The 51,420-nt window shown below is 37.5% G+C and overlaps 1 protein-coding gene across 3 annotated transcripts; it reads right to left on the bottom strand.

Moving 5' to 3' along the window:
- Window positions 1-4,218: 4,218 nt before the first annotated feature.
- On the bottom strand, window positions 4,219-50,770 carry LOC136268137 (two pore channel protein 1-like). 3 transcript variants are annotated; one of them, XM_066063393.1, is made up of 25 exons: window positions 50,111-50,770; window positions 44,838-44,929; window positions 44,560-44,751; window positions 43,458-43,571; window positions 39,895-40,025; window positions 37,087-37,175; window positions 36,998-37,035; window positions 35,533-35,591; window positions 34,341-34,514; window positions 33,653-33,707; window positions 24,085-24,139; window positions 14,564-14,639; window positions 14,463-14,514; window positions 12,688-12,802; window positions 11,942-11,998; window positions 11,094-11,159; window positions 10,964-11,036; window positions 10,804-10,899; window positions 10,575-10,745; window positions 9,248-9,336; window positions 8,195-8,313; window positions 7,831-7,918; window positions 7,641-7,702; window positions 7,466-7,549; window positions 4,219-4,369 (listed from the first exon to the last, which is right to left on the bottom strand). In XM_066063393.1, exons 1-25 carry the CDS (start codon window positions 50,277-50,279, stop codon window positions 4,232-4,234), a joined length of 2,454 nt encoding a protein of 817 aa, XP_065919465.1. In that variant the 5' UTR covers window positions 50,280-50,770; the 3' UTR covers window positions 4,219-4,231. The 3 variants fall into 3 exon arrangements, with proteins under 3 accessions (XP_065919465.1, XP_065919458.1, XP_065919471.1); XM_066063386.1 differs by having other exon boundaries at window positions 7,641-7,780; window positions 50,111-50,769; XM_066063399.1 differs by lacking the exons at window positions 44,838-44,929; window positions 50,111-50,770 and having other exon boundaries at window positions 7,641-7,780; window positions 37,087-37,162; window positions 44,560-44,586.
- Window positions 50,771-51,420: the final 650 nt, after the last annotated feature.

Here is a 51,420-nt window from a genome sequence, read left to right as displayed (position 1 = left end):
CTTACTGGCAACAGAAGCATTTACTAATAGCTATATAGCTAATCAAGGACAAGTCAAAAACGTTATAGTAGTATCTGTCTATTCTAGTATTAATGTTAAGGGTAGTGTGACTGCTCTATTAGAGTATCTCGATCTTTTGCAGTGTTTAAAAATCACTGTCCTTGGTCACGTACACTTAAGCGCCTGTAATATTAATAATAGTCCTCATAAACTGGGGTTCCAGTTTTCCATGCGGGCGGGTGACCAGAAACTAAGGTTTGACTTGGTGTGGCCTAAATTCTCTGTTTCCCGTCCTGGACTCAAGCACATTTGCATGCGGGAGGGAGGTCCATTTCCATTATTCATTATAAGATTAGCAGCTTTTTAAGCCATCATTTGTCTAGCACAACCATAAAAAGCTGCATAAAAGCATGCTTAAGCTTGTTGCTTCCTATTTAAGGAGCAAAAATAGCACAAACGTGAAGTTTGTGTCGACTTGATAGCACTGCTGACACGTGAGCCGACATGGTTTCAAGTGAGCCTGTCAGTATGCAAAAATAACCGGAAAATAATGAAAGAATACGGAATAATGGAATATTTAGAGCTGACAGTAACTAGATGCGGGTAGGCATGCGTCTATTATGCCGGCATAATTTCGGGAATAAAAGGTACTGAAAAGCATTGGGGAATATTCCGGAATAATCGGATGAATTTTAAGAATAATTGGTACAAAATTATAAGTTTTGTTGTGGTGTAGTGTAAAAATCTTTTAGATTTACTACCAAAAAAGTGCAAGCATGATAACGGTGAAAACGATCGAGATACTCTAATAGAGCAGTCACTTACTCTAATAGAGCAGTCAACTTCGAGTCCATAATTCTAATAGAGCAGTCACTTGTTTAAAAACCCTAACAAAAATACTAATTTGGCACACATATTTGGGAATAATTTGAGAACAATAGGTAGACTCAGGAATAAATTTGAGCATAATAGGTGAATAAAAAAAGAAGTGCCAGAAAGAATAATAGGAAGATTTTGGAGCAGAATAGACTTAAGCCTAGATGCGTGCGGTGGACGGGAAACAGAGAATTTATTTGGAGTGGCCTTAGTCCTACTTACGTAGCCTATACAGTCTATATCCTAACGAGAATTACAGTAGCTATGTAGCTAGCTAGTATATAGCTATCACGAAACGTGGCTACCAAAAGATAGCTAGACGAAATAGCGAATGACTACCAGGCTAAACTGACCAGCTATTCAATGCATCAAGTTTCCCCTGTGGTTTCCAAATTCGTTTACTGGCCTATGAGCTAATAAAAAAAGTCCCAGTCTTCCCAATGCAGGTGACCGCAGCTCTTCTAAGAATTAACAAGAGGGGTGCAAATTTAAAAATGAAAATATAATTATACTAACAGAACAGTCAACTAGTCTAATAGAACATTCATCATTAAAACAGTTCTATAAGACCCAGGGCCGGAGGAGGGAAAATTGAGTTGGTCAGGCCATTGACTATAATGTTGAAATTGCTACTATATACATGGCAATGAGAGAGGAGCTGTTGCACAGTGTGTGAAGCACACTCTGCGAAGTGCGAAGCACAGGGGGGTCTGGGGGCATGCCCCCACAGGAAATTTTTGAAAATTAGACACTCAGATATGCAAATTTAGTGATATTTCACTGCTAGCTAGCTATATAAATATGCTCAAGCCTATCTGTTGTTCTTCAGACTTTCTATACTATGTATAATTGTAGATCTGACATACAAGGGACACAGCATGAAACTTGCTGTATGGTTCATTTAGTTATAGTTAGCAATTAGAAGTTCAAGGGGGGTCTTGGGGTGCAACCCCCAGGAACTGCAGAATTTTTGCAATTTAAAGGCTTGAAAATGCTTTAAATTTTAAAATTGATGCTAAATTTTAAAGTAAAACTAGCTAACAACTTGCAACTTTCCCCCCAAATTTCACAGGGAACCCATGCAGCATGGCCCCCTTTAGCTAGGATATAATTACTATACAGTGAATTCACACAGCTACAATAAAAAGCTACACAGCTACAATAAAAAGCTACACAGCTACAAAAATACAGTATACTACTATACTGGTTTGTATGAAGTGAACGGATCATCACGTAAATATACTGGTGGACAGTCACGAGACCAATCAGTATTCGAAAATGGCGCGATGTGGGTGAGACTGAGAGTTTGCTCAGTATCTGGACAGGACGAGTGGGTAGTTGAAGAGGAGGGATTTCTACTCAACATCTCATCCAGATGGCCACCATGTAATGTATGGGTGTACAGCTTCTTGCCGCGGAATGAGTCATCTGGTTTGTCACTGCCAGCCCTTCGCCCAGTAAAAGAAGCCAAGAGAGGCAAGCCAAGGAATGCTATAATGATTATTTTATGAAGATTGAATTGTGATATAAGTGTGCTGGTTTAGAATCAAAGAAGGCACCTGCCTTACACGTCATAAATGCCAACATGCAGCACACGTGATACTGTACGTAGAGCCCACAATCATTTCTGTACGAAACGATACGAGTGCTATGCTGTACTGTAAGGTAATTGGAGGTACTATACGTGTAGTTCTGTGCTTTAGTTAGGCTGAGAAACCAGGTAACTACTCGTGTCATGCATTTTCAATAACATCTGTAAAATGTACGTAGCTACATGTAGATGTGATCGTCCAAAGATTGCATGAGAGTAATATAGTTCGAGCTGGTCAGCTAGTTGGTTCAACTCCAGATTATTGGTCCGGCTCAGGCCTGACCAACCGGACCGTCTCCTCCGGCCTTGAGACCGGTGTGTAAGCTGAAATTAAAACTTCTTCCTGACCTATGCACTGTTATCTCACTATTATGCCAACCATCCTACTATGCTAATTGTTTAAAGTTTAACATTTGTATTCTTGAAAAAAAACAAACTTTTGTTTAGTATACAGTGGGTATTTTGTTACAAACTTGATACTTGAGTTGAAATGCTTCCTCTTGCAAATAACATAGTGGGTAATATCCTTGGCATCTATAAAATCAACAATACTACAGCATCTGAGATCTGCACACTTACTTGATTAAGTTCCATGCTATGTTTATCTAAATTTCTCTATTTAAAATTAATATTGAAACACCATGTGACTACTTATTCCCAATTATAGTTCTTTATCAACATACACTATGAATTGAAAGTAAATCCTCCAAAGGAAATGCTTCTCCCTTGAAATTCAACCTTAAGCTCAAACCATAATGCAGCATTTACCCAGTAGCTAAATAGAGGGTTAAACCTGTAGTTGTACATTAGATCTCAACCTTTTTTTCACAATCTTGATTAATTTTGGTTTAAAAAATAGCTTCCAGATTCAATCTTGTATTAACTATTTTCCTGTCCCAGATTCCCTAGCTGGAGCATGCTATGCATTCTGAGTGTGCATGTACTACACACACTGGTGAGACAACCTGCCCCTTCCACGACCTTATCACACAAGCCCTCTATTCATTATAACTGTTTGCATGAAAATTTAAAACATAGCTTGAGCCATGAGACTGTAAAGCATTATAATTATATTGTTAATGGTATTCTCCTTGCAGTCACTTACATATACTTCATAATTTTGTATACTAAGCAACTGTGGGGAGCCTATATACCATTAATTTACAATGTAGCTGATATTCTCTAGATCTCTCCTTCCTGTTCCACAAGATGTAGAAAAGGCACTTTATATGACAGCTGTATAGTACTGCAACTGCATGGTAGGGAATAATGATGTCATTTTGTTGTGAGTTACTTAAACTAAAGTGACATGTCATTTTTCAGTCCAAATTCAATCTTAGAAGGCTAATTAAATTTACAAATTTTCCTGTGGGGCATTCCACAAAGTCCTCCATGCTGAGTGTGCTTTGCACACTTTACAGCTAGCTGTATCAACCAGTTTTAACTCTTTTCATTATAAATGCCTGTTAGCACCCACTTCTGAAAACCTAGATCCGAGCCTGCATCTGGCATGCAGTGTAATGTAAAGTGCATGCCTGTGCTACTAAGCCTAAGCAAGACTAGCTAGCTACTGTACAAGTGCAGCCATGTGACTGGCTTTTATTGGTCAATGAGAGGCTATGAATCCAGAAACAGAATAGCCAAGTTAAGGAAATCATTTTATTTTAGCTAACAGGCTGCAAACTACACTTGCTATCACACTGTTTGTGAACTTCCACCCAATCTAGCTAAATACACTATAGTATGAACAAATAACAATAATTATTAGTCAAAAATATACATAATCAATAATAAGACATTGTCTTTTAGTTGCTGCATTAGACTAAAGGATGACTTCTGTGGTAACTGGTTGAATAAGAATTCTGCAGACTGCCCAATCACTTCATCTTCTTCAATCCATTTCTAAGACAAATGCCACATGGCATAATAATATGCATACACTATGTATGTGTAGCATAGTTAATTAACCTGAAACTCAACTGTATATCAAGATATGGATGTTCTTCAGAAGGTGTGAACTAATATACTGATAAACTATAATCTTCACTCAGTACGTTGAGACGTAGGTCCGTATGAAAGAATTTCATTAGCAGCTTTTAATTAAGTCAGCATATGCAAGTGTTAGAAACATTAGAAACTTTATATTTGAGTAGGGATCATAGAAAAGAAAACAATGAAACAAGGAGATTGTTAAAACACTTGCAGCTGTATTACTAGCTATAGGCTGCATATGAACGAGCAATTAATGTCCACTAGGATGGCGGTAGGTGTTGCTAATCTCCCTTGTTCCATGGTTTTTATCCCCACATTGATACTCAAAATGTAAAATTTCTAATCACACTTGTTCATACTAGCTTTTGGAGCATGCCTCAGTTTTAGAGTGACATCCAGGCTTGACTTGGATTGCTATCTGGGTCAGCAGGTCATCTGGGTCTGGACTTAATTTCTTTTCTGTTCTGCGTTACTTAAGCCTGAGAAATGTGACTGGATCTGGGAAAATTGGTCTTATCACCCATGTCAGCAGATTCGATTTTTCACCAAGAACACAAAGCTACATGAATAAACTATGTAATTTCACGATAAAATCAGCTAGACTTGAGTGGTTTGCTTTTTCTGGCTGCTTTTTCCAAGCCCATTGGCAATCTTTATGTGTGGTGTGGGGCATTAATGGAGCTCTGGTCAGCCTGGGGGTGGCTGTATTTGGCTGTATTTGGCTGTACAGCTCCTTGGTATTGAATAAAGACTGTGCTGTGAATATCCTTTCATTTAAGCCAGTTTTGAGACCTGAATGGCCCATAAAGTGGCCTAAATTTATCCCTACGCCTTCCTTCTCAATTTTTCCATCAACCTCTTGCCCTCCTTCCGGGACCCACCTCTCACCCCTTTTGGAGCTCACCTGATACAGTAAACCTCAGTTTAAAAACTATCTAAAATTGCGGGAAACGTAGTTGTTGGCTACTAGCACAGTGGATGCTCTGGAAGGTAAGGAATTGGTGTAAAACTTGTGAAAATTTGGTACACACAGCTTCAACCATTGGCGAGCTACAACACACTAAATACTTAAAACTGGCATTTTTTGATACTTTTAAATAGGTGATTAGACCAGTTTTTCCAGACTGGGTCACAAATGCCTTTTGGTCTACTGCTGCAGTTACAGTGAATGCATCATGGACTTATATTAAATTAACCTCCAGTTACTTTCTCCATCAGTGCCATGTAGTTGTTAATTTGTAAGTAGCTAATGCAGTAATGGCTTCGGTTGCTGGCTATTACAAGAATTATCTGTAATTCCATAGTGAATGGATTGATTACAGAGGTGCTTCTCGTACTGTTCCTCATTTGTAACACTGTGCAATGAGTGCATGGAACATAGCTTATCATGAAATGAGTTGCTTCTGTAATATTATGCCGTGTTCTATTTAGAGTTGATTCAATATTTTACAGGCAAACCTACGAGACATAGCCAAATATAAACTAGAATGGCCACATCATTTTTCGGTAACTGATAGCCGCGGCATGTGTTTAGTCACACATTTAATTTTTAATATGTCTGGCATCATTCTTTCCTTTGATGCGATATGCACTATATAGTCACCAGTTTCCTTCACAATGAGTTGGTAGTATTGGCTATAAGTTACTACAGGAATTTTAAAAATTATATCAAATTTTCTGCTGACTGATGCATTCGACCAAGCATAATTTGACTATGGAGCAGCAGGGCAGACTATGATGCATTAATCATAAAGGATCTATGAATTAATACAATTTCACATTGTCAACTAATTAATTAACCCTTAAACCCGCATAATCCAGAAAACTGGATTTGATAAAAAAGGAATTGAAAACGCATAATGCTTTTGACAATCATACATAGGCGGTTACAAACAAGCATATCTCATGAAGCATTTATCTGACTGCTTCAAAAAACAGAGTTTATTAATTTGCACAGAGTAAGCTATCTGCCAGTATATAAACTTTCAACATACAAAAAAGGAACTCAACCACTACGATGCGCTAAATCATTTTGAGTTCTTCCACATTCATAATTATTGTCATTTTGCTCATCTGACAGTGAGGTAGAGTAATCACATGATATCTATATATCAACTGAATTGCCATCATGTGAGGAGTAACATGACATCAAGAAAAAGTCCATATGACGAAGTACAGCCGAGTTATGGCCCTTTGTTCATCGTTATGTGAAGAAGGAAGACGAAAGGATTGTTCTTTTACTCTTTCAAAGTGAAGCGAGTATCTGTGGGTTGAATGGATGCAAAGACGTATGGGGCCATTCAAACCAAAATTTAATGGTGAGTAAGATGGTGTTTGTTGTTTTTATATAGCTTTAACAGTTTTTGTGTTATAGAGTTTAGTTTTACAAGGCATGCATGTGATCCGGTTTACTGGATATTCATTTCAGTGCTTGCGTTTTATAAAACAGCTGCGGGTTTAAGGGTTAATGTCACATGTGATTCATTCTAGATCAGACCAGGATAATCTGTAAAGCAGATCACCTGGATGACCTACACAAAAAGTGATCCGATTGACCACCGGGATGACCTGACCCAGTTTCAATGCTTCAATATGTCTGCCTCTAGCTCCCACAAATATGAAGAGATTTACGAACATTTACTAGTAACTTTGCTCCTAGTGAAATTGATACACTTCCTATTGATAATAAAATTATTCATTTTGTACCACTTATCAGGTCAGGCAATAATACTATAACCCATGACTCATGATAGATATACCACAGAGTGCATTAAAAAAACAATTCAATTTAGAAAGAAAAGTTAAGCACATACGGTTGAAAATTGCTCTCATTAGATTCATAGTCATTGCTAGTTGAATGGTGGTTGTTTATACCTACTTTACATACTTGTAAACTCTCCACTCTGTATGTGTGGTTTAAAGGTTTTAAATCGGCTCAACAAGCTAGTTTGTAAAATTTGCATATTGAATAAAGTAACATATTATATTATTTCACTTTAAAATTACCTCTAAGTGATCTTTGTACAATTGTTGGTGAATGTCTCCTTTTGTATGTCTCTTTAGTCCTTCAAATAACAGTGATACAACAACCTGGAGAACAAATACAGAGTCACATAGAACTGTTAAAATTGAAGCACAGGCTTTTGTTCAAGAGAGTAAGGTCCAATACATACATACTTACAGTTACTTCTTTCCTTGCAACATATGGTAGTTCCCATGACCAGTATGGTCTCTTCAATGCCTCTATAGTAAGAAGTTCCTGTAGATTAACTGAAACTTCATATCTTTCTACATATCTATCACCAGTGTACTGGTCCGCAACTACATGTAATAATTTTAAAGTACAAATAATTATGTAAATCGAGACCTACCTTTTCTAGTAATATACTTCTGACGAGCAAGTTCAATCTTGAGTGCAAATGCTTCAACAATGAATGCAATTGCAACATTTATTACAACCTGTAAAATTATACTAGACTAAATATACAAGCATGCATTTGCAGTCAGCATGTAAAACAGCAGCAATGGAGATTAGGATAACTACGTAGCAACATAATTATGTAGATGGCTTCAGTTCCATTACAAAGACACTAAACTTAATAGATATTCTAAACTTTACTGATACACCATAAACTCTAGATTGAGAATTTGTGATAAAAATGCTAACATACTGTGTAGTCAATGTTAACAGTGTTCTACTAAAGCAGAATGGACATCAAACATCACATCACTCACGGAGGTAGTAAGATGGAAGAAAATGAAGAAAGCACGAGTAGATCTCCTCCCTGATCCAGCATGAAACCCTTCCATGATGATCCACCAGTTGTTAACCACCATCAGCTCGAACAATGTCACTACATAACATAACACAACTAGATGTATAATAATAAAATTACAAAACAATGTATGTATGTTGTGGTAGAGCAAACCATGTAGCTACTGTAAGTGTTCAAAAAGTCACAGTTACTTCTTTAAATACTACTCCGCTATAATGAACTCTGAGAATGAAAGTTCAAAAGCAATTTTGCTACTGCCAAAAATTAGCATGTAAATGACCAACCAATCAATGCAACTAGATTTTACAAAACTGATCCAAACCCGCACATTAGGCAAAATCAAACTAACACAACCAGTGTAGTGGATAGCTACACTATCGTACTACTAGTTTTGACCCTCGGTACTACTCAAACTACTCGAGGCTGGTTTTAACAGACAACTTTTCTGGGTGATGTGGAGAGCTTGAAAGGCGGTTTCTGGGTCTGGCTTGGCAAGAATCAGTGGTTTACTGGTGGATGACCTGATAATGTTGGCCAGACGTTTTTTCTGTTGGTTTTACTACATATCAGCCACTAAGAAGCCATCGCAGCCCTGTAATCTCATGTCTGGACTCCATTCGTGGTCTGTCTCTAATTTGAAGTCTATCTCTTGCCCACCCCACCCCACCACCCCCACTCTCCATCCCTTTGTGAGCACTCGCGATACTACTTTGCTCATCCAACCGCTCAGATTTTCTATCTTATTTGGTGGGAACCTCTACAAGCAGCTACAAGTACTGGAAGTGGTCTGAAAGGTAATAGATTGATGCATCTTTTGTGTAAATTTCATACACGTGCTTGCTATTCTTGGCAAGTTATACTAACTTGAATTCTTTAAAACCATTTATCTTGAAACTTCTTATGTGCGATTTGGAACATTTTTCCAAAATCCAGTCATAAATATTTTCTTGTTACAACATTCAACTCACCACTATTTTTCTTTATATGATAATAAAATGACATACATACGTACCATAACTTTGAGATATACTGTCAAAGTTGTTCAAATAGAAGACATTACTTCCATTACCAGTGTAATAATCCTGCACACCAGTTGTACCACTGTGGGTACAAATTTACATTAACATTATTGAGGCAAGCAGAGTATACAATGTACACACATTTTTACACATGTATAGTGCACACACACACACTACAGTGTCACTCCCATAGGAATATGTACTATACACATGCATGCAACCTTTAGGTGGTCATCATTTGTAACTATGATGGCCCTCTTGATGTTTTATCTAGAAAATATTATAGTACTGAGGTTTCGATGTTCACATGCTCAATACTCAGACAAACTTTGAAATTTCTTGATTAATTAAATAAGGTGATTCTAATCAGTTTTTACTGAAGGAAATAACCTTAAGTTACAAAAGCACTAATTATACTTCCTTGGTTGTATTTGAAATTGCAACCCAGCACTAATGTACATAGCAAGCACTTCTAAATACAGTTATCATGTTAGTTAATTGTTAACTTTTCAAGAACTTCTGCCTTTAGACCTTCTATGAAGGTTTAAGTACATAATTAGTACAATTAGGTAGCTAGTCATAGCTACAATTACCATACCTCAGAGTAGAACCCCTTTTTAAATTTCTGGACCACTACTATCAATCACCCCTTTCTAAAATTCTGGACCACTACTCAATATTTGTAAAAGTGTTCAATAATATGATAAAGCCAGTAGATCATAATGCTACAACACATGGACATGTATGATCATGTAACAAAGATACCACCCACTACCAATACTGATCCCTTTGCTGCATAAACACTAAGAGTACAAATTATGTAAAACTCATATTTGCATTTGTGAAAACAAACATAAATCATATCTATCACATGGTGCATCCTTTTCATGTACAGTAGGGCTTCGTTTATCCAGACCTCAAGCATCCGGGCACTCGGTTAACTGAACGGGTCTGAAGTGCTGCACGTGACTAATAATTGACGGGAAATGGTATCAGATTATTAGCTTGCCGGCTGGAGGGTAGCCTTCAAAGAAATTGGCATGTAATTAGATGGTTTGATAATGGTTTTGTGGTAATCATTGGTTAATTTGTTGGTGACCACAGACCAAACCCTAGCAGACAGTGGGGTAACCTACTTGCATTGAAGTGCAAAGTGCTCTTATTATAGTCTGTTGACCATTAGCATTGAATACCATCAGTTAACGGGTATATAGTGAATAAGTGACTGCATTTATGTATGCACTAATGGATGATTGAGTTATGAACAGGGCTTGGGCCCAACAGGTTAGGATAAATGAGGTCCCACTGTTAAACACTAACTTTAGCAGGTTACAGCAGCCTGGTTCTACCTCCCCACTCAAAATTTCCATTCCAATGATAGCATAAAAATAGTATATCAGCATCAACAGTACAACGATATTGATTATCTGTGGAAACAGTATTGCCAGTGTGTTGTAGATGGCTCGGAGTCTTTTGTTGAACCGAATAAGTCTAAGACAATAGTTGACATTTTAAAAGTAACGTATCCCAATTACGTACACATTCATACCTCAGAAATCTTAGGGGTATTATAAAAACTAGATAATGGTCACCAATTTCAAAGAGTTGAATTATAAAACTAGTGATGATAACAATGCAGTCAAATCTAAAACAAAAAAATGTATATTCATTTTAGTTCACGTTAAATGTAGTACATTATATATACTCACATATTCCAGTAAGATCTAATGTAATAGACTGGTCCCAAGCCCATCACTTTTATGAAAATTTCTAACAAGTAAACTACAGCATACACAGTTCATAAAGACACCAAACTGTTTCACTGTATGATTAACTGACTTATTATATAAGCAAAATTGATGTTGAGAGTACCACCATTAGCTATATCAAATCTGTTGATGGGATCTGAAGAGTGAAGATACCATGATAACTTTGATCCATACAAATATAAAGTCACATGTGTGACCAGATTTGGATAGTAAACTAAAATATCACATGATAAGAAATTAGGGGTGGAGGAGACACCTTTATTTAGGCATGATATATCTAAGGGTCTGCAAAGCACACTAGCATGTGAAGCATGCCAATGCCCCCAGAAAAGTTTTAAAATTAGGCTCTCAGAGATTGAATTTGACAGTGATTTTAGCAGTTTATCAGTTAGAATACTAGTCTTATAGCCTTTCCAAATTCCCAAGTTTGACTACTCACAACTACTCATGTGTTCAGCCTATTACTTTCATATTACACAAAATAATAGTGCTATTATGTGACCAAATTTCAAACTGGAACCATTTTCACAAATCAAGTTGTGTGTTACCAAGTACATGCATTTGGAAAAGCTATAAGATCCCTTTTCACAGATCTGGTCACAATTGTTCAATGACAAAATAATAGAGATAATTTTAGATGGGGCAATCTCTTTGACAGGGACTACAAGCCCTTGCCCACTGTCCCTGATTAGAAAGTTATAATTCATTGAGTTACCAAGAATTATTTTTACAGAACTTGTTCTATAAATTCAAGTATTCACTGTGAGACTGATTGGTAGATCTATTGCCTGTAGAATACATGTATTGTGAAATGTGACAATATAGATGATTTTCCATATAATCCAGTTCACATATACACACACATGTACATGTGTGTATTCAAGTATAGAACCACTATATACACATAATGTTATATACCTTCAATTCGTGAAGTAATGACGTAGAAGTACAATAAGTTACTGAGTATAATCAAATCTGGAATAAAATATATAACATAACAACGGATAATGTAATATCTAGGGACCCGCCAATTATGCTGGCATGATTATGAGCATAATAGGTGCCTGAAAGAATTGAGCATAATGCTAGCATAATAGGTAGAATATTTGTGTAATAGTATGAATTCTTGCTTATTAAAACAGCTATCACAGAAAGATCGATATACTCTAATAGAACGGTCAGTAACTCTAATAGAACAATCACATAGCTGACTGTTCTATTAGAGTATGTCGATCTTTTCTGTGATATGCATTTTGACAAGTAAGTTTGTGCTGCAGCCACGTAGTATTTATCCATAAATTGGAAATTATTAGCAGAGCATGAAAACTAAGGCATAAATAATTGGGCATAATTTGAGCATAATGGGTAAGTATTGAGCATAAATTTAAGCATAATAGGTAAATTTTTGAGCAGTGCAGCATAGCATAATAGGTGAAATTATGAGCATAATTGGGGGGTCCCTAGTAATATCTCTGCAGCCTGCAGTATGGCCATACTCCTTATAACACTACATGCAAAAACAATAGATATGAAGTCTGAAATTCAGCCACCATATACTGCATACAGTACGCTGCGTACAGATTACTGGTAATAAACATTCTACTATTCCAAACTATAATACTTGACTATATGCAAGTCAAAATGCATATGTAGGATAAACTCACTTATAAGAACATTGAAGTAAACACTACTAACAACAACTGTCAGAAAATTAAAGCATGTGTAGATTTTTCCTTGGAAAATTGAGTACCATCGAACTTTTTTGCCATAACCTGTCACCTACATAATAGAATACATACACATACTTTTGTGTACTGTATGGAGGGAACTTTGGCAGTGGCAAAATTTGGTGAATTTGGTGAATAATCATGAAATCGGCAAACTTTCTACATCCAAATGTTTTGCTCATGAGGATAACAGTCATTCTTTGTAGCTAATTGCTTACTTATGTAGTTTTAAGTGTGTGTATTTGCTGCTGATGGAACCAAGCAGTCCCTAGGCTTGAGCCAATTATGCTTTTAAAATACCTATGTATTACGTATGCTTTTGAGCAGTGCTCAGAAATCCAGCTTATTATGTTCAAAAGTATGTTTTCAAAATCCTCCAGAGTTGGCTGTTTTATTAGAGTATATCAGTCTTTGACTGCTCTATTAGAGTATACTGATCTCAAAGTGTGAATAATCAGTCAAGAAACAATATAAAAATAATAACATTGCACGTTATATTGATATGAAATGCAGTGATAATGTGTAGTGTGTTCATACCTTGCTGTATATTTGGCGTGCACATTGCACATTTTAATTTAAAATCTTGAAAATTGTTCTACTATGCTGGCATAATGCTTGATACTTTTTTTATGCTCAAAATTATGCCAGCATAATTGGTGCAAGCATAGCAGTCTCTGGAGTAACTCTGCATCTGCATGGCAAAGGGCTACCGAATCACCTATCTCGAGTCTTGCCAGTACAATTGACTAATTGTGCTAGTACATTTGGTATCCTCAAACCTTACTACTATACATATCCACTATGCTAGAGGGTAGTGACCTTCTAGTTCATTGCTGTATAGTCTTGAATATTAGATGCTCGTTTAGACATCAAATGTGGTACCACACCAGGTAGAATGATAATTACTTAAACAAGGGCATGTGCTTTGCCTAATTTTGCCAACTGTGATATTTTACTTGATTCAACCAATTTTTCCTCTACCAAAGTTTCTCTCCGTATGATACAAAGGAAGTTTACATCTCCATGGTAAGTAAATACATACACAATAACTTAAAACAACCTTATTTATAAAGTTCTACAAGTAAATACTTTATTAATACATTGCATATACGCCTAATTGTAAAACAAGATAATTACTTTCAATGAATAAAATGACTATAATGTGTAAAACAGGTGTGCACACAGCCACATAACAGAAGTTACAGTGTTATAACCTATGGCTCACTGTCTTCTATCTCAACTTGCTAGTTACACAATGTAGGACAGGGCAATAATGCAAAAAGAAAAAGCTAAGTGTTATAATTTGAGATACTCTTTTAATACTGTATTTAATACAACTGATCATAGTTATAAGCTGTTATGTACTCTGCTGCTTCACTGCCAAGTTAACATCACATGCTGTATAAATACATGCAGCAGTGCTACAGCTAAACTTCTAATAGCTGGGAAATATTTGCATAAGAATTATGTGTTTTCCTTGACTGCGCAAAATTGCAAAGGTTTGTAGTTTCATTCTTCATATTAGCAGTCAGAGTCAAATTTTTATTTAGCTATTTTGCAAACTACACAAGTCATAAAAAATTCAGTAATGCATAAACATCTCCAGATCAACTGTAAATGCAAATATGATATCACACTGCATTAAGACCAGTTTACAAATTATTAACATATTCATCTACGTACATGCATGTGTAGCTATAGGTAAAACTTACTCTGTTCCAACTTAATCTTTGAAAGTCATAAAATTTATAAAATTCATCAAGACTACAGAATACATGTAACAAATGTGATATTATTTAAAAGATTCACATACCTCAGAGATTCATCATCGTTGATCATTCTATCTTGATTCAACATTGCTTTGTAAGTGCAGATACCATGTAGCTTTGCTAAAAATTCAGTATGCATCGAGAAAGTATATGTGTGGTTTGTGGTCACTACGTAACAAATACACGCATGCCCATGCGCACATACACAAGCACGCATGCACACACAGAGAACACACACAGAACACAGACATGTGTGTGCGTGCGTGAGCGTGTGTGTGCGAGAGTACATATTACTACCAAGAAACTGTCAGAGGCATTTTGTATGGAGTGGTCAATTGCTGATTTCATTATGGAAAGGCACCTTCGTTGGCTTGGTCACCTTGGCCGTATGAGTGATGATAGACCGCCTAAGCAGCTACTGTTTAGTGAACTTTAGAGGAAACGGCCTTTTCATGGGACCAAGAAACGGTGGTGTAATGGGGTATTGTCTGACCTTAAAACCATTCGCATTGATGATTCCTGGCATTCTCTTTGCCAAGACAGAATGCAGTGGACCAAACTATGTCATTCTCAAGTATGTGAAGTGGCATATTCCAGGGGACGGAACAGCTGTGCTGCAAATTCTCTCCCACAGGGGTCTACTTTTAACTGTTCTTGTGGTCAACAGTTCCATCGTCAAAGTGATTTTACATGACATCGTCACTTTTGTGAAGGAAACAGCTTGTCACTGGTCCTTACTTGGGACCCCGCTATCGCTGGATTCCAGTGGGCGGCATCAAGAGATCAAGAGGTGTGTGTGTGTGTGTGTGTGTGTGTGTGTGTGTGTGTGTGTGTGTGTGTGTGTGTGTGTGTGTGTGTGTGTGTGTGTGTGTGTGTGTGTGTGAGTGTGTGTGTGTGTGTGTGTGTGTGTGTGTGTGTGTGTGTGTGTGTGTGTGTGAGTGTGTGTGTGTGTGTGTGTGTGTGTGTGTGTGTGTGTGTGTGTGTGTGTGTGTGTGTGTGTGTAGTGGAAGCAGCTTAGCTGAATGCTTAGGGCATCGGCCCAGTAATTGAAGGTCCCAGGTTCATTCCCAGTTACACCACGTTGGTGTGGTTGATGTTTCCTTGAGCAAGAAACTTTACTCACACTGCTCCAGTCTACCCAGCTGCTAAATGGAGACCAGGTGGCCTGGTATCAACTAGGAAGCAGCCCACCCAGCTGTAACATCAATGGGTACCTGGGGAAGCAAATACCAACTTTCCCTGTCTCGCATAGTGGGTGAAGGACCAGGTGGGACTTTGGGTTCCCACAACTTTACCTGTGAGACTTGGTAAGCTCCTGCGGGTTACCAGGAGGATTTGCTGGCAGCTGACTGAAAGCACCTAAGTAGTCCAGTGCTAGTTCACTGATCGTTGGCGGTAGCCGAAGGCTTTGCTTTTTTGCTTGTGTGTGTGGTGTGTTGTTTGTATGCGGTGTGTGTAGGTATGTATGTATGTATGTATGTACGTATGTATGTATGTATGTATGTATGTATGTATGTATGTATGTATGTATGATTGTATGTATGTATGTATGTATGTATGTATGTATGTATGTATGTATGTACATATGTACATATGTATGTATGTATGTATGTATACATGTATGTATGTATGTACCACTCTGCGTGGGCAGTTCAAAGGTGCCGCGAGTGCTATAATTCATATATAGCACTGCTGCACTAACCGCAGCGAGTGCATTATAACTTATAATGCACTGATTGCAGTGCAATATATAATATTGCACTGGCTGCAGTTTTGTGCTACATTGCACAAGTGCCGGCGGCTTAGGCTGCTACGACACCTCACCTAATAGGTGACAAGATGCTACACCGTTTACTCGAATTCTTATGTAGCCTAACATGCGTAATTTGATTGTGGGGCCATACAGGGAACGTCACTACTACGTTATACATGCGCAGCCACTGGAGATCAAAGAGGCAAACACGGCAGGTAAAACTCTATTTACATGTTACATACCCCCCAAAAACATCTTTACACTGACTATTGAAAAAGGCGGCCAAATTACCAGCCAATTAGAGTTACAAAGAATTAATTTAGGATGTAGCAAGGGTGAATGCATAGAACACAGTTAATTGATTAAGATTCAATGTTGCATGCAAGTTAATAGTTGTAGTTAGTTGTATCAACTTAACTTTTATTCTTGGCCGTTTCAGATATCAGCTGTTTTGGTTGCCAGTTACTTTTATTTGCTTGTTTTACAGCCAAGGTATTTTTGCATGGACTTGGTAAATCTTTGGTAATCATAGTCAGCTGTAGTAACATTGATTCTTGGCCGCTCCAGATATCAGCTCTTTCGGTTACCAGTTAATTTCATGGACTCTTCTTCTACAGTTGAGCTGTTAGGAGTTACAGATACTTGTAGTTTCTTGGACGTGCCTTTTTTTACAGCTAAGATGCTTTTGGGGGATATCACTAATTTTTGTCAGTTATATAATTTATAGACTCAGTGTTCAAGCCATGGGGGTGTATGATGAATTCTGCCTTGTAGAGGTGTTGCGACCAAACACAAAAATTTGCTGATAAGTGGTGAGCATATAACATACAATCCTATAGTAGCTGTTAATTTTTATTAGGACAAGATCCAGTGGAAATTACTGGGATTTACTGATCAGGCCAAGAAATGGCTATAGTCAAGGTTATCAAAGATGTGTGTAAAGCACTTATTTTGCAAAGCATGCTTTTCTAGGTGATATTGGGGAATGCAACCATCTTGAAATAGCAACTCTGAGATTGCATCTGGGATCTGGGAGTGTTTTCAGACAGAGATTTAAATATTCAGCTATATTGTTCGATTAGAGTATTTATTGACTGACTGTTCTACTAGAGAATATCAATCATTCTGTACTTTTCAATGAATAAAACCTGTTATGGCCACTGCCATAGTGGCCGTAGTGTCCTGAGGACAACTTATTAACTTGGTTTGCCACTCATAGAGCACGATGCTTTGCTGAGAGTTAAAAAAGAGATCACATACATCATACTATTATTAACACCTCAAGTGAAAAGTGAACACATGTGATACGCGATTTATATTATTATTGATGGCAGTCCATGTCCTGAAAGGGAAGTATGAATAATAATTAAACATTTCTTCAGCAGCGCACAAACACAAAAAATAATTCAGCAGTATACTAACAATTCTTGAAAAGTTATACTAAAATAAAGTACGCGTACGACGTTGTAGTGCCATCACTAAGAACAAGTTTCACCATAGATAATATGGTTCCACCCTACTGACAATGATCACGTGACCTATTTAGGGGAAATCTTTTGGAAAGTCCCTGTAACACCTCAAGTGAACACACATGATATGCGGTTTAATTATTGATGGCAGTCTCCATGTCTTGAGAGGGGAAGTACGAATGATAAACATTTGTCATATTGTAACTGGATTTCAATGGAGTGATGAAGCGTACTTTAACTTGAAACTAACATACGTACACCACTTGAAGAAGTTGAATGGATATTAATAGTCGAGACTGATGTACTCAGCTTCTCGTGGAGGTTCAGAGGAGTCAGGAGGTTCAGTAATGAAACGAGGAGTGGAGGTTCAGTAACAAAAGCAGTACTGAAGAAAGATGAGCGAGGCTAGTATGTAAAGTGCCACATCGCCTCACACTGATTAACCGCGTGTATGCGATGGGTTTTTAGACTGTCAGACATCTGCACTGACTAGTGCAAATTCGCTGAGACCAAGCTGAAAACTTCTGATGGTACCAACTTGAGTAGCAGCAAATATCCAGCTTGGAATTATCTCATGGATGGATTGTCGACAAGGTGTACTCATACAGACCAAATAACTTTCAATCAGTATTGTCACTCTATATAGTGCCAATTTAGAAGTCCTGGAACTGTAGGCGGAAGAAGTAAGCTAATGTACATGATGCTTGTACAAAACAATACTTAATCCACATTGCACACTGGTCTAAATATGTACAGTGAAACCTGTCTACTGTGTAGTAAGGTCGCTGCCGGGCCAACTTGTAATCCTCAAATGTGTCGTTTGTGTAAAGTGACATACCGTATAGCTGGTAATTTTCGAAAGGTTTTTATTTTCGGATATTTCGAAGAGGCCTTTCTCTTCGAAAATAAATTCCCACGTCCGGTTGTTTTTTGATAATAAATTCCCACAAGTGAAACTGAAGCAACCGTCCGACTTTCGGCGATTCGTTTGTGTATTCCTCGAGTTTTAGCTCAGTATTGCTAATGATAATCAATAAACCGTATCATTACTGTAAAGAAAAAACAGGTGATCCAGAATGGGCCATCTGCTCTAGTAGGATAGCTAGCTATGATCGAGCGTGATCGTGCCAGTCAATTCACTCCACCCGAGACTCCCTCTGAGTCTTCTCTCCAGTGCACAGGAATGGGGATTATTCCATCAGTAAGTCAGTTTTCAGCAAACATTCACGCATCTTGATAATTTGTGACACGAATTTCCGGATGGCCATCCGGACTTCGAAATATGCACTCTTCGAAATTAAAATCTTTCGAAATTCAGATTTTGCTTCTTGTGCGAAAATTTCTGTTTCGAAAATAACCACCTATACGGTAGGTTTTGGGCGTGTTGTATTTAATGCCCGCCTGTCGGTTTTTACAGTTAATCTGGTCATAGTATGTAGTAGCAGTTGTATGTGGTCAATACATAACCTTGGACCAGGTAGGAATTTTAAGTCATGAATTTCAGATCAGTTTACATACAGAGGAATTGTGTTATCTTGTGTATTTTTTTATAGTTGTCAACTGTACATGGATCCACTAGTGACATCAAGGGTGTAGTGAATTTCATGGTCAGTCTATGTAAATACTAAGGAATACAGTTGTTTATTATTTTGGTGCTGTTATGATGGCACCAAACTAATACCCCTGTCAGTTTACATGTCGTGCTTATAAAAATATTTTCCAGTATCCAGGTTTACTAGTAGGCATACTGTTAATGCCCACTTGTTGATTTTTGTAGGCCGATTGTGTCGTCAGATATCCAAGCAAGTGTCTTTGGTGTTGTGACCAATGTTCCAGGTTAGTTACTTGTGTGTTTAATTTAAGGTAAAGTTCACTGCCTGCTTGCATGTTCTTTTACAGGTCTCACTTAATCTTGTGTCGTCATGCAGACATCCACGGAATCATCACTGGTGTTAAAACTATTTTTAGTAATGTCTTGATGTTGATTAAAGTTGTGTTACATGTTGTAATAGCATTGTTGTATGTATGTTTACCATAATGCAAGAAAGTTTCATGGATTTTGTGGCCATCTTATCCATGACATTTGAATATTGTGCAAGTTGTGTGCAACAACCGGCCCCAACTCATATACACAGTCACCGGCAAACCACAAACTACATTCCAGCAATCTGTTACAAAACTTAAAAGCAACAACAGAAGCTCATATGGTCACTGCATGGCATACCACATTCCATTACAAAATTTGTTTGTACCATGGTATGTGCATAATGGTTAATGAAAGTCACAACACAAGCTCTATGGTACACACTACATAGAGGTGGTAACCAGGGCCGCCCACAGGGGGGGGGCAACTGGGGCATTTTGCCCCGGGCCCCAGCCTGAAAGGGGCCCCAGGAGGCCCCATGAAGGGCCCCTGAATACCTGTTTTAAAAGATCAATATACTCTAATAGAGCAGTCAGATCTAAATACTCTAATAGAGCAGTCACAGTATTCTTCAGAGGAGCAGTATAGCAAGCTTATAGATAAGGAGATAGGTAGTTATTGTCATTGCCAGCAGGTTGTGACCTTTTTTTTTTTTTTTTTTTTGGTCTTCACCTTACAACTTGGGTCAAGGGCCCCACTTTAACTCTTTGCCCTGGGCCCCTTAATTTCTCTGGGCGGCCCTGGTGGTAACCCCTATAGGCTTGTTGCCTCAGTTTTGTATTCACCTTGACCTTTGTGGTTAATCTATTAAAAATTAAATACAGAAATTGAAGCTTATGCTTAAAACACCTTCCCTAGTGACTTTGTTCTTTACACCTTGTTTATAAGGCATCTGGAAATTATGAACGCTCTTCACACCTTGTTTATAAGACATCTGGCGATTATAAATGCTTGCATGGGGCATGGCACTAAATGGAATCTAAAAGATTTCTGCTTAAAATTCCATCCCTAGGGAACTAACGGTTCTGCACGCTTTCACAACTTGTTTATCAGACATTGGGGCTTGTGTCCACAACATGTCTCTAAAAGTTATTGTAGGGATTAGAGATTTGATAGAAGAAAATACGCATATGGACAAACCAGAATTAGATAATGACAGTGCTAGATGGACTGTACAAACACAGGTATGTTGACTGGTATAACGTGACGCTAGATGCAACATAAGGTAGAGAAATGAAGTGAAATATGTGTAAATACGCCTATTTTTCATTTTAGTGAGGTTGCAAGACTATAAAGACTCCCAAAGATTTGTTTAACACGTAACGCAATACAAACCTATTGAAAGATGTTGCATAATCCAGGACTAATATGTGACCCAGTCTGAGAAAACCGGACTTATTGCCCATGTCAGCAGACTTGATTTTTCATCCAGGACACAAAGCTACATGAATAAACTATCTAATTCCACAATCAAAATCAGCTAGACTTGAGTGGTCTGGTTTTGCTGGCTGCTTTTCCCAAGCCCGGTGGTGATCCGTACGTGTGGTGTGGGGCCTCAATGGAGCTCTGGTCAGCCTGGGGATGACTGTATGTGGCTGTACAGCTCTGTGGTATTGAATACGTACCTCTGCTGTGAAGTTACTTTCATTTTAGCCAGTTTTGAGACCTCACTGGCCCAAACCTTGGCCTAATTCATCCCTTGGCCTTCCTTTTCAATTTTTGAACACCATCTTGCCCGCCTTCCAGGGCCCCTGTCTCCCACCCAATTTGCAGCTCGCCTGATACAGTCAACCTTGGTTTAAAAACTATCTAAAATGGTGGGAAACTTAGTTGTTGGCTACTTGCACAGTGGATGCTCTGGAAGGTAAGAAATTGGTGTAAAACGTGTGAATATTTGGTACACATAGCTTCAACCATTGGCGAGCTACAACACACTAAATACTTAAAACCGGCGTTTCTCAATACTTTTAAATAGGCGATAAGCCCAGTTTTCCCAGACTGGGTCACATATTGCGAAACCGTCCCTACACGTAAATAACTCACAGTAGTGGTCACACGTCTTTTATATGGGCGTGCGCTTTGTAGTTTCTTGGCCACGCGACTCACTACTGTGAGTCTTGACCTTACTAGTTTGATCGAAGCTTCCACCTTGACAAATTGCTTTTTAAAATAATGTTATTCTAATTGAAACTCACCATAACAATCGATTTTGGCATTGCCATGTGATTTTATGGTCAAGGTCATGCTTGATACGTAACAATGTTGTTAGTTTTAGAGCGCCACAATCGATATCGGCATTCTACCTTATAAAAGAAATGTAGCTGCAGTGTTGGATCTTTCCATCTATTAGGTGAGAGGTACATAACAGTTATGCAACGTGCACTTGTGCTCTGCCTGTATAAACACACTCGTGTCCGTTGTATAATTATGTAATGTATGTATGTATGTATGTACGTACGTACGTACTGTATGTATGTATGTATGTATGTAATGTTGGGACAGTAGTTACCTTTTAAAAGTAACTAGTTACATATAACATATTACTTACAACTGAACTATCTAGTTACAGTTACATATTACCCATAAAATAAAGTAACTATAATAATATTACATATTACATCACTTTGTGTCCACAGCCTTAAGCTGTCACGTGTGAAACTACCACCTTATCACATGACATGATTGCATTGTTGGACAATGTGCAAATCTTGGTTATAAGTAAGAAGCTGGTGAATAAACTTCATTCAGTAGGCTTCATTACTTCATTGTGGCTAGGCATTACTCAGTGGATCACTAATAAGATTAGTAACTTTATTACTTGTAGTAATAATATTACGTATTATTAGATTTGTTACAATAACTGTATTACTTAGGTAACGCATTACATTTGTAAGTAAAGTAACTTGAGTTATATTACCTGTTTTTATAGCATATTTCGTTATATTACTTAGTTACCACAAAAGTAACAATATTACGTAATGCATTACATAAGTAACGCGTCACTCCCAACACTGATGTATGTATGTATGTATGCATGCATGTATGTATGTATGTATGTATGTATGTATGTATGTATGTATGTATGTATGTATGTATGTATGTATGTATGTATGTATGTATGTATGTATGTGTGTGTGTATGTATGTATGTATGTATGTATGTATGCATGTATGTATGTACAGTGTATGTAGTGTGTGTGTGTCTGTGTGTCTGTATGTCTGAGTGTACACTTTTTTGCTGGATTCTTCTTTGATCCAGTCACTCACCCTCCATGGGAGACACCCACTCACCCACCCAAGGTATGCTGGGTAACCTAATTACAACAATTAATTTTATTTAGGCTAGAAGGAGGATGGGGCACAGCCAATAACAAGTTGCAATGTGTGCATGGTGTTAACCCTGTTGTTGGCTTGCAAGGACAACTCAAGGACACTGCCTGGTCTCCACCATCACATGGTTAGGGCCAGGGCTGCTACCATTAGCCCTACCACCAGAGTGGAATATTACTAAGCCCACCACGAGGAGGTTGGTAGCATGGGCACATACACACAACCTTCAGCTACTGCTAATGGATCGAGTCTACCTAGTGAACCACCTATGTGCCACTCAGGTGCTAGGAGTCAGCACAGGCAAATCCTCCTGGGGCAGGACTAGTAACCCACAGGTGGCTGTGACATATCTCAAAGGTGAAGGTGTGGACACCTGAAGTCCCACCTGGACCTTCACCTACTATGAGAGACATAGACAGTTGGCATTTGGTTCCCCAATTTATACCAGGTACGGATTGATGTTACAGCTGGGTGGGCTGCTTGGTCACCACAGCCTAGTAATTGAAAGGTTCCAGGTTTGATACCCAGTTATGCCAAATTGGTGTTGTTGTTTCCTTGAGCAAGAAACTTTACTTACAAGCTACGTGGCTACAACATTACACATACACTACACACACACACACCACACACACACACACACACACACACACACACACACACACACACACTACACACACACACACTACACAGGCACACACTACACAGGCACACACTATATACAGACGCATTACACAGACACAAAACACACACCACAAACACAGACAATACACACACACACACACACACACACACACACACACACACACACACTACACACTACACACACGCACACTACACACACACACACACACACTACACAGGCACACACTATATACAGACGCATTACACAGACACAAAACACACACCACACACACAGACAATACACACACACACACACACACACACACAAACACACACACACACAGACAATACACACAGACACAGACAATACACACACACAGACAATACACACACACACACACACACATACACACACACACACACACACACACAATAAACACAGACACGTTACCCCATCATATCAACTTACAGGATAAAGGAGAATAATGCTCCATCACATTTAAATAGCTTTCCAATGGTAGGACCTTAAGTAAAGTGTAGTAGTGATTAATGACAAATATAATAACCAGTAGTGTCACAATAATAATTTGCATAAAAGAACAGTAAAGAAAAAAATAATAATCTAATAACATAGAAAAGAAGAGGGCATCCCCAATGCATGCAATAGTTGTCATGCAAGGTTTTCAGAAACTGGTCGAGCAAGACTGAGATAGCAATACCCCCTGGTAAAGCAGTCACCCTAATACAACAGTTAAGCAGACAGTGTATATTAAGACTAGTGTAAAAATAATTTAAAAATTAGGAAATAGAGATAACTTTAAAAAAACCAAGAAACAAGGGTCAAACAAGTCAGCATGTTAAACTGCTCTAACACACAGTTATCTATTTCATCTCAATGGATATGGTACATATATACCATTGATAGTGATACATACTATATATTGTGGGATGATCATAAAAGCTCAAAGAGTGTGCTGAAATTGCTGCTATGTAATCCCATGCTGCTCTTGCTAAGAATAATATTTGTAGCTGCCTTTGCCATGTCTAGACATTAAATGTGGTGGTCATGGTATAGTATACGTAGCTATACAGAAACATTCTCAGTAGTTATTTACCAATTTATGGAAATTGTGTTTTCACTTAAGTCTCTACTAGCTATACCCATTGAAATGAATAGAGGACTGTGTGTTAACAATTTCAAGCATTAGGCTTTAAAGCATGTGACATACTTCATTGTACTCCTAGAGCAGTTAAACTAATTAACATGCTGACTATTGTTTGAAATTTTTGGTTTTTTTAAGCAATCTTTATTTCCCATATTTTAAATTTTTACACTAGTTTGTGTACTTTGATAAATTCATTTATGGATACCGTGATAATGTAAAACAAAAGGTGCTTGACACTTCACAGTACTAAACATATGTACTGTATGTGTATCAAACTGATCATTAAGTTGCATGATATGCAGTATTTGTGACCTAATTTTAGAAAACCGTCGGTATCCGCACAATTTTCAAAATGCATTTTATTTGTTCTTTGTTTTCTACAGGACCAGAGGTATGGACTAGCTAAGTTTCAGCTTCATAAATTAAGCAGCGTTGGAAATACAGCACTAGACAGCCGGACGAGCAAATAAATTATTATGTACAGAAGCTATCAAGAAAAGAATCTACAGGCACTTACATAAACCATCATAACTTACTGATACAATGGCGTACGGAATTGAATCTTTGCGCATTGTGTTTGCCATGGATTTGTGCATCCACCAAGGTATAGGTTTTGCCCCACACATGTTTCTGTGTTTGAGAAGGAAGGCAAATTCACTGAAAAACGATCGTTAGTAAATTCTTTCATCACCGCAACGTAAACAAACATCTGTAACTTTGAAATCCTTTTGTGTGTGGAGATAAAACAAAGCCTTTTGTACTCCCTATGAACAGGCAAACACGATGATGCCCAGGATTTATGCATTGGAGGCTTAATTCGCCCACCAGTGAGGCGATAAAAACTTGCATTTTTTTTTCTGGAGCTTGCATTTTTTACCCATAGTTTTTAAATGCATTTATTACAAAAGTACTATTGTGCGTATATCGACAATTTTCCAAAATTCGGTCACATTTATTGTTTCCTTGCAATTGACTGCACTTTGTGAATGCAGCTCTGATCTATCATATGTGTGTGTGTGCGTGCGTGCGTGCGTGCGTGCGTGCGTGCGTGCGTGCGTGCGTGCGTGCGTGCGTGCGTGCGTGTGGAAATTTTGAAAATAGATGCTCTGGAATGGCATCTAGTGGCTATTTTGTCTCTTTCTGCTTTTTGCTCTACAGTACTAATTAGTTCAATTTCATTAATTTTCATATCTAGCTAGTAGCTAGTTAATTTTTACTTACATGATACCAAAATATTCTGAATTTGAGTTTAGCTCTATGAGATACAGAAGTAATTGTTACTGTAATACACAATGACTGTTCTAATAGAGTATATGTTGCCATGACTTCTCTATTAGAGTATCTTGATCTTTTTTCAACTGAAAAGTGGTACAGCCAATGCCAAACCAGCTGGACTGTGAGCTCTGGCCCTGACTGTGTGTTCCCATGTATATACATACATACATACATACATACGTACGTACGTACATACATACATACATACAAACATACAAACATACATACATACAGGCACGCACACACATACACACATACATACATACATACATACATACATACATACATACATACATACATACATACATACATACATACATACATACATACATACATACATACATACATACATACATACATACATACATACTGTACGTACATATGTACACACACGCATGCACACGTGCACGCACACACACACACACACACACACACACACACACACACACACACGTTATTTTCTTCAGAAAACAATATCAGGAAACTAGGTGCATGGAACTCAGCTACAGGTATACCATATCTAGCTACTCAAACTTCAAATTTACTAAACATCAAATGATTGTTCTACTAAGTATCTGTATTAAATTTTATTACTTCCACTCATATTCTAGTTTTCCAAACGTTTCGATAACTAAGATTCTACTGCATATTATAAATCTTATTTTATATAGATATATGGAACACATATGGATGTGACTAAAACTGCAGATTGGACTGGTAAATGGACTTGCAAATAAAGTCAAAGTTTTGATAACAAAAAATGATAAATGATATTATCTAAACCAAAACAGCCAAGCTGTAAAAAAGAGTGCGGACCCCAAAAAGGCCAAGGTGAAAAAAGATGTGAAATCAAAGGTGGCGGCCAAGAAATGGTAGGTTAATGGCAAAAATTTTAATTACGACAATTCAGGTGAATTTGCGCTGCCTCCTCCACTAGGATTCGGCACCAAATTCACCTGAATTGTTGTAATTAAATTTTTGCCATTAACCTACCATCACAGCCATTTCTTGGCCGCCACCTTGGATTTCACATCTTTTTTCACCTTGGCCTTTTTGGGGGCCGCACTCTTTTTTCACAGCTTGGCTGTTTTGGTTTAGATATCACTTCTTTTTGCATTGTAAGTCACAAAGCTGGCCATAAACTGGCTTTGGTACTTCCTTTTAACTTGTTTTTCTTTACTGCAGGAATTGTGGAACAAAGGAAGTAATTGTGTGCATAGCTTTTGTCTGATTAAATATTTGCATATTTAACACTGAATGATTATCACACACTGTAGTTAATAAAGTGGCTTCTTACATCACTGAACTGTAGGTGAAACTTTCATTGTTTGTAGCTGAACTCTTTTCAGGATGATTTGTTTCTAGCTGAACTCTCTACAGGATGATTTGTTTCTAGCTGAACTCTCTACAGGGTGGTTTGTTTGCAGCTGAACTCTCTACATGGTGGTTTCTTTGTAGCTGAACTCTCTACAAGGTGACTTATTCTAGCTGAACTCTCTACAGGGTGACTTGTTTCTAGCTGATCTCTGGATGACTTGTTTCTAGCTAACCTCTCTACATGGCGACTTAATTGTTTCTAGCTGAACTCTCTACAGGGTGATTTGTTTGCAGCTGAACTCTCTACATGGTGGCTTCTTTGTAACTGAACTCTCTATAAGGTGATGTCTTCTAGCTGATCTCTCTACTGGATGACTTGTTTCTAGCTGATCTCACTATAGAGTTATAACTTGCTCTATAGAGATAATTTATTACTTGTTTGTATAGCTGAACTCTTTATAGGGTGATTTTTTTGATTGGTTGCTGAACTCTCCAGCTACACGGTGACTTGTTTGTACTACAGAGTGACCCGTTTGTAGCTGAACTCTCTACAGAATGACTTACTTGTAGCTGAACATTGCATAAAGTAACTTGTTTGTAGCTAATCTAGATGAACTCTCTACTGGGTAGCTCTTTTGTAGCTGAACTCTCTACACAGTGACTTGTTTGTAGCTGAATTCTCTACAGAGTGACTTGTTGTAGCTGAACTCTCTACAGGGTGACTTGTTTATAGCTGAACTCTCTTCAGTGTGACTCAGTTATAATGTTCTGAATCTCTATAGGAACATATTTGTAACTGAACTCTCTACAGGGTGACTTGCTTGTAGCTGAATTGTCTAAACGATTAACTGTTTGTAGCTGAACTCCCTACAGAATAACTTGCAATGTAATGTAATTCTATAGTGGAGTAAGTTATAAATGTAGCTGAATGCTCTATTAGGGTGACTAGTACTGTTCTATTAGAGTATCTTGAGCTCACATTTGCTACACGTAGTTGGCTTTGGAATCATAACTCAGTGGTTTGTAATCTGATTCTTCTGTACTACTGCAAGGACTTTCTATGATAAGTATTCCAGCTACACACCGATTTTCAGCTCATTGCTCTAAGCGGTTTGCCTGGTAGGCGTGAAAACTAATAGTTTTTTATTCATAAAAATCGATTGCATAATTGTGACACAGGTTGGGTTTTGTGTCATATCTCGATGGCCTTTAACTGGATTCTTTTCAAACCACACAAAGGCACTCCTATGATGGTTACTCCATCTACATAGCAATTTTCAACTCATTCCTCCAAGGGGTTTACCCTGTGGGCGTGACAGACCTTCGACATTATTATACACAAATAATCGGTCATAACTCCATGAATGTTCATAGGATTCTTACCAAACTTGGTAATGAGATTCGCCTTAATGAGCCCTTTAAATGTGCCAAAGTTCAGCCCAATTGGAGCATGCATTCATATTTTATGGCGGATTGTGCAAAGTATGCGAAAAGAAGTAGAAGAAAAAACAAAGAAAAAAACCCCAAACTTTGGCCGCTTGTATCTCGGAAATGGCTGGAGCAATTTTCTTCAAATTTGGAATGTGGCCTCCCCTACCTAGCCAGCACTTCTGAAGCAAATTTGGTTTCAATTGGATAAGGGATTACAGAGCCACAAAGGTGTGAAAACCACATTTTCTTTCTTCCTGTTAATATACTCACGGTGTGGTGTGCTGGCTTCTTGGTCCACACGACACACTACTGTGTGTCTTGATCTTAATAAAGAAATATTGTCACAGTACATACTTTTACAAGCACAGCTTTGTGTAAAAATATTTGTTTAAGGCTAGTACCTTATAGATTTTTCAACATTACCACAGCTTATTGTGACCTATTTGCCTGCGTTTAACATGCAATAATAGTCTACGGAGATTTACTACTATTGATGATAGAAATTTGTTATCTTCATCACAATAATGACATAGGTAATGGCATCACGATAATAACATTATCGTTATTATCGCACAGCCCTACCAAGAATTTTAAGTTTGATTAGGGATCAAAAAAAAAGTAATGAAACAAGGAGGTTGCCCATACTGGATTAAATGTACACTTTATTTTCAGGTCTGAGTGGCCTTATCAGTGGCAGTTCTAGGATTTTTAAAATGGGGTTTCTGAAAGTTGATGTAACTGAAAAATAAGGCATCTGAGAACATTTCTCCAGAGATTTTTAAGATTTTACAAGTTCTGAGATAGAATTTTAGGCTACTTTTACTTACCTATTCAATGTTTTAAACTGTAGCTAACTATAGGACAAAAGTTGTGATTAAGCTATAGCTTTGATTGCTGCATTAGAGTAGTTATGTGACTGCTCTATTAGAGTATCATGATATGAAAAGTGAAGTGGTGCTGTTTGTTTGTTGTTTTTGTTTTTATTTGCTTTACCAGTTAGGGTGAACACTGGAGGCAACCCTGTATGAGGTGCTTATCACAAACCAAGGCACTTAAGCGAAAATCTTTGACTAAAGTTGCTGAGGGTTTAATAGCTATAAACGGTGTTAGTTAAGTGCAATTGCATGCATACTACTGAAATACAGTGGTATATAGTTGTTTGCTGTGACAAATTGTCAATACAACAATAATGAAGCTAAATTTAAAAGGGGGTTTCTGTTGAAATTACAGAAATCTACCTAGATCCGCCACTGCTTGTTGTTGGAATACTTGTTAGAGAAATGGTTAGCAATTTACAGTATACTATAAGACTAAATGTTGGCCTATAATTACAAGCTCATAAGCCAATCCATTGGCTTAGGAAGGCAGCATTTAGAATATATATATATTTTTGGGGGGTGGGGGTACTCCATTTTTAATTCAGGAAGTACTGGGGAAAATATAGTTGTGACTTAGGGGGTTGGAGCATTATTTAGTAGTCAACAATTACGCTAAGATTTCGAATCTAAAATGGCCCATTATTAATTGGCCATTTTGCATTCTGAAGTGCAAATTAAATCTGACCTCCCTTGCTTCATTACTTTCAAGCTTAAAATCTTTACCTTTTTGTAACATTGTTATGACTGGCAAACCCACATCCAAACAAAGAATGGGGAGATTGCATATTAGAAAATCAAATTTATATCAGAACGCACACCCCAACTATCAACTACTGAAAAGTAAAATCACCACAACTCTTCATTTTCAAGTAAGTTCAACCCATTATATATACAGTGTTACAGTACAAGAGTCTCAGTAAACAATCAAGTCACTATGGAAAATACGGAAGATTCCCATTATAAAATTGATGTAACAGTCAGTACAGGGAAGCCATAGTGCACTACCATGAATCGACACCTTGACACTGTCTGCTAAAGTAAATTGGACACAAAGGAGGACAAAGGTAAGTCCATGATGTGTGCCCTGTACATACTGTACTGCCGTATGCCAAAAGTTGCCTGTTGGGTTGAAGCGGCATCTAACAGTGAAAAGTCAAGCCTATAACCTTAGCCATTACTGAATTACACTGGTCTGAAGGCATCACTGTCAGTCAGCAGAAATTCCATCTGTAGCTTACTTATTGAAGAGGCTGGTGTGTGAGAAAGTACAAACCCCCATGATCATTCTTATACAGTACTACTGTACTATACTGTGTGTACAAGTGATAGCCAAATTGGCACTATACTATATTTACATTGTCTACAAGGTTAAAATTATTCCATATACAGTAAACAACATACTATGAATTCTATTTGTAGCAGACAGCTTTGCCAGCCAATAAACTACAACATGGATGAAGCCTGCTCATCACTGCCTAGCTGCCGCAATTAACTTGGACATGCACAATTCTAAGTAACGGACATGAATAAAATGCAGAACAGACTGGGAAAACAGACTTACTAATGGACTGGCTTGTACAAGCCAAACCATGGATTTCCAGTATTATAATCAAACAGTACGGTAGTACTGTTTAAGTAGAAGCCATGTCTAAAAACCATCATGGAGATACTGTATCGTATATGGCAAAAATCACCTTTACAGAATAATCTTACTCCATTCTGCACAATTGAAGCATTAACAACAGAAAACAGTTCAAAGCGTTGAAATATTGAATTTCAAAAAGTCTTTCATCTGACTGCCAGCCTGCCTGTCAGCCTGCCTGTCTGACCACAGTCGCAAGGCTAGAGGCCAAACAAAGCAGTGCACGGCCACCATTTTATGCCACAACAACAAACTCACCAGTGGGATGTTCCTTTTGTAGTTCTGACAAATGTCTGCTTTCTGTTTCCTTTTATCCCCCATTAAATATTTGCCTTCTTCTTCATACCCGGAAACCATACTAAGATGTTAATATTCCGTATCTTAAAGTAGCACATTTAGACGCCACAAAACTATTTGAGGTGCTTAACGGACTGTAGCAGCTAAGTTGTGCTTTTTAAGATAATTGCCATGCCTCTTTAAATGATCAGAACATGCCACAACAACAACAATCTAGCTCTGTAGGAAAACAAGGCATTGTGCCATGCCCACTAGCTTGGTCTATGTATAGCTGAGTGGAGATATCAAGATACTCTAATACAGCAGTCACAGCCACATGTGCATTTCATAGCTATGCTCTGACAAAAAAGTTAACAAACTAGTACAATAAAAAATTATTAATTTAGAAAAATGAAGTAGGGTTCCAAAAAAGCAGTGAAACAAGAGATGATGGTAGCTATGAGGGAAAATCCCTGGCATTGTAGCAATGTGGGAAAATTAGTATTACACATGCTAGAGCTAGGCTGCATAGCTACCACCATCTTTTGTTTCGCTGCTTTTTATCAACTTCATTTTAAAATTAATAATTAATTTTTATTGCACTAGTATTATATGCTCCATGCACCTCAAAAAACAATACTAAGTAAATTTCAGAAGCCTTTGAATGCAATTATGAAGCCTGCTCAAGCCAATATCAAACCCTGCACTTAAAACTAAGTCTTAATTAATGTGAGTGATAAGCACACTTGTCATTATTAGTGCTGCAAACAAGATTAAAATCATCCTATAACAGCACAATAGCCAGCCTTCACCATGCAGATGATAAACTACAGCACGGTATTAGTCTGGTGTAATCGACCTGCACACAAAGCGTGAGGGTCTGTTGACAGCTGCATTAATAAGCACTTGTGCAAATGGAATGCAACTATATGCACTTTAAGCATATCAACAATTTCCAGTTACAGTACAATGGTAGTACTTGAATGGCAACAAACCCCTACATTTATGCTGGATGTAGAGTTGATATACATAACAAACTCACCAAAGAAGAGCCTGAGGTGACTGTATTCTGTTGCTTGTTAATGATATGTTTCTGTTTTGTGGTGTGGTGTGTGTGAATTAGTTTGAAGCTGACTAGTAGAAATCACGTCTCTGAGCGATTTGATTGGATACACCGGTTTTCAGTAAGACTGGCACAGGTGCGTAATGTGGCTGTCACCAGACCCTTGTGCTCCACATGCCAGACTAGCATGGCATCACCTCGAAGTCTGCCCATTACCACCCATCGCCTGTTAAACTTTGAAGCAGTTATGAAATTAATAGCAGCAATTAACCTGACCAGTTTCTTCAACAAGTCTTGAAGCTTGTATCTTGACTTGCTAACACTTTACAGTCATAACATAATAAATGGGCTTTTAATTGAGTGCAAAAGGAAATAAATACTTGTAAGTACAAAGCTTGTATTGGTTCAGAATGGTGTTCAGAGATGTTTTCACTGTCATTGTAGTATCTTTGAGTGGTTAATTGTGGTATATATACTGTATTTCCTTGGTTAAATGTCCCAATTTTAATAGTGGCCACACTTGAGTAGTGCCACAATTAATTTCAAAAATAAAGGCCTAAACATCATTTCTGAGCATCGAGTAGTAACATATTTTGAATGGTTGGCACATTGATCTTTGGAACTAAAGTAATAAATGCCATGGCATTTAACCAAGTAAATATGGTATGTAAGTTTCTTCCAGTCCACTGGTGAGTCAGTTTTCCCAGTTCATTCCGCATTTTAGTCTGTCCCCTAAGTAACAGTTCAACAACAATGCCTTGAAGTTTATATCTTGGCTTGAAATACAAGCCTATTTCACTAGCCACTTGAAAGCAAAGTCACCTTCTGAATAATAATGTTGAAGTGTGTTTGAGCTGATATTTAGCTCTGCACTAAAATATGCTTTATGGTAAGTTTCTCTCAGTCTGTTTGCAAGACTGCTTTCCAGTCTATTGCATCTTTTAGTCACATCTGACATAAGTCATGCACATCAACAGACACACACATACTTTCTGTTTATTTCCATTAATAGCCAACAAGTTGAAAACATGACGAAGTGCATTCCTGCAATATTAATGTGAATGCTCATACCATAACAAATTAGAACTATAAAAATAATGTAATCACAAGATACATACACTGTCTACATAATATTATACAGATATCAAGGGCAGTAATCTTCACAGACAAATGACACTATAGATAACTAAGACATTTGTACTGTAGAGTATAACCAGTAGTATCAAATGGTACATTAGCCCATGGTAAATGGTTGTGTGAAATAACATGGATATTTCAGTAATTATTTCTTTGCACAAAATAGTACTTTGGAATGCATATTATGTGGCAACACATTGCCAGTTTCTTGCCTTTTTCAACCATATATTCAATAGTTACTGTAAAGAAAAGTGACTGAGGACCCGACTAAACTCCAGCTCACTTGATATTCTGGGATAACAATCGTTTACTCCTGTTATCAGATATAAAATTATTATTTGATAACAAAGTTGTAGCAGGTAGGTAAGCTACTGTACAGCAAAGCAATAAGCAAACCTGAAACATTTTTTAATTTGTTTAACCATTATGCTATTTCTATATTATACAGTTACTAAGTGAGGCATTTAGCCAAACAACTGTTAATACTGTCACTATGAACTTTGCACAAATATACAGTGTGTGTGGATATTGTTTAGTTACCTTTTATGAAGGTATAATTCTCTGAACTTGCTCCTCTGAATATTCTGGAAGGTGCTGTACACAACAGCTAATAGTACACTAGGGATGATGTATAATGTGATGATGAGAAATATGATAAAGAACAGTGGAGCAAATGATTGTCTATTGTATGACTCCATCATGACATCTGGGAAGCTGAAATATCAATGAAGGACTGTGTAATATACACTGTTATATATTTACTGTATTATGTACTAAGGATAGCAGGAGCGGATCCAGACTTATGGAAAGGGGGGGTCTGAGGCACTACATTGTCTCTGGTTTGATAAGGTGAGACCAAAAAAAAAAAGGTCACAACCAGCTGACAATAGCTGCTCACCTCACCAACCACCCATTTATAGCTGATAAAGTACATAAAAATCCTTAATTAGCTCACTACACACTGTTCTAATACTCTGACTGCTTTATTAGAGTGACTGCTCTATTAGAGTATCTTGATTTTGGTATACTAAAAATTTTTGGAGGAGTGTCAAGAACCCCCTTTAACCCCTCCCTGTATCCGCCCCTGAAGGATAGTGCATCTTAATTTTCTATATGTGACCGGGCCTGCGAAAATAGGGCATGCATGACAACATATGCTTATTAAACATTTCATTGGCTGTAAACTACAGGTTACAAAATGAAAATATTCTATCCCAGCACTGAGATATTAGATGTTATGTGGCAGGGTGTAGTTTGTGCCCACATGTCCTATTTTCGCAGGCCGGGTCACATATAGTAAAAAATATTGAAAAATAACCTTGCAGTGTTTCATATAGTATGTACACCAGTATGATGCGCAATGTGGATAACACCAAAAATATCTAGATCCAAATAAAACAGACTAGATACCTAATGGATAACACTGTCAAACTTCAAAAAATGTTCTGTGGAAGGAAAAAAAGTAAATTTATCGCCTCTACTATGTCAAAGATGACAACATCAGTATAGGTTACCCTGCAACTATGCCTGTTCATAAATATATTCAGTTTTCCAGCTGGGTGAAATAAGTGTATAAGTTTATTGCTCAAGTAAACAACAAAATATCTACTACATATGATACTGTGGTTAAATTACGTGTAGATGAAAGCATGGATAACATAACAATGTTTAAATTACATTGTATTTTAAGTGTGTACATGGTTATACAGCGTATGATAGAAGTACTACATACTTTGCTGTCGTTGAAGTTATGTACAAACTGATCAGTGATTCACGTAATAGTCTAAATTGCTATAACAACAAGAACACAATAAGCACATCAAAACATCATGTGTTGTAGTTCAAAACTACAGTATCAAATTTTCACACATTTTATATCAATTTTCCTTACCTTCCAGAGCACCCACTGTACAAGTAGCGCCAACAAAGTTTCCCATCATTTTAGATAGTTTTTAACTTGATGTTGACTATATCAGGTGAACTCCAATAGGGATGGAGGGGAGGGCAAGAGGTTGTTTACAAATGAAAGAGTAACATGCAGGGATGAATTAGGCCAAATTATGGCCCGTTCAGGTCTCAAAACTGGCTAAAATGAAAGGAATTTTAAAGGTTTCTATTCAACAGCATGGAGATGTACATACAACTACATATATACAGCCATCCCCAGACTGGCCAGAACTCCATTAAGGCCCCAGACTGCTTGTATGGCTCACCACTGTGTTTGGGAAAAGCAGCCAGCAAAGCAGACCACTCAACTCTAGCTGATTTTAAATTTGATAGTTCATTCATGTAACTTTGTGCTAATGGTGAATAGTCAAATTTTGCTGTCTACCGATTCAGTCACAAATGCCTCCTGAGTGAGTCCAAACACTTCAAACAACTTTCAATAGATTTTGTTTATTAAACTGAATTTTCTGCTACTATAACTTACTTCAGCCAAAAACTATTATTACCACTACAGGCTTGATGTCTTCACTGTTCCCTACTACCTAGGCCCACTACATGCCTTTTTGCCTACCACAGCAACTACACAATGGATGTGCCATGAACTTACTTTTGTCCTCCTTGTGACCCATTTCTTTCTCTACTACCGCATATGTGTTGATTTTGAGGATAGCACATAATGACTTCCTTGTGCTGACTAACATGTAAGGCATGTTTATAACAGAAACCATATCTGTATTTTCTGTAGCAGCTGGATTGTTTGCAGAGAAATTTCTCATACTTTGTAAGACTATGTAACAGGCTCAACATAGCTGCAGCACAGCGGAATTGCCATTTAACTAACAGTAATTAATAGTTGTGGCACACATTCAGATGCAAAATATGTTTTATGATATGTAGTGGTGCCATATCCTTTGATGTGGTATGTGCAGGTTCACCAGTCACAATTATGTTGGAAACAAACAAGTATAAGGAAAACCTAGAAAAAGAGTACATTCGAGTAGGGTCATAGAAGTAAAATGCAATGAAAAAAGGGAGTCACCTGTAGCTATATTAGTGGAGATTTAGTTTCTACTTCAATCATGGCGACACTATTTGACTAGCTATTAGACTGAAATAGGGATGTCCACTAGTATAGCAACAGGTGACATAGGTGACTCCCTTGTTTCATTGCTTTTATTTCTACTGTGTATAACCCTTACTCGAATGTAAATTTATTGATTACTGATAACCAACACATTTAATATACTTACAAAGTTAGTCGGTGAGTCTGTAGCAAAGAGATAGTACCCTGCAAAGGTATGGATTATTACAACAATGTGTATGTAATGTGTGTACCCACCAGAAATGGCAAAAATTAAAATGAAGAAGAACATCTGACAGAGAACATCAGCAATCTGACCCATACATTGTAGGATCTGTCGTAATAGTCTATTACAAAACAGATCATATCTTACTAGCTATGCATGCACATTCACACAACCTCTATAATCCCATAATCACTGGTGAGGGGTTTAGATTATCATTGTAGTTATAGTGACTGGTGTATGTGTGTAATATTGTTGTTAAGGATTAGAGAGGTTTCACTATAGTACTACATTTGAATATAGTACAACATGAAACAACCATATCCAGACATAATGCACAGATACAGTACATCTCTTCAAGTGTGTTGAAGTTTTTTTGTGTATTTTAAAAGAAAAGTGCTAGCTCAATTAAGCTGCTATTTATTTTCCAAATAATAACTCAAGACATCACAATTCCTGGTTGCTTACAAGGCTTTGTGGTCATTTAGTTTTTGGCCATTGAGCTGACAGGAAAAAAATATTCACAAATTATTTCAAACCAGACTACCAAAAAGCACTGCAGTTTACTATAGATGTCATTGTTCACACATCAGATGCTCTTAACATTAAACTTGTTATGTGGGTATAAAGTAAAACAATTTCAGAAAGGTGATTTGCATCTACCTGCAAGCACGTGTCTGGTTTAAATATTTACATTAGTTAAATGTCCTATTAGAGTACTGCACATTACCCTACTACGTAGATTGCATTTGTGTGGCCAGATTTTACAAAACTGATCTAAACTGCACATCATGCAGGTACAAACCATCACCACCACTGAGGCTGAGTATGTATGTATACCACCAAACTACTTGTTTAACCCAAATATAAAAGTAGGTTTTCTAGATGATCTCCAAACATTATCTGGCCTTAGCATTAGTGCTGGACGGTATTGAAAAATAGCAAACGGTATACCTTCCATAATAAGTATCATGGTATTACTAAATATCATGGTATTAATGTAAAAGCCATTGGTATTAATAAAGCACAGTGGATCCTCAGTTATCCAAACAGCTTTGTCTTTTAGTCAGTCAATAGTGTTCAGATAAGTAAAATTGTTCAGATAACTGAAGCCCATTGATTTATATACAGCTTCATTCAACTACTCTAATAGAACAGTCATTTACTCTAATAGAATGCACACTGATGACAAAATATTCTAATAGAACAGTCACACTTGGCATTCGGATAATCGAGGTATTTGGATAACTGAGGTGAGAATCCACTGTAACAGCCATTTACCTCAATAAAAGCACCAAATACCCATTGGCCTCTGGTACAAATTACCACAAACAAACTTGTTTACATAGTTTGGTTAGCTGGCTACAGTGTTTAGATAATGTTCGACAACCGGACATTATCCGGACAATACATGGAATGTCTGGATAAGTTCCTATTTATCCAGACAAATTGTCCAGACACAGGAGAGCCAGTGAAGATACTGCTAGCAATGGTTGCTGAAGCATGTAGTAGCAAAGAAAATGGTGGAAAAGTTGGGTGTCTGAAATGATAAAAATCTTCAGATGATATGATGGTTGTGGTTTGAACTTGGGTTTGAAACAGCGTCTGGTGATCTGGAGCACACGACCATGCAAAAAATGTGAAGTTTGTTGTAAGTTTAATGATAAGCTCTGCCTGATGCGACACTATAGGCCGGCCTTTATTGAAGGCATGACTGTCATATTCGCACTTTGACCATCAAGGATCACGCGGCAACCAATATGCACAAGCAAGCAATGGCATTGGAGGCCAAGGAGGCAGCCAGTAGCTTGATGGAATATGCACCAGTTGTAAGGAGAATGGCTCAAGCCAACCTAAGCAAGGCTACCAGGTTGAAGATTAAAAGAAAAATGGATATTGCTTACACAATCGCTAAAGAAAATCTTCACCATTAAAGATGGGAGTTATTTGTGAGTTTGAATTATAGCTATAGCTATAACTGTTTATGACCATATCACTTACTGTAATTATCAGTGTAATAACACATTCAATAATTGTAACATTTTATTGTGATAATTATTATTTGTAAGATACAAATCGTCATTGTACAATAACACAAACTGATCAATTCTTGTTTCCTGTCAAAATAAAATTAATCATACATCTGTATATGGTAAAATGTTTGTATGTGATTCACAGATTAAACTTACCCTTTCAAAATGCTTTCAGATGTGATCTCAGACGTTGTAATTTTTAAAATGTTCCTAGGGGGGCATGCCCCCAGACCCCCTAGAATTAGCATGCTTTGCATGCTGAAGTATATTTTGGATGTGACTGGACAACCACATTTAATGACAGGTCATTGGTGACTTTGTCCAGACATTTTGACAGCGGAATATTTTGACAATATTATGAGCACCGGCTGGCTACATCACCACCTCCTAACAAACATTGTCACATGTCTGGTTACCCTCTAAATATGGGATGAAATAAGTCCACAGGGAGGCTATAATGCCAAGATGGTAAGGTGGCATTTAAAAAAAAAAACAGGCGGTGTCAAAACCGGTATGATTTAAATATCACAGATTACTAACAATATCAGCATATCGCCAAGTTCTACTTTAACTGGTGTGATGATACAAGGACTAATACACAGCAAAAGTCATGTTCCAATATTACCTAAACTAAATTCCGCCTTTAGTCAGTATTGAAACTACTAATACTGCCTAGACTGAGACATAAGCAGTAATGATGTTTAGTATCTATGTCAGTATTTTGAACTATTATTTCAAATACTAACATAAAAACGGTATAAATAACTGTCTATCTTGAAACTAGATCAGTACAGTGACACATACACAAACCTTCGTACGCCAGTTAGCAAGTTGGTGTCCAACAGAAATAATGGACGCAGTGCTCTGGTCCCACGAAAGTGGCTCTTGTTCTGTCCTAGAACTACCACAGCATCCGCAAACATCACAGCCCATGCTACACACTACAATCAGGTACAAGGTTGATTTTACATCATACAGTATGATAGTTACTGTATAGTAGGGACCACAAAGGTGTAGGCATGGCCCATGGAAGAACATCACCCAAAAACCAACCTCAAGACGATGATGAGGCAATATTGGTTAGGTAAAACTAAGTCCAAGCAAGCCTTAAGATCAACTTGAAATGCTTTCAACAAGTTGCTATGGATTTTTTTAAATTAACAGAATTTTCTAGTGACTGATTGACCGAGTAACTGACTGAATGATGCCTTCAGACAAGCGTAACTTGACAACAGCTAAGACTACGGGCTTGATTTTTTCATTGTTCGACCTCACTTTGGCCTGATGGCATACCGCAGTACATACAATGCATTTTTCATGGACTTACCAGTGTCCTCCTTTGTGTCCCATTCATCTTTGCTGACAGCGAAAAGTGTCAATTTGGTGGTAGCATGCAATGGCTTCCCTTCGTAATGGAAATCGTCTGTGTTTTTCATAGTGGATACTTTGTTTGCAGATGTGCTTTTCAAACAGTTCTTGATTCAAAATGCTGCATAACGGAAAATGCTGCATAACGGGTTGAACTTAGCTGACAATGAAGCATAATGGATACTTCACTTTTCAGATGATAATTGGGGCGCACAGCACCATTTTAGATGCAGTATGCATGGGTTCACCAGTCATAATAATCATTTACAAAAAAAATTAACAAACAAGTACACAAAAACAATTGGAATTTTCAACTAGAGTAGCACATCAATAAAAAGTACTGAAACAAGCTGGAGTAGTGCACAATATGCGATATTAAAGTCAATAAGAAGTGTTATATCCCCACTGTGCATTTCCATTATGGTATCTTGAGCATAGTAGGGATACAACACTTCTTATTATTTTACTGTGATTTAATATCGTGCACTACTCCAGCTTGTTTCAGTACTTTATATCGATGTGCTATGGTCCCTACTCTAGTTGAAAATTCCACATTTTTTTATGTACTTGTCAAACAGTACAGTAGTACTGTTAAGTAGGAATCGCCAAAAATGATGTGTGCCGCCAAAATTCCGCCTTTTAAAAACCAGCTTAGAACGTCTTATGTGATGAAAATCGCCTTTACAGAATAATATTAGTCCATCTAACATCAAATGTAGCATTATAAAAACAAGAAAATGTTTACTGACAGCTGGATATATGTAGAATTCTTTCTGTGCCTTGTCTTTTCTTTTATCTTCAACCAGGCTGCTTGTCTTCTTCATCCAACAAAACTATATCGAGACACTAATTTTCTGTATCAACACCCTCTTTAAACAGCAGAATAGATGACACAAAATTATTTAAGGTGCTTAGACTACGCTACTGTACGGTACCAGATAACTACCTGTATCTTCACAATAGGTCACAAGATCATGCCCATTCTTTACTCTAGGCATTATCGATCAAGACTATGATGACCACACCCTTTTATGCTAGCTGTATTTATAATGGTAAAGTGACCACACACCTTCAAGTTGGTAGGCTGACTCGAGATACTCTAATAACCAATCAAATCCATGATGACCACACCCCTTTTTGAGCAAGCACACATCTTTTCAGGCTGTATACTCTAATACAGCAGTCACCCTAATAGAACAGTCATACATATGTTTATAGGCTTTAACAAAAACTAAACAAACTAGTATGTTAAAAATATAAATTTAAAAATAAAGTAGGGATCCAAGCACTAAAAAGTAGTGAAACAAGAGATGAACAATGGTAGCTATTACAGCATGGCTTGGTAGGAATCCCTACTTTGGCATGCTATACCAATTATTTTGTGATCAATGCCAAAGTAGGGATTTCCCACTGAGTTATGCTATAATAGCTGCCATTGTTCATCTCTTGTTTCACTACTTTTCATCGCTTGGATCCCTACTTCATTTTTAAATTTTAAATTTTTAATACACTAGTAACTATAGTATGTGGGCTCATAAAATCAGGTTTGTGTAATTAGGTTACACAAACAAAATCATGAATGGTAGGACCTTACAAATGGAATACAAGGAGTGATTAGGATTCAAGGAAAACAGGGATGGAAAGCGGAAATGGGAAGTACCTATGGAAAATGCTTGATAGAGGTCACCAAGCAATATAGAGGTTGGATTTTACAGTATGATGTTTCTTTGCAGAAATGTTTGCATCATTTTGCTAAAACGATCAAAACACTCTAACAGAGCAGTCACTTGTACTAAAATACTTCAATACAGCAGTCAAGGATGTTTTGTTAACCAGAGACCCACATTGATGGCCTGGTAATTGATGGAGTATAGCTGTCATAGATTAGGTACAGTATATAGACTAGCATCAATATTGATAAAGTTAGCTACTCCTTTGAAACCATACACATTTTAAATTATTAAACATTAAATTAATACAGTGTACTTGATGTACTTGAGATAATAAAGTCACTCTCTAAGGTTCCTATGGATACATATACTTGAAATTAACAAGAAGACATCCTGACCACCTGGCAGACTCCTGTAAGCTTTGAGCATTAATTGGATAGCAGCAGGTTTGAGGTTGCTGATCCAGTCATGGATTTTTTCTCCTTTCTCCACCTTTTCAAACATACTTTCTATAACAACTTTGAACAAGCTGTAGGACCAGAAGTCCTACAGACAGGAGTCCTACAGACAGGAGTCCTACAGACAGGAGTCCTACAGACCTTCAGTACTTGTGCGGTAAAGTCTTAATAATAATGATAATAAAATACTGACTAATGAAACACAAAGTACTCTAGTTAACTGACAGTGCCTATTATAGGCTTCGAACACTGCACCTAGTTACTGCTTCTAGATAAGAACTAAGTGATATGATGTGAGCATGAATGCAGCACTGGTATTCTTGTCAACCTGAAGTAGCTCCAAGATGAGTCCCCATGACCAGTCATATTGACTTTAGCCTCTTTATTGGAGCCATGCACCTGTGCATACTGCAGCTACCACATATCCTTCATGTGACTTTTTCCTGAGGTTACAGGTACAAATTCCTGCATCTATATGTAGGCATTGTCAGTTAATTACTATAGAATCCTTTATAAACCTAATCATGCTATAATGATTAAATTTTATGGAGTAGCTGACTTTCAATGGCTAGTCTATACCTAATGTATGACAGTTATGACAGTCAATTACCAGGCTTTTAATGCAGGTTACGGTGGGATAGTTAGTGAAACATTATTGACTGCTCTATTAGAGTGTTTTGATCATTCCAAACAATGTTGCAAAGATAGAAACGCTGTACTGTAAACAACCTGTATTTTGTATGATGACATTTATCAGGCATTTTCCATTGGTCACTCCCTCTCCTGCTTCCTCAAATTCTACTTACCTGAACACAAGTATGGTAAAACATTGTCCAATACAAGTATGGTAAAACATTGTCCACATGTGTTGATATACCTTTAAAATTGTCCTGTAGTGTTTTAGGAGAAACTTAGGTTTAATCCACATTAGTTTGAAGATAAAATCACTACTTAGAAACAGTAACAATAGTATTTCCACTACTGGAGCAACCTAAATGGTAATTAACGAAATGTGTACATTAATAATAACCACATACACATGCACTGTATTAGTGGCATACCAAGAAAGGACACACTGTAATGTTAACACACATGCATACACATACACACCCTAGCATAAAGCAAAAATGTGACCAGATCTGCGAAAAGGGGTCCAATAGTCTTTCCAAATTCCCAAGTTTGACTAATCACAACTACTCATGTGTTCACCCTATTGCTTTCATATTGCACCAAATAATAGTGCTATGCTAGGGCTATTATGTGACCAAATTTCAAACTGGAACCATTTTCACAAGTCACATTATGTGCTGCTAACTACATACAATTGGAAAGGCTATAATATCTCTTTTAGCAGATTTTAGCACATTTTGGCTCATGCATGCACGCTCGCATTCTACCTGCACTGGACCTGGATTGCAGACCACCTGGACAGATGGTGTCTTTCTGCTACTATAAATTAAAAACTTCATTGTAACTTGTTGGAATGATCTGAAGACATTATTGGTCTGCGTAATTGACAACACCAACATATCGCACAAGTTGCCAATTATCAGCACCATTTTGTCAAGCGATTGTAAATCTTCAATGAAATGATGTATGGACTTCAGGTTTGAACTGTTCAATAGAAGGAGTTAGTATCTTTGCACACTAGAATTTTAATTATCTCACATGAATGAACATTGTGTTATAAGCGAAATCACAGTGCCAATTATCAGCATGAGGTATGTATTATTTTTACCCTGCACTTCGGTGATTAACCAATTATTGGTGAACTGTGAAAATTCATGAGTAACTCTCTGGTTTTTTGTGAATTTTTTTGTGGGATATACAGTCCTTGAATAACTGTTTCACAGAAGTTTTATGAAGTTGAGGCAAACACAAAGACAAATAGATGCAGACAGACACACAGACAGATACACACACAGACACACACACAGACAGACAGACACACACACACACACACACACACACACCATTACCCATATTTCCACACTCAAGAATGTAGGCTCTTCAAGAAATGCCAACAACATCAACATTAATGATGCTGCAAACTCAGCAATATAATAGATCGGATTATGTAGGACCATGTATGCCCAGTAACTAGTAGGAGATGATGGGTGATAATAGAGTTTCTCATTTTCTTTTCCTTCCCTCAGGTAAATGGCTGCTTCCTGAAAGTACATTCAGCAACACCGATGCCACATGAAAAATTAGGTAGCTATGCAAAATCTATTAGCTAGTACACTGTGCCAGTTACCTGATAGTCACTACATACACCATGTAATTTTCTGGCAGAATATGACTCATCATCAAGCCAGAAAGTTTGCTCCAGTACCCCTAGATCTGTGGCTACATACAACAATACAATATTCTCTCACACATGCAACTTACTGTATATATTATGAACAAGTAGAAGGAAAAATACCGTATTATATAGCAGATTTTTATTGTGAGGACTTTAATATGTGTTTTGGGCACTTCGCAATATTAAAATTCGCAACATATTTTATCACATGGAATTTTGTTTATTGTGAGGCGTTTAGTACCTGTAAAATTGTTGTGTTGGAACATTTTACAACAAGCCAGGTGCTCATTTATGTACATAACAGCTTGCTGATGGTTTATTACAGCTTGATCAGTTAGTTGTTCCCCTACACAACAGGTGTTTCTTCACCTAACATCGCTGAACACGGCTACCCTACCTGCAAACTTCAGGTGCCTGCATCAATTCATCATGACTATACAAGCATAGATACAAAGAAACACAGCTAACATGACAAAATTTCATTGCTTTCCATCTCATACGCGAACACTTATTACAATGAGTAAAAAATTCGTGTGAGAAATTTGATGTTGCGAATTTGTCAACTCGCGAGATTAAGTGTCGCATGATTTTATTTTCGCAAGTAAATTTTTCCGAAAGGAAAGCCTGCTATACAGTAAGTTTGTTTTTTTTCCTAATCCAACTTAAAATTACAATTTTTCCTTCTACTTGTTTGTTTACTTTGTTTTTACAGCCAGGCATGGCATAAAATTAATTTTGCATCTGAACGTGTGCCCCCAACAATCAATCACTGAATAGTGCAACGATACAAATGAAGAACAGTACAAGAAGTGTCTCTGCAATAACAACAGAAAATACAGGTGATAAGCATAATAGCTACCACCTCAGACACAGGGAAACCATATCATGCTACTGCTAATTGACACCTTGCATTGTCAGCGAAAAGAACTGGAACACAATTAAAGGAGGACAAAGGTAAGTGTATTGTACGTACTACTATTGGTGAAAAGCCAAAACTCAGAACAAAGCGACGTCAAACAGTGAAGCCCCTAGCCTTATTCCATTATCGAGTTATGCTTTGCTGAAGGTATCAGTTAGTTAGTCAGTTAATAGAAAATTTGATCAAATAGGAAATTTTTTAAAGTTTCATAAAGAAACTTGTTGGAAAGATTTTGGGTTGTTTTAAGGAATTTTGGGACTTGGTTATACATAACCAATACTGCCAAGCTGTTTTGAAGGAAAACAGAGGCTATTGCTTGAGTTATTTTGAAGGGCAAGAAAACCCAAACACTGTAAATCTTTGTCAGTTGATAGCTACTTGTTAACAGTAGGCAATGAAGCCAGATCAGCTTTGGCCAACTGTTTAGAAATAATGAATAACATCACAGGTAGTACAAATGTATGATCTAAAGAGTAAAGGATCTTTGATGTGTTTGATCTGAGAAATTGAAATAGACAAATTTAATCATTAGCATGCCATAATGGAAGCTCTGGAGTTAAAAAAATTGCATTGCATCACTGTATGGGCAAAATATAGTCTGGCATCATCCACTCCTTTGCACAAAGGGTTTGGTGAAATACAGCATACATACATTTCAATGTCACTGAATGATGTTTATTACTTATTATTGCTCAAAAATGGCATGCAAGAATATAAATTAATAGTACAATTAAAAATTATTAATTTAAAAATGAAGTAGAGTTCTAGAGCTAACTTTTTTTGTTGTAGCATAGTGTGTTCTAATCACTTAAGGGGTCATGGTTGCATCGATCACTTTATAAGTGCAGCAACATGTATCTACTCCACCCGGAAGCGGTTTAAGATGAATTGTGCAAAACCCTTGATTTCTGGATTACCTAAAATGTGTGGACGATGAAACAAAGTGTGGGATCATTGTTTGGTTTAGACCATAAATACCTGGCTAGCACTAGAATTGCTAGTGGAATTGCTACATAATTGCAAAATATTGTTCAGCATATTAAACTAAGCGCTATTACAAAACAAAGTACATTGTTTTAATCCTCACATGAAAAACAACTAAAATAAATATCTAATGATCATCAGCAATCATCACCATTTGCTAGTTTTGTATTGGGTTCATGTGATATTTCAAACAAAACTATGCTATTTTCAAGTAGTGCCCACAGTGTTTCCACTCTCCTCCCACCTACAGTATATAACTTTGTAGCATTAAAATACCCTCTTCTAAGGAAAGTGTCAATGCAGAAATTTAACACCTCTGTACTGTTCCCTACATGAAGAAGACGACCATGTAGTTGGAGATACAAAAGGAAAAGCAAATGCAGAAGACAGATACGTATCAGAACCAGAAAAGGCACATTCCACCAGTGAGTACGTTACTGTGACGTGAAATGGTGGCCGTACCCTGCTTCGTTGTTTGGCAGGCAGGCAGGGTAGGGTAAGCAGGCAGGCAGGGTAGGGCAAGCAGGCAGGCAGGCAGACCAAAATCTAGTTTTGACAATACTAAAAAGATTCATATCCAGCCATCTTTGAGTGTTTTCTTGTTTATAGGGCAGATTCAGCTTAGGTTTCTTCTTCACCGTATCTTTGTTACTTTAATATGTAGTGTCAAGGCTATGCACTATAAGGCCAGCCAGCAGTGCCATGATCAGTGTGAACTGATAAATAAGAGTCTGAGGTTTGATGCCTGAAGCAGACTTCACTGTTGCGGCTATATTTGTGGTTCAGATTTTTGACATACTTGGTTCGTCTAAATTACATACTCCTGGATCGGAAACTATTAAGTGCCACTACCTGTAGCTATAAGCTGGTTTCATGCCCCCATACTCCTTCAGTAACACGACAGGTTTCTTTGGGTAAAAACAAGACTCACTATTAGCAAAGGATTCTGTGTTAAATTGTTTTCAAAGCAAACCTCAAGTTTTGAGGCAAAATTACGTAGCTCTTATTGTGCAAACAGTAGAAACAAATATGAAGACAAGGTGTGATGGGTTGGATACATTTAAGGAAAACACCAAAACCCTGTATGCTACATATAGGATCACGGAGTGTTGAGGAGTAAATGTGCTTCCTGTTTTGCCAAAAATCTTAACCTGCTAAAGAAGTTGTGGGTAGCAAGCCGAGGCTATTCTTTATAGCATATATATTTAACCTCCTGATACTTCATTTTTTTTATTGACATCACTTAGTTTAGCTGAGAATGTCGTGTTTATTTAATGTTAATGCATGTATGCTTATGTGCTTGTCCTTTTGTACAACCCTGTCATTGTGACAAAATTTAATTCTAAATAATGTGTTTCACCCACAGCACATGTTTCATCATAGTTAGACTTCTAACCAAAGTGGTGCAATGTGGTCAAACTTAGCAACATAACAATACCAAAAGTCTTGAACGTAAAAAGTTATTAATACCACAATTCGGATAGGAATAAAATAAATTTTGTTGAGGAGTGAAAGCAGTTAAGGACAGTGGTTCTTGAACACAAAGTAAGTGGGCATGCGGTGCAGTTTCCAATCCAGGATACAGAATGCTAGCTGTATTCACTGCCATACATTCCACAAGTAAGTGAGATTGTTTAGATACAAATACTACAAGTTCCATGCTGGTACACTGCTCAGCAAAAACCAACCGTTTTCGCAAAAAAGAAATTTTTTTGGTATTGCTGTACTTCTTCTTCCAGCTGTTTCTAATCACATATCAAGAAAAGTAAAGGACTTACTGTATGAACAACGTGTTCATGAAATAGGGAGGGCATCATAAGCTTCTCTTGTATTTTCTGCATTAAGAGGATAGCAAACCAACAGAAATTACACACAAACAACTAGCCTCACGTCTTGCCACAAAGTAGAGCCAGAAATATTGTGTTGTCATCATCACACAGACTTCTTCTTGGCAGTGTGCGAGGGAAAGCTCCCTGTCTGTCTGATGAACTTGTGTTGAAAATTTAAAATTTATGTGAAAAGGGGTAAAAATATGCATGCTACATAAAAAATTAAACACATTTAATCACTTCGATACGCACTGACACCATAGATATTAGAGTACAGGGATAGGCAACCGAGCGCGCGCCGTGTATATCTACCATTGATTGTGGTTGAAGCACTCCTCGGTATTGATTAAATCCATGCGGACAGGATGGCAGTTTGTGGTTTAGTCGTCTTACAGTTGATTTCAACCACCTTGTGGTATTGTAGTTGATATACAAGACTTTTAATGCTTCTGGCTTCTGTTGTTTAATCGTCTTGGGTGGTTTTCATCGCCATTTACGATTTTGATCATCAATGGGTACCTCCATTTTTTGTCTACCTGTTACGAAGAACAGAAGCCTAGTTCCACTGGGGAAATAGTGCTGAAGTCTTCGCAATACTTTGAAGTTTTGCACAGTACCACTGAAAGATGTTTCTCGCATAACAGCGCTTGTGTTGAAGTTGATAAATCATGGAGTAGTATTTTAAAGAACCGAGATGAGACTGCCAAAGGGCATTAATCAAGCGGAATAATAAAATGAAGTACACCATGCAAAACTGTGTTACTTTAGGGTTACTGTGGCATTGTTTGCCAGTCGAAAGTGAACTTACCATTAACGCAACAGGTACACAAAAAAATCGTGTCAACTGAGATTAAAGTGATTGATGGCGGCAAAAACTCACAACAAGACTTACAATAGGAGTTTGCCTAGTACTTGTAAAACATAAAGAGATTGTCATGAAATACTCCACGCCCGTAGAAAGTAGTCCAGAGCAGAAGACACTATTTTGGCCTCATGAATTCACCAACGGCGGAGTGTTTCAGGGCGCGCGCTGGTTTCTAATCCCTGTACTCTAATATCTATGCTGACACTATAGCCAAGTCCCATCTTTTTAGCTTGTTTTATTCATGTTAGTAAAAGTGCCTGTAATTTATATGCTGTATTGCTCCTATACAAATTGAGTTTACTATTTACTGTCTGTTGCTACAACTCAAGACCATTCATCATAAAAAGCTGAAAGTTTAGCTGTAGTCTATACTCCTTTGTTTGTATAGAAAACGAAAAGCAATAAAATGGAATTTCAGGAATGCGCCAAAATGGCCAGTTTTTTGCTCAGGTGATCTCACACACTCATACACCCACGCACACACAAAACGATACGAGATTTGCATGACCCTTTTCAGCATCGAAAGGGCAGCCGGGATGACTGGGGAATACTAATTACAGCTGAACAGGCACACACATCTATGCTAGTGATTGTACTATTCGGTGAAACAGATGCTAAAATCACTTACCAGTGGATAAAGGCCGAGATAAAGGCTTTGAAGTGAATGGGTCACCTTTGTGGACCGGCGAGTCCGTCATCTCGTGACTCAACATTGGAGAGGAGAGGGAATTACCAGTGCCATTATCAGCAGTCGTATTAATAAGAATTGGAATTAGTCCTACTCCATGGTCCTCCATCCTCACCCCTTAATTCTCCAGCGAGGAACGCTTTTAGCTTATAGACGGGTTGCCTATTTAGGGCGTGTCCCTTGTGTAACGCGAACAAACGCGACTTTCCGTTTTACGCATGATTACAATGTTGGTCAAGAAGTCAACAAAAAAAACCATTTTTTTAAATAGTTAGGCAAACGTTTTTGGTTCTTCAAAGGTACAAGGTAAGTTAAAATCATCCAGTCTATCATTCTAAGTAGTAGCAAAGTCTTACAAAGAATGTTTTCAGCGAGTTTTATCGATTTCCAAAAACCCGAGATTGAGAGAAAATCATCTTCTCGTTCAGCCTTCACCTTACACGCTGGATATGTTATAGCTCGAACCTTTCTCTATAACATACTTTCTGTTCTGAAGGCTGGCTAACTCCTGCTTGCTAAAGTTAACCGAAACGTTCATTTTCTCCAATAGCCGTAATACATTTTTGACTTAGCGAACTCGGAAAGTATGTGGAAAATTTACGGTAAAACGACCACGATTTAAAAAGGCAACCCGTCTATAGTATAGCGCTAGCGCATAATTATACAGAATGGTTTAATAACGAGAAGGCGTGGCACTATAAATCTAAAAATCACGTGAATTACCGGTACCAAACACCAGGGATTTTTCTAGAAAATAAATTCAGAGAAGGCAATCCGAGTTTTTCTGAAATTGAGGGGGGGGGGGCAGAACTTAAATTAGGCTAAATCACCTGTTTACTCAGGCTGTGTTTACTGATATGTACATCATACAGTGAAACAACAATACTTTCTTACTTCTAAAAAAATAGTTGTAGAAACTCAAACACAAGGTGTTTTCACTTCAATTGTGCTTTAAGCACAAGTTGGATTTGTCAGCAGCCAGCTTGCAACATATTCAGCTTGTTTTTGAGACTACCAGCTGCATGAGTCAGGTAGTAGCTAGCTGAAAAACCAGCTTGCAATGTAGTCAGTAGCTGACGGTACTGTGTAGTCAGCAGATATAACATCTATATAAAGAACCATTCTGAATCACTCAGCTTAAACAGCTGCAGTTAGTAAGACTTGACTAAGGAGTAGTTTAGTTGAAGCCACCTTATGAAGACTGCCATTCAATCACCAGAGACACTATCGGATGAAGACCTTGAGAATAT

This window comes from Dysidea avara, chromosome 1 (assembly GCF_963678975.1).
Source record: "Dysidea avara chromosome 1, odDysAvar1.4, whole genome shotgun sequence".
Lineage (NCBI taxonomy): Eukaryota > Metazoa > Porifera > Demospongiae > Dictyoceratida > Dysideidae > Dysidea > Dysidea avara.
Note: the sequence above shows the minus strand (reverse complement) of the source record. Positions and strands in the feature narration are given on the sequence as shown.

Coding starts and splice junctions, on each gene's coding strand:
- LOC136268137 (XM_066063386.1), bottom strand. CDS start 50,279: ATGGAGGACCATGGAGTAGGACTAATTCCAATTCTTATTAATACGACT. Junction 43,572..44,559: donor TCTTGAGTGTGGAAATATGG/GTAATGGTGTGT, acceptor ATTACCATTTAG/GTTGCTCCAGTAGTGGAAAT. Junction 14,640..24,084: donor GCATTATTCTCCTTTATCCT/GTAAGTTGATAT, acceptor CTGAATTTTTAG/CAAAGCTACATGGTATCTGC.